The sequence below is a fragment of the Eucyclogobius newberryi genome, unplaced genomic scaffold, assembly GCF_026437365.1.
Source record: "Eucyclogobius newberryi isolate DKJ021-1_F unplaced genomic scaffold, fEucNew1.0.hap1 SCAF_47, whole genome shotgun sequence".
Lineage (NCBI taxonomy): Eukaryota > Metazoa > Chordata > Actinopteri > Gobiiformes > Gobiidae > Eucyclogobius > Eucyclogobius newberryi.
This window is the reverse complement of record NW_027316134.1, coordinates 459,470-530,829: the sequence shown is the minus strand read 5'-3', so window position 1 is coordinate 530,829 and position 71,360 is coordinate 459,470. Positions and strand designations below refer to the sequence as shown.

The window sequence follows — 71,360 nt, the reverse complement described above, 5'->3', positions numbered from 1 at the left end:
GGACACCCTCCGACCCCTGACTGCGCCTAGAAATTCTGTCCATAAAAACTATGAACAGAACCGGTGACAAAGGGCAGCCCTGGCGGAGTCCAACATGCACTGGGAACAGGTCTGACTTACTGCCGGCAATCCGAACACAGCTCCTGCTCCGGTCATACAGGGACCGGACAGCCCTGAGCAAAGGGCCCCGGACCCCGTACTCCCGGAGCACCCCCCAAAGGACACCCCGAGGGACACGGTCGAAAGCCTTCTCCAGATCCACAAAGCACATGCGGACTGGTTGGCCGAACTCCCATGAACCCTCGAGCACCCGATGGAGGGTATAGAGCTGGTCCAGTGTTGCACGACCGGGACGAAAACCACTCTGCTCCTCCAGAATCCGAGGTTCGACTGTCGGTCGGATTCTCCTCTCCAGTACCTTGGAATAGACCTTACCCGGGAGGCTGAGGAGTGTGATCCCTCTGTAGTTGGAACACACCCTCTGGTCCCCCTTTTTGAACAGAGGGACCACCACCCCGGTCTGCCAGTCCAGAGGCACGGTCCCCGACCGCCACGTGATGTTGCAGAGACGTGTCAACCAAGACAGTCCTACAACATCCAGATACTTTAGGTACTCAGGGCGGATCTCACCGTAAACGGTGTTGGTGAGGCACTGCTTCCCCCTCCTGAGGCGCCAGACTCTTTGGTGCCGACCGATAGTCCTCCTCAATGGCTTCCCCGAACTCCTCCCAGGCCCGGGTTTTTGCCTCTGCGACAGCACGAGCCGCGGCTCGCTTGGCCTGCCGATACCTGTCGATGACCTCCGGAGACCCACAAGCCAGAGTGGCCTGATAGGCCACCTTCTTCAGTCTGACGGCATCCCTTACTTCCGGTGTCCACCACCGGGTTCGGGGGTTGCCGCCACGACAGGCACCGGAGACCTTGCGACCACAGCTCCGAGCAGCCGCATCAACAATGGAGGTGGAGAACATGGAACACAGGAAGCCGTTCTTCCCGATCACCCCTCCCCAGGTGTCACTGTCATTGCCCACGTGGGCGTTGAAGTCCCCCAGTAGAACAACGGAGTCCTCGGTCGGTGCACTGTCTAGTACTCCTCCCAAGGACTGCAAGAAGACTGGGTACTCTGCACTGCTGTTCGGCCCGTAGGCCGCCACAACAGTGAGAGACCTGTCCCTCACCCGAAGGCGGAGGGACGCGACCCTCTCGTTCACCGGGGTAAACTCCAACACGTGGCGACTGAGCTGAGGGGCTATAAGCAAGCCCACACCAGCCCGTCGCCTCTCCCCGCGGGCAACACCAGAGAAGTGGAGCGTCCAGCCCCTCTCGAGGAGATGGGTTCCAGAGCCCAAACTGTGCGTGGAGGTGAGGCCGACTATGTCTAGTCGGTATCGCTCAACCTCCCGCACAACCTCAGGCTCTTTCCCCCCCAGCGAGGTGACATTCCATATCCCCAGAGTTAGTCTCTGTGTCTGGAGATCTGGTCGCCGAGGCCCCTGCCGTCGACTGCCGCCCAGATCTCTCTGCACCGGCCCCTTATGGATCCTCCTGCGGGTGGTGGGCCCATGGGAGGGCGGCCCCACGTCGCTCCTTCGGGCTGTGCCCGGCCGGGCCCCGCGGGGTAAGACCCGGCCACCAGGCGCTCGCCATCGAGCACCCATCCCAGGCCTGGCTCCAGGATGGGGCCCCGGTGACACCGATCCGGGCGACGTAAACGGCCTTGCTTTTGTTGTCATCATAAGAGGCTTCTGAACCGATCTTTGTCTGACCCGTCACCTAGGACCTGTTTGCCTTGGGAGACCCTACCAGGGCCTTGAAGCCCCTGACAACATAGCTCCCGGGAACATTCGGGCACTCAAACCCCTCCACCACGTTAAGGTGTCGGTTCAAGGAGAGGAGGAGAGGTTGAAATATCCCTTTATACTATTATTATATGTCAACTTAGCTCATTTTAAATAGATTTAATTACAAACAATCCACTCCAATTTTGCATACCTCCAGAAGAACAATTAAAATATCATACATTTTACGATATATATCTCCCACCTTTAGACTGTTAAAGCGACTTTTTGAACTGCTTGTAAACTACAATTGAGGCACTGGTTTCAGATCAGCAGACGACAAACGACGCTCTCCACACGTGTTTCATTTCGATCTGTGTCAAAGTGAAAGCAAAAACTACTACTTTACACTGCAGAGAGCAAATTTGGCTGCAGTACTTTTAATCCAGTACATTTTTGTGTTTCAGACATGCGACATCGGCCTGACGCAGAACTCCGGGGACAGCGGCCTCTGCTTCGAGATCTGGTTCAGAAAGAGAAAGAGCCAGGACACATACACTCTGCAGGCGGAGAGTAGGGGCCTGAAGGACGACTGGACCAGGGACCTGGAGAGGATCCTCTGGGACCAGGCTCTCAGGAACAAAGGTAAAGTCTGGGTTTGAACCCTGTTTTAGTCCTGCTTTAGACCTGCTTTAGACCTGCTTTAGACCTGCTTTAGTCCTGCTTTAGACCTGCTTTAGTCCTGCTTTATTCCTGCTTTAGACCTGCTTTAGACCTGCTTTAGTCCTGCTTTAGTCCTGCTTTAGTCCTGCTTTAGACCTGCTTTAGACCTGCTTTAGACCTGCTTTAGACCTGCTTTAGTCCTGCTTTAGACCTGCTTTAGACCTGCTTTAGTCCTGCTTTAGACCTGCTTTAGTCCTGCTTTAGACCTGCTTTAGACCTGCTTTAGACCTGCTTTAGACCAGCTTTAGACCAGCTTTAGACCTACTTTAGACCTGCTTTAGTCCTGCTTTAGTCCTGCTTTAGACCTGCTTTAGACCTGCTTTAGTCCTGCTTTAGTCCTGCTTTAGACCTGCTTTAGACCTGCTTTAGACCTGCTTTAGACCTGCTTTAGACCTGCTTTAGTCCTGCTTTAGACCTGCTTTAGACCTGCTTTAGACCTGCTTTAGACCTGCTTTAGTCCTGCTTTAGACTTGCTTTAGACCTGCTTTAGACCTGCTTTAGACCAGCTTTAGACCAGCTTTAGTCCTGCTTTAGACCAGCTTTAGACCAGCTTTAGTCCTGCTTTAGTCCTGCTTTAGACCAGCTTTAGTCCTGCTTTAGACCTGCTTTAGACCTGTTTTAGACCTGCTTTAGTCCTGCTTTAGTCCTGCTTTAGACCAGCTTTAGACCAGCTTTAGTCCTGCTTTAGTCCTGCTTTAGACCAGCTTTAGTCCTGCTTTAGACCTGCTTTAGACCTGTTTAGACCTGCTTTATGCTGCTGATCCATCAGATATTTCACGTTCTTCGTTTGCAGAAGTGCGGATGCAGGAGAGACTTTTTCTGGGACTCGGAAACAAACCTTTTATGGACATCCAGCCGAGCGACGCCGCCATCGACTCCAGAGCGGTCAACTGTGACTCCAGAGCGGTCAACTGTGACTCCAGAGCGGTCAACTGTGACTCCAGAGCGGTCAACTGTGACTCCAGAGCGGTCAACTGTGACTCCAGAGCGGTCAACTGTGACTCCAGAGCCGTCAACTGTGACTCCAGAGCGGTCAACTGTGACTCCAGAGCGGTCAACTGTGACTCCAGAGCGGTCAACTGTGACTCCAGAGCGGTCAACTGTGACTCCAGAGCGGTCAACTGTGGCCTCCTCGGCAAAGGTCAGCCCGTTCTGATAAATACTCCACACGTCCTTGTTCCTTGTTTAGTTTAGATTGTATATTTTGTCTCCTTAAACTGTCCTGTCCCCTTCAGACTCCAGAGCCGTCTCCGTCGCCTCCTTCCTCCCGCCGCGGTCACGTGACCTCCTTCCCGTCACGCGGCAGATGTCCATCGGCTCGTGCAGTAGCTCCTCCTCCTCCTCGTCGGGGCGGGGCTCTCTGTCTCCGGGGCGATACCTGGGCGGACCGCTGGGGGGCGCCGTGAGGGCGGGGCATCCGGAGGACGAGCTGGACCAGGAGAGCGACCGGCACAACCCGCTCCGTGAGTGTCAAACGCATTGGCCACGCTTATTTTCAATCTGAAGGTACTCGTCTGAGAAGCCGGAACTTAAAGCCTGATGCCCCGGAACGCCACGGCACAAATCTTCTTCACGGTCAGAGTGTATGGAAACAAAGCTCAGATCGGCCTTGCGCCCCCTTCTGGTCGTTCTGAAGTTTGAACCGTCACATGTGGTGGAGTGGTAAAGGCAGCAGCACATGTGTCACACACTGAGACCGTCTGGAATGCTTTTGTTCAGAGGTCAGAGGTCAGAGGGTAAAGGTGACTCTGAGCTGATGAGGTCTTCTGCAGCGTTTGAGGGCCGTTTGTCTCATGAGGTCAATGTTTGGTCTGTTGCAGTCGACGGTTCGTGGTGTGAAGAGAGTGTGAGCGCCGAGGGAGACGACGCCCCGTCCCTCTGCTCCTCCCACAACGCCAAACACCCAGAGGTGAGTTCTGCTAGTGCTAATGCTAATGCTAATGCTACTGCAACTACTACTAATGCTACTGCTAATGCCAGTGCTACTGCTACTATTGCTAATGCTAATGCTACTACTGCTAATGCTAATGCTAATGCTAATGCCAATGCTAACGCTAACGCTAACGCTAATGCTAATGCTACTGCTACTACTACTACTACTGCTACTACTTCTTTTACCTGCTGCTGCACTGCCACCTCCTGGTTGAGACATGAACACTCACATGTGTGTTATAAATACAGTGTAAACTCTGTGGCCGCAGCTGCCCCGGGGCAAGTGTTGTCAGTCCTAATGTTGTGTTGTTGTCTCCTCAGAGTGGCGCGTGTGGTGGCGCGTGTGGTGGCGCGTGTGGTGGAACGTGTGGTGGCGCGTGTGGTGGCACATCTACAGAAGTGTGAAGCGTCTCCTCGTGGCAGAGGTAAAGCGCTGTACCTAATAAAATGGCCCGTTCATTGAATCTAGTTCTCTTCTTGTCCAGATCTGACCGGTGGAAACAAGCCGGCTGTTAAACCACTTCATGTGTCCACTTCATGTGTCCACTTCATGTGTCCACTTCATGTACAAAGATGTAATAATATGACACTTAACCTGCCCAACACTGACACGGGAAGAATAGATGGCATAAAACCACTAAAGTTAAATCATTCAGATGTTGACTTTTTGTCATAACATTGAAGAGTGTTTGTGATGTTTTCATGTGTTTATTATGTACAGCTTTAATAAAACATCTTTGTAAATGAGGTTTGTTTTTTACTTTGTTTTTTGTCGATTAATAATGAGATTATTAGGCCCGAGCCCCAGCAGGGCGGAGGGCCTATTGCTCCCGCAACACTGCCGAAGGCAGCGTTGCAACTGTCTGACCAAACATGCGGGCGCAGCCCGCATGTTTGGTGCCCCGTCGCCCCTGGCAAGTACAGTGAACTAGCCCATGCCGAAGGCATGGATCATGCATACTTACTCCTGCTATGACAGAAATAGTCAACAATTAGTGAATGGGCGTAGCCCATTCACTAATTGTTGACAACAGCAGCGCGAAGCGCTGCATTCCTCCAAAAACCCTCCTGGCATCGTCCCGTACGCGAGAATCCATGCCGCAGACATGGGCCATGCTTGTATCTGCTCAAATCAATGGAAGTCTATGGGGAGTGGGCGGGGCATCCCGACGGAATAGGGAGTGACGAGCGCGTAAGCGCTCGTAATGATGATTCCACCCCATGGCGGCATCGGGAAGGCTTAGAGCTTTCAAACGATGTATAATTTGTTGTTAATGTGGAAACGGCTATATTGTTTTTGCTAAAAATATTATTATTTTTATTTTTTTATTGTTCTTCTTCAGCGCTTTGAACTCTAATTTGACCCCCTGAACATGCTCAAAAACTCACCAAACTTTGCCCAAAATTCAGAATCGGCGAAAAATTTGATTTTTTCTGGGCCATTTTTTTTTTCGTTAAAAAATGTCGCGACAGCGCCACCGACAAAAGTCAAAATACATTGCGCCTATGGGAGACGCCCCGAGGTCAACTTTGGCGTAAAGCTACGAAATTCGGGACACGCATTCCTCTTGTGAGGACGAACAAAAAAAAATCATTGTGGCCACGCCCCCAGACTTACCCTATGGCCGCCATCTTCCTTTGAAAATGAAAATACGCTGTTAGTCATTTTGTTCACGTCAAACTTTGACGAACTCCTCCTAGGGCGTTTTGCCCACCGACTTCAAAATCGGCGTACGTCCTCTGGACAAGTGGGGCATCTAAAGTTATTCAATTTTTTGAGATACCTTTTACGGTCTGTGTGCGGCGCAGCCGCAAAGTTGGACAACTTATTTTGGAATATTGCAGATCTAAAAATTGCTCCCATTTGATCAAAACCAGTCCGATTAGGACCAAATTTGAATCAGTTGTTAAACTTTCTAGTTTGGACCAGTTTAGGCTGACAAAATTGAAATGGGCGCGATAGCGCCCCCTACAGAGTGACCTTTAAATTAACATTGAAGGTCAAAAATTAGTTTTACCAAAATTGTCTAAACTTTACCCAAAATTCTATTTTGCCGTCCCGATCACAAAAGCCAATCACAAAAATGCCTAATTTTTTACGGCGTAGTCGTAGCGATGACAGAAACCTCCCATGTTATCCCTATGGGAAAACCGCAAAATCTCTCAAATATCCACATTTTTCTGTTTCACACTTTAACGAACTCCTCCTAGTGCGTTTTGCCCACCAACCTCAAAATCGGTGTACGTCCTCTAGACAAGTGGGGCATCTAAAGTTATCCAAATTTTAAGGATAACTTTTACGGTCTCTGTGCGACGGAGCCGCAAACGTTTCCCAGAATTCTGACTATTTGGCCTTCAGAGTGGCCTATAAACAATAGAGTTTTTCCAAATGACATGACATTTTGCACTAAATTCTAATTTGCCATCCTGATCATACAAGTATGAGAGCCAAAGTCATATTTTGTACGGCGTAACCGTAGCGATGACAGAAACATCCCATGTTATCCTTATGGGAAAATCGTAGAATCGCTCAAATCACCACATTTTTACACTTCACACTTTAACAAACTCCTCCTAGGGCGATTGCCCGATCAAGCTCATATTTGGGGAAATCATCTACACAAATGGGGCATCAAAAGTTATCAATATTTTGATTTTAAGTGCTACGGTCTCTGTGCCGTGGAGCTGCAAATATACTGTCACAAATGGGAAAAACGCCAAATCCTTGAAATGTTCACATTTATGCTTCACACTTTAATGAACTCCTCTGTGGGCAATAGCTCGATCAAGCTCATATTTGGGAAAAATCATCTACACAAGCGGAGCATCAAAAGTTATCCATATTTTTATTCCAAGTGTCACGGTCTCTGTGCGCTGGAGCTGCACATTTGACCGACATTTGTGTTCATTTGCACTAGTTAAGCACAGCATTGTACATGTCCAATGTGTCGCTGTCTTAGTTCTTAGACAATTACGTTAGCGCCATCTCTGTAAAATGCAGAGAGCAGAGTCGGAAGGCCGGCGGCCCGCGAGGGCCGTTGGATGCCGCTTGCGGCTTTAATAAAGATTTTATGTTGTTTTGTTGAACCAAACTCTTTATTGATGATGATACGACAGAAGTTTCACCTTGTTATGAGCCCTTGGGTCATGAATACACTTGGGCCATGAATACACTTGGGTCATGAATACACTTGGGCCATGAATACACTTGGGTCATGAATACACTTGGGCCATGAATACACTTGGGTCATGAATACACTTGGGCCATGAATACACTTGGGCCATGAATACACTTGGGTCATGAATACACTTGGGTCATGAATACACTTGGGCCATGAATACACTTGGGTCATGAATACACTTGGGCCATGAATACACTTGGGCCATGAATACACTTGGGCCATGAATACACTTGGGTCATGAATACACTTGGGCCATGAATACACTTGGGCCATGAATACACTTGGGTCATGAATACACTTGGGTCATGAATACACTTGGGCCATGAATACACTTGGGCCATGAATACACTTGGGCCATGAATACACTTGGGTCATGAATACACTTGGGCCATGAATACACTTGGGTCATGAATACACTTGGGTCATGAATACACTTGGGTCATGAATACACTTGGGCCATGAATACACTTGGGTCATGAATACACTTGGGTCATGAATACACTTGGGCCATGAATACACTTGGGCCATGAATACACTTGGGTCATGAATACACTTGGGCCATGAATACACTTGGGCCATGAATACTCTTGGGTCATGAATACACTTGGGCCATGAATACACTTGGGCCATGAATACACTTGGGTCATGAATACACTTGGGCCATGAATACACTTGGGCCATGAATACACTTGGGTCATGAATACACTTGGGTCATGAATACACTTGGGCCATGAATACACTTGGGCCATGAATACACTTGGGCCATGAATACACTTGGGTCATGAATACACTTGGGCCATGAATACACTTGGGTCATGAATACACTTGGGTCATGAATACACTTGGGTCATGAATACACTTGGGTCATGAATACATGCACGCCCCTTTGAAGTGGCCGGTCCTTTAGGCTCCTGAGTTCATGAGTAGCTTTATCCCGAGTAGCTCCATTGTTTTTCTGGTTTTCCCTTGTTAAGACCCCAAAACCCACAGAGTCAGTAGTTACAGCCCCTCTTGACATTTTCTTCCAAGTTTTAGATTATTAATGATGATTCCGTACATGTGACCAATTATAATGCGGCATGCCCTCGTTTGTTACTCAGGCCACGCCCTCGTGTGTTACTCAGGCCACGCCCTCGTTTGTTACTCAGGCCACGCCCTCGTATGTTACTCAGGCCACGCCCTCATGTGTTACTCTGGTTGCTCTCTCAGTTGTTACTCAGGCCACGCCCTCATGTGTTACTCTGGTTGCTCTCTCAGTTGTTACTCAGGCCACGCCCTCATGTGTTACTCTGGTTGCTCTCTCAGTTGTTACTCAGGCCACGCCCTCATGTGTTACTCTGGTTGCTCTCTCAGTTGTTACTCAGGCCACGCCCTCATGTGTTACTCTGGTTGCTCTCTCAGTTGTTACTCAGGCCACGCCCTCATGTGTTACTCTGGTTGCTCTCTCAGTTGTTACTCAGGCCACGCCCTCATGTGTTACTCTGGTTGCTCTCTCAGTTGTTACTCAGGCCACGCCCTCATGTGTTACTCTGGTTGCTCTCTCAGTTGTTACTCAGGCCACGCCCTCATGTGTTACTCTGGTTGCTCTCTCAGTTGTTACTCAGGCCACGCCCTCATGTGTTACTCTGGTTGCTCTCTCAGTTGTTACTCAGGCCACGCCCTCATGTGTTACTCTGGTTGCTCTCTCAGTTGTTACTCAGGCCACGCCCTCATGTGTTACTCTGGTTGCTCTCTCAGTTGTTACTCAGGCCACGCCCTCATGTGTTACTCTGGTTGCTCTCTCAGTTGTTACTCAGGCCACGCCCTCATGTGTTACTCTGGTTGCTCTCTCAGTTGTTACTCAGGCCACGCCCTCATGTGTTACTCTGGTTGCTCTCTCAGTTGTTACTCAGGCCACGCCCTCATGTGTTACTCTGGTTGCTCTCTCAGTTGTTACTCAGGCCACGCCCTCATGTGTTACTCTGGTTGCTCTCTCAGTTGTTACTCAGGCCACGCCCTCATGTGTTACTCTGGTTGCTCTCTCAGTTGTTACTCAGGCCACGCCCTCATGTGTTACTCTGGTTGCTCTCTCAGTTGTTACTCAGGCCACGCCCTCATGTGTTACTCTGGTTGGCACACGTGGCTCTTGCACCTGTCAGATGACCTCACCACAGCTGCAGCTCCAGATATGAACTCAACGCCCCGAGTTTCTCTGCTGCAGTTTGTTTTGTGACTGAGTTCACTCCACTGCCCCTCCTCTGTTCCTCCTCTGTTCTTCCTCTGTTCCTCCTCTGCCCCTCCTCTGTCCCTCCTCTGTTCCTCCCCTTTCCTCCTCTGTTCTTCCTCTGTTCCTCCTCTGCCCCTCCTCTGTCCCTCCTCTGTTCCTCCTCTGTTCTTCCTCTGTTCCTCCTCTGCTCCTCCTCTGCCCCTTATCTGCCCCTCCTCTGTCCCTTCTCTGCTCCTCCTCTGTCCCTTCTCTGTCCCTTCTCTGCCCCTCCTCTGTCCCTTCTCTGCTCCTCCTCTGCCCCTCCTCTGTCCCTTCTCTGTCCCTTCTCTGCCCCTCCTCTGTCCCTTCTCTGCTCCTCCTCTGCCCCTCCTCTGTCCCTTCTCTGCCCCTCCTCTGTCCCTTCTCTGCTCCTCCTCTGCCCCTCCTCTGTCCCTTCTCTGCCCCTCCTCTGTCCCTTCTCTGCCCCTCCTCTGCTCCTCCTCTGCCCCTCCTCTGTCCCTTCTCTGCCCCTCCTCTGCTCCTCCTCTGCCCCTCCTCTGTCCCTTCTCTGCCCCTCCTCTGCCCCTCCTCTGTCCCTTTCCGACTTGCCTGTTCTGCATGTTTTTTTCTCCTTGGATGGACAGCAAATTTAAAAGTAAAATATGGGGCACCAGCCTGTTTTTGGCATTTAACAATTCTATAATCAAATATCTAAATTAATTAATTTCTTAAAAATGTATTTCCATGTTAATCTGAAGGTTTGTGAGAATGTAACCGTGACATTGAGCCATTGACCACAGATGGAGACGCTGGACATGATGTTCTAGATCTGTTTAGTTGTGTTTTAGAGTTGATTCTGAAATGATCTCAGCCAGATTGTGAAACACATGCATCATTCCACCCAGGGCCGGCCCAAGCCTTCAGGGGGCCCTAAGCGAAAAAAATTTTTGGGGGCCCCTCACCACGTCATCAGAATCAGTTTTATTGCCATTGTCAGTAAACAATTCACATATGGGAACTTTCTTCAACGCTAACAAAGCGCACCAAAACTCCAGGGCATCCGTTTGCCAGTTAGTTTATTCTCAACACCTCACAAGCTCAAATATGGATAACTTAAATCCCACAATGCAACTTGGTATTCTGCTGACATCACCTCTACTCCCTGTACAAATAACACACGTCCCCAGGGCCGGCCCAGCCTATAAGCGAACTAAGCAGCCGCGTAGGGCCCCGAGGCTTTAATAGGGCCCCCAATCTGGCAACCCGTCTTATGCGAAGTGCAAGCGCAGCGTGCGCCACTAGTGTAGTAGCGCTGCTGGCGCGGCAGCGCACACAGCGGTAACATACAACGCACAAACTGCATTTATTTGTAATGACAATCTGGCAACCAAGACACCAAACCTGCGCTGATTGGGCAACTTCATTGTGCGCGAGCAGAACGAGAGCAAAACATAAACACAACACAACGTGGTCCTCATTTCCAGAGGAATATATCTCCCCGATGCCGAAAAACGAAAGAAGAAACTTCTTGACGATGTAAAGAAACTGCAAACTCAACAACACTCTCCAGGTATTGAACTTCTCTTACAAAGAGACGGTTAATGCTGCTGTTTGAAACAACACGATTCTGTCACGTTAGTTCGCTCAGGCTGGAGGCGACGAGAGCTCTGCCCCGCGCACAATAATATGTCTGAATGAAAGATAATAAGCTTCACATTCACACCAGCCCCATAGTGTGAGCTGCAGGTGAGGCCGGTGAGGGGCGTCTATGGCCCGGGTCACTAAGAGGCGGAGATCCGGTCCAGACGAGCGCCGTCTCGTCCAGAACCTCTGACGTGAGACTTTGGAGTGAACAGTGTGCGGCCCTGTCCCGGGCCCCTGTCCCGGGCCCCTGTCCCGGGCCCCGGGCCCCTGTCCCGGGCCCCTGTGCAGCCTCAGTTAGAGATGAGCGGGTTTGAGTTTGCGTCCCTCTCTCTCACATCACCATGTGTGAGATCAATCGTGACTCGTGATGTCTGTTTGACTTTGACTTCTTAAAGTGCAATGAGAGGAACGTAAAGGTTTATGCACGTCAGGTCCATCAGCCAATCACATCGCAGCATTGTTTCATGCAGGAGTCCAGTGTGTCATGTTCAGATCAGAACAAACATTTATATTGTAATTCACTTTTAATAGAGCAATAAAACATTTCAATTTATTTAAAAAGCATCATTAGACTATTTGTTATAAATTATAATAAATTGATAGTGAAAAATAACCAGACATATTATGATTATGTCTGTTATAGAATAAAACTATATATTTTTTATATAAAAGTGGCAAAGTTGCAGAAACACAGTCTCTTCACTATAGCGAGGTTTGGACCTTCACTTCTAGTTCTGTTCATTCTCTGGGAATAATATGTTTGCACTGTTTTATCAGTGTTAATTGTTAATCAAACAATGCTTATGCCATTTGTTTAATTTAATAAGATAAGATAAGATAAGATATTCCTTTATTGTCCCATATGGGGAAATTTCATTGGTGCAACGCAGGTAGATCCAGAGGTAGATACAGAAGAACAGATCACTTATAGGAAGTCTGAAAAACACTTTCAGTAGAAGATCTCCTATAAGTAAATAAAAACTCCCATAGACAAATAAATAAATAAATACCATTTCATGTGATCACGACAGTAATTGCACATGAATATGTGTCACGACAGCACATAGACTGCACATGAATTTCACAGTAATTGCACATGAATTGCACATGAATTCCAACAGCAATTGCACATACGACAGAATTGCACATCAGTATTAGGTTAGGTCAGTACTGCGACGGGATAACGTGACGATCTCCGGGTAAGACGACTGTTCTCCACAGTTTCATGAGTTCCTCCTTTGTGGAAACGTGGTACGGCGCCGGCCGGGGGGCGGGGCCGGAGCCGGGGGGCGGAGCCGGGGGGCGGGGCCGGAGCCGGGGGACTCAGAGCCAAAACACATCGCCACGACACGACGAAAACACTCAATCCAGCCGAATAAAGTCAAAACAAGTTAATTTAAAGCGATTCCAGTGCGTGTCCCGATCGTTCGTGAAGTTCCTCTTTCATATAAACGTGTATATAAACGTGTACCGACGACACGCCGTACTTTAGCGCGGCCGGAGGGCGCGGGGGGGGGGCTGGTGGGCTCGCTCGGAGCTAGCTCACGTCACAACAACACAACGAACGCAACGAAAAACGCTCAAATCCAGCCGAAAAAAGTCAAAAACAGTTGAATTAAAAAACTATTCCAGCGCGTGTCCCTATCGTACAGTAAAATAGAAAAAATATACTAACTATATTTACACAATATAGGAGATAAAGCACAATAAGTGTGAGAAAGAAGAGAGAGCGTTTACACCGGGCTGCCAGCTGTACTAGCGCCTTATGACGTAATGTAATATAATATATATTAATATAACTTGTTTTGTCACTTTGGCAAGAAGGAACAGTTGGGAGCTGTAAAAGATAAATTAGTAAGGATAACAATATATTACTTTTACATTTTCAGTTAAAATGAATCAATTTGATCATAATTATTTTTCAGAGCCAATATTGTATTGAGTAATTAAGTACACTAATGTATTAATAACTGGCTTTAATCATTTTCTCCTGGCACAGTTTCATCACATCATCATTTTATAGCATTACAACCTCAACATTTTACTCTTACTTTAGCCGGCTGGACCACATTAAAATGCACCAGATTACACGAAAAAGGTCTGAAAATTTCTGGGGGAGGGCCCCCCAGACCCCCCTGTTCATTAATTTAAACTAATGTGCTAATGTGGCTGTAGACCCTTAACGCCCACAAATACACCCAAAAACATATCTGGGACGTGTGTTATTTGTACAGGGAGTAGAGGTGATGTCAGCGGAATACCAAGTTGCATTGTGGGATTTAAGTTATCCATATTTGAGCTTGTGAGGTGTTGAGAATAAACTAACTGGCAAACAGATGCCCTGGAGTTTTGGTGCGCTTTGTTAGCGTTGAAGAAAGTTCCCATATGTGAATTGTTTACTGACAATGGCAATAAAACTGATTCTGATGACGTGGTGAGGGGCCCCCAAAAATGTTTTCGCTTAGGGCCCCCTGAAGGCTTGGGCCGGCCCTGCACGTCCCAGATATGTTTTTGGGTGTATTTGTGGGCGTTAAGGGTCTACAGCCACATTAGCACATTAGTTTAAATTAATGAACAGGGGGGTCTGGGGGGCCCTCCCCCAGAAATTTTCAGACCTTTTTTGGGTCTTCTGCTGCATTTTAATGTGGTCCAGCCGGCTAAAGTAAGAGTAAAATGTTGAGGTTGTAATGCTATAAAATGATGATGTGATGAAACTGTGCCAGGAGAAAATGATTAAAGCCAGTTATTAATACATTAGTGTACTTAATTACTCGATACAATATTGGCTATGAAAAATAATTATGATCAAATTGATTCATTTTAACTGAAAATGTAAAAGTAATAGTTATCCTTACTAATTTATCTTTTACAGCTCCCAACTGTTCCTTCTTGCTAAAGTGACAAAACAAGTTATATTAAATTAAACAAATAGCATAAGCATTGCTTGATTAACAATTAACATTGATAAAACAGTGCAAACATGTTATTCCCAGAGAATGAACAGAACTAGAAGTGAAAGTCCAAACCTAGCTATAGTGAAGAGACTGTGTTTCTGCAACTTTGCCACTTTTATATAAAAAATATATAGTATTATTCTTTAACAGACATAATCATAATATGTCTGGTTATTTTTCACTATCAATTTATTATAATTTATAACAAATAGTCTAATGATGCGTTTTAAATAAATTGAAATGTTTTATTGCTCTATTAAAAGTGAATTACAATATAAATGTTTGTTCTGATCTGAACATGACACACTGGACTCCTGCATGAAACAATGCTGCGATGTGATTGGCTGATGGACCTGACGTGCATAAACCTTTACGTTCCTCTCATTCCACTTTAAGAAGTCAAAGTCAAACAGACATCACGAGTCACGATTGATCTCACACATGGTGATGTGAGAGAGAGGGACGCAAACTCAAACCCGCTCATCTCTAACTGAGGCTGCACAGGGGCCCAGGACAGGGGCTCGGGACAGGGGCCCGGGACAGGGGCCCGGGACAGGGGCCCGGGACAGGGGCCCGGGACAGGGCCGCACACTGTTCACTCCAAAGTCTCACGTCAGAGGTTCTGGACGAGACGGCGCTCGTCTGGACCGGATCTCCGCCTCTTAGTGACCCGGGCCATAGAGGCCCCTCACCGGCCTCACCTGCAGCTCACACTACGGGGCTGGTGTGAATGTGAAGCTTATTATCTTTCATTCAGACACATTATTATGCGCGGGGCAGAGCTCTCGTCTCCTCCAGCCTGAGCGAACTAACGTGACAGAATCGTGTTGTTTCAAACAGCAGCATTAACCGTCTCTTTGTAAGAGAAGTTCAATACCTGGAGAGTGTTGTTGAGTTTGCAGTTTCTTTACATCGTCAAGAAGTTTCTTCTTTCGTTTTTCGGCATCGGGGGATATATTCCTCTGGACATGAGGACCACGTTGTGTTGTGTTTATGTTTTGCTCTCGTTCTGCTCGCGCACAATGAAGTTGCCCAATCAGCGCAGGTTTGGTGTCTCGGTTGCCAGATTGTCATTACAAATAAATGCAGTTTGTGCGTTATATGTTACCGCTGTGTGCGCTGCCGCGCCAGCAGCGCTACTACACTAGTGGCGCACGCTGCGCTTGCACTTCGCATAAGACGGGTTGCCAGATTGGGGGCCCTATTAAAGCCTCGGGGCCCTACGCGGCTGCTTAGTTCGCTTATAGGCTGGGCCGGCCCTGCATATAGTGTCTGATTTATGACATAAGCAGAAGCTCAATAATAAGCTTCAGTCATAATTCAATCTATAAAATGTGTTTGAATAGAAATAATAACTCATTTCTCATTCTGACAGAAGCTTCCGCTCATTGTGACACTTTCAATCTCTTTTCCTGTCCAAACGCCTTTTTCCTCAGAAACATGTGAATGAGCGCGTGCGGGAAGACCACGCCCCCTCCGCACACGAGCGCGCGGAGCGGTACAAAAGCACGCGCTCGAGGCTGAAGCACTCACGCGCTGCGGACCGTGGATCAGAGACACTTCAAGACCCTCAAGACCCACAAGAGTCAGGACCCTCAAGAATCAGGACCCTCAAGAGTCAAGACCCACAAGAGTCAGGACCCTCAAGAATCAGGACCCTCAAGAGTCAAGACCCACAAGAGTCAAGACCCACAAGAGTCAGGACCCTCAAGAGTCAAGACCCACAAGAGTCAGGACCCTCAAGAGTCAAGACCCACAAGAGTCAAGACCCACAAGAGTCAAGACCCACAAGAGTCAAGACCCACAAGAGTCAAGACCCACAAGAGTCAAGACCCTCAAGAGTCAAGACCCACAAGAGTCAGACGAGCACCAGAGGAAACAGAGGAAACATGGCTCAGGGTGAGAAAGACTCTTTTATTTTATGATTCATGTTTTAATCCGCGTTTGTCTTTCGAGCAGTTGTTGATATTAATAATATGAATAAGTTGAGGTTTTAACCCGATTAAATAAATGAATAAAAATACTGCTTATTCCTAATCGAACACGTTTTTTCTGAATCATTGACTTGATTTTGTTTGTGAAGAAAATATAAAAACCCACAAATCTTGAAAGTTCTGAAATGTGTTCAGTGTTTTCTGAAGCAAAATCTATTTTAGTGCAATAAAAATATGATTTCACTCAAATAAAGTTAAATATGTGCAGAAGATGTTTTTACTTCTTTATTCTAGTTAAAAACGATATAAAATATATAAAGTAATAAAGTAGTAATTGTAGTAGTAGTAGTAGTAGTAGTAGTAGTAGTAGTAGTAGTAGTAGTAGTAGTAGCAGTATCAGTATCAGTAGCAGTAGCAGTAGTAGTAGTAGTAGTAGTAGTAGTAGTAGTAGTAGTAGTAGTAGTATTCCACTGTGTACTCTGAATGCCTCAAGTACTGCAGTCCACTGTGTACTCTGAATGCCTCAAGTACTGCAGTACACTGTGTACTCTGAATGCCCTCAGTACTGCAGTCCACTGTGTACTCTGAATGCCTCAAGTACTGGAGTCCACTGTGTACTTTGAATGCCTCAAGTACTGCAGTCCACTGTGTACTCTGAATGCCTCAAGTACTGCAGTCCACTGTGTACTCTGAATGCCCTCAGTACTGCAGTCCACTGTGTACTCTGAATGCCTCAAGTACTGGAGTCCACTGTGTACTTTGAATGCCTCAAGTACTGCAGTCCACTGTGTACTCTGAATGCCTCAAGTACTGCAGTCCACTGTGTACTCTGAATGCCTCAAGTACTGCAGTACACTGTGTACTCTGAATGCCTCAAGTACTGGAGTCCACTGTGTACTCTGAATGCCTCAAGTACTGCAGTACACTGTGTACTCTGAATGCCTCAAGTACTGGAGTACACTGTGTACTCTGAATGCCTCAAGTACTGCAGTCCACTGTGTACTCTGAATGCCTCAAGTACTGCAGTACACTGTGTACTCTGAATGCCTCAAGTACTGGAGTACACTGTGTACTCTGAATGCCTCAAGTACTGCAGTCCACAGTGTACTCTGAATGCCTCAAGTACTGCAGTCCACTGTGTACTCTGAATGCCTCAAGTACTGCAGTCCACTGTGTACTCTGAATGCCTCAAGTACTGCAGTACACTGTGTACTCTGAATGCCTCAAGTACTGGAGTCCACTGTGTACTCTGAATGCCTCAAGTACTGCAGTACACTGTGTACTCTGAATGCCTCAAGTACTGGAGTACACTGTGTACTCTGAATGCCTCAAGTACTGCAGTCCACTGTGTACTCTGAATGCCTCAAGTACTGCAGTACACTGTGTACTCTGAATGCCTCAAGTACTGGAGTACACTGTGTACTCTGAATGCCTCAAGTACTGCAGTCCACAGTGTACTCTGAATGCCTCAAGTATTGCAGTACACTGTGTACTCTGAATGCCTCAAGTACTGCAGTTCACTGTGTACTCTGAATGCCTCAGGTACTGCAGTCCACTGTGTACTCTGAATATCTCAAGTACTGCAGTACACTGTGTACTCTGAATGCCTCAAGTACTGCAGTACACTGTGTACTCTGAATGCCTCAAGTACTGGAGACCACTGTGTACTCTGAATGCCTCAAGTACTGCAGTACACTGTGTACTCTGAATGCCTCAAGTACTGCAGTCCACTGTGTACTCAGAATGCCTCAAGTACTGCAGTACACTGTGTACTCTGAATGCCTCAAGTACTGCAGTACACTATGTACTCTGAATGCCTCAAGTACTGGAGTACACTGTGTACTCTGAATGCCTCAAGGACTGCAGTCCACTGTGTACTCTGAATGCCTCAAGTACTGCAGTACACTGTGTACTCTGAATGCCCTCAGTACTGCAGTCCACTGTGTACTCTGAATGCCTCAAGTACTGGAGTCCACTGTGTACTTTGAATGCCTCAAGTACTGCAGTCCACTGTGTACTCTGAATGCCTCAAGTACTGCAGTCCACTGTGTACTCTGAATGCCCTCAGTACTGCAGTCCACTGTGTACTCTGAATGCCTCAAGTACTGGAGTCCACTGTGTACTTTGAATGCCTCAAGTACTGCAGTCCACTGTGTACTCTGAATGCCTCAAGTACTGCAGTCCACTGTGTACTCTGAATGCCTCAAGTACTGCAGTACACTGTGTACTCTGAATGCCTCAAGTACTGGAGTCCACTGTGTACTCTGAATGCCTCAAGTACTGCAGTACACTGTGTACTCTGAATGCCTCAAGTACTGGAGTACACTGTGTACTCTGAATGCCTCAAGTACTGCAGTCCACTGTGTACTCTGAATGCCTCAAGTACTGCAGTACACTGTGTACTCTGAATGCCTCAAGTACTGGAGTACACTGTGTACTCTGAATGCCTCAAGTACTGCAGTCCACAGTGTACTCTGAATGCCTCAAGTACTGCAGTCCACTGTGTACTCTGAATGCCTCAAGTACTGCAGTCCACTGTGTACTCTGAATGCCTCAAGTACTGCAGTACACTGTGTACTCTGAATGCCTCAAGTACTGGAGTCCACTGTGTACTCTGAATGCCTCAAGTACTGCAGTACACTGTGTACTCTGAATGCCTCAAGTACTGGAGTACACTGTGTACTCTGAATGCCTCAAGTACTGCAGTCCACTGTGTACTCTGAATGCCTCAAGTACTGCAGTACACTGTGTACTCTGAATGCCTCAAGTACTGGAGTACACTGTGTACTCTGAATGCCTCAAGTACTGCAGTCCACAGTGTACTCTGAATGCCTCAAGTATTGCAGTACACTGTGTACTCTGAATGCCTCAAGTACTGCAGTTCACTGTGTACTCTGAATGCCTCAGGTACTGCAGTCCACTGTGTACTCTGAATATCTCAAGTACTGCAGTACACTGTGTACTCTGAATGCCTCAAGTACTGCAGTACACTGTGTACTCTGAATGCCTCAAGTACTGGAGACCACTGTGTACTCTGAATGCCTCAAGTACTGCAGTACACTGTGTACTCTGAATGCCTCAAGTACTGCAGTCCACTGTGTACTCAGAATGCCTCAAGTACTGCAGTACACTGTGTACTCTGAATGCCTCAAGTACTGCAGTACACTATGTACTCTGAATGCCTCAAGTACTGGAGTACACTGTGTACTCTGAATGCCTCAAGGACTGCAGTCCACTGTGTACTCTGAATGCCTCAAGTACTGCAGTACACTGTGTACTCTGAATGCCTCAAGTACTGCAGTACACTGTGTACTCTGAATGCCTCAAGTACTGTAGTCCACTGTGTACTCTGAATGCCTCAAGTACTGCAGTCCACTGTGTACTCTGAATGCCTCAAGTACTGGAGTCCACTGTGTACTTTGAATGCCTCAAGTACTGCAGTCCACTGTGTACTCTGAATGCCTCAAGTACTGGAGTACACTGTGTACTCTGAATGCCTCAAGTACTCTTTGAATATATTTAAAGTGATGTTCATGAAAAAACAATGACCCAAAGCTTCATAACAGCAGATGATTGACAGCATTTCAGCCTGAGATGTTCTGAGTTTAGTTTTAGCCTGAGATGTTCTGAGTTTAGTTTCAGCCTGAGATGTTCTGAGTTTAGTTTCAGCCTGAGATGTTCTGAGTTTAGTTTCAGCCTGAGATGTTCTGACTTTAGTTTCAGCCTGAGATGTTCTGACTTTAGTTTCAGCCTGAGATGTTCTGACTTTAGTTTCAGCCTGAGATGTTCTGACTTTAGTTTCAGCCTGAGATGTTCTGAGTTTAGTTTCTCCGCTTTTCCCTTTGATAAAAGCTGATTCTGATGCGACTGACGCTCCTGAAGCTGAAGACGGGAGCAGCTGGAGTCCAAAGTCACTTCCTCCTTGAGCGTTTACGAGCCCTTAAACGCAGTACTGCAAATACTTTCAACACAAATAATACTTCTGCCACACACAGACGTGACTGCGATGGACGAACCTGTGACAAACATTTGTATTTCTGACCAGCAGCGACTACGAGAAGTATTTGTATTTGAAACATGTCCAGAAGCCTTCACAACTCAGAGATTAGACTTGGTTTTATTCTGTTCCAGTCCTGCTTTGGTTCTTTTAGACCTGGTTTAGTCCTGGTTTAATCCTGGTTTAATCCTGGTTTAGACCTAGTTTAGTCCTGGTTTAGTCCTTGTTTAGTCCTGGTTTAGTCTTGGTTTAGTCCTGGTTTAATCCTGGTTTAGTCCTGGTTTGGACCTGGTTTAGTCCTGGTTTGGACCTGGTTTAGTCTTGGTTTAGACCCGGTTTAATCCTGGTTTAGACCTAGTTTAGTCCTGGTTTAGACCTGGTTTAGACCTGGTTTAGTCCTGGTTTAGACCTGGTTTAGACCTGGTTTAGTCCTGGTTTAGTCCTGGTTTGGACCTGGTTTAGTCCTGGTTTGGACCTGGTTTAGTCCTGGTTTGGACCTGGTTTAATCCTGGTTTAGTCCTGGTTTAGACCTGGTTTAGTCCTGGTTTAGACCTGGTTTAGTCCTGGTTTAGTCCTGCTTTAGTCCTGGTTTAGACCTGGTTTAATCCTGGTTTAGTCCTGGTTTAGTCCTGGTTTAGACCTGGTTTAGTCCTGGTTTAGTCCTGGTTTGGACCTGGTTTAGTCCTGGTTTGGACCTGGTTTAGTCCTGGTTTGGACCTGGTTTAATCCTGGTTTAGTCCTGGTTTAGACCTGGTTTAGTCCTGGTTTAGTCCTGGTTTAGACCTGGTTTAGTCCTGGTTTAGACCTGGTTTAGACCTGGTTTAGTCTTGGTTTAGTCCTGGTTTAATCCTGGTTTAGTCCTGGTTTAGACCTGGTTTAGTCCTGGTTTAGTCCTGGTTTAGACCTGGTTTAGTCCTGGTTTAGTCCTGGTTTGGACCTGGTTTAGTCCTGGTTTGGACCTGGTTTAGTCCTGGTTTGGACCTGGTTTAATCCTGGTTTAGTCCTGGTTTAGACCTGGTTTAGTCCTGGTTTAGTCCTGGTTTGGACCTGGTTTAGTCCTGGTTTAGTCCTGGTTTGGACCTGGTTTAGTCCTGGTTTGGACCTGGTTTAGTCCTGGTTTGGACCTGGTTTAATCCTGGTTTAGTCCTGGTTTAGACCTGGTTTAGTCCTGGTTTAGTCCTGGTTTGGACCTGGTTTAGTCCTGGTTTGGACCTGGTTTAGTCCTGGTTTGGACCTGGTTTAATCCTGGTTTAGACCTAGTTTAGACCCAGTTTAGTCTTTATAGTCCTATAACTTTATTTTCGTGTCAATACCGCTTCAAATCGTCAAAGTGGGTTATAGTTTTATAGAAGAACTGGTTCTCCTCCTGATGAACTGGTTCTCCTCCTGATGAACTGGTTCTCCTCCTGATGAACTGGACCAGGACCTGGACCTGGACCTGGACCTGGACCTGGACCTGGACCTGGACTTGAACCTAAACCTGGACCTGAACCTGAACCTGAACCTGAACCTGGACCTGAACCTGAACCTGGACCTGGACCTGGACCTGGACCTGGACCTGGACCTGGACCTGGACCTGGACCTGGACCTGGACCTGGACCTGAACCTGAACCTGAACCTGAACCTGGACCTGGACCTGGACCTGGACCTGGACCTGGACCTGGACCTGGACCTGGACCTGGACCTGGACCTGGACCTGGACCTGAACCTGAACCTGAACCTGAACCTGGACCTGGACCTGGACTTGAACCTAAACCTGGACCTGAACCTGAACCTGGACCAGACCGTGACTGAATCCAACCAAGTGTGAAGTTACTCAAGCTCTTAATCATATTACTACATACCAGAACTACTGAGGAGTCAGTTATTGCTACGGATTACACAATCATTAGGTTTTATTCCTGCTTCTACAGGTGTAACATTCTTTTAGGCCGTTCATGAGATGTGTTTGTCAGAGGTGTGGACTGGGACTCCAGTCTTGAGTCACTGTTCTGGAGAGTTGGGACTAAGACTTCTCTTTTACATTCGATTTTTAGTTGTACTTTCAGTGTTTAGGCCTAAAACAAACAGGAACACGTCCCTCCACTTCTCTGTGCGATATGAGCTGGATTCTATAAGTTGAAAAGACTTGGGGGACCACCTGAACACCAGGTGCCACAGGGGGGCGCTAGAGGGAATGCCGTCGTGTGTCGTGTGTAAAACTCTCATTAAGTTTTACACATTTTCAAACATTTACATTTGAGAGAAAACGTCAAACGGAATGCAAGAATCACACACTTCAGAACGTGTTTGTGGAGCTCTAAACTTCAGCAGCTGTTCTTCTTTTATTCATACAAAATGAGACCCCATGGAGAACAAGATTGATTAAAGGCCTTTTGGGATTTGCTAATTAGAACCAGTCGACTCGCCGTTGTTTTTGTCTGGACTCTGGTTTGGCAGAGAACCTTCTGGAGCCAATTTAGTTAAAGAGAGCGGCATCTCGGGCAGCGCGGGGTTAAACCGGGTCAAGTTTACCGTCTGACGCCACGGTGACGAGACATACCACAACGGGAGACGGCGCAGGAATCCAAGCCACACCTCCATGCCGCAGCCGACGGGCGAGAGCCAGAGGGCGAGATCCAGAGGGCGGGATCCAAAGGGCGGGATCCAAAGGGTGGGATCCAAGGGGCGGGATCCAAGGGGCGGGATCCAAAGGGCGGGATCCAAAGGGCGGGATCCAGAGGGTGGGATCCAGAGGGCGGGATCCAATGGGCGGTATCCAGAGGGTGGGATCCAAAGGGCGGGATCCAGAGGGCGGGATCCAAAGGGAAGGATCCAGAGGGCGGGATCCAGAGGGCGGGATCCAGAGGGCGAGATCCAGAGAGCGGGATCCAGAGGGCGGGATCCAGAGGGCGGGATCCAGAGGGCGGGATCCAGAGGGCGGGATCCAAAGGATGGGATACAGAGGGCGGGATCCAAAGGGGCGAGATCCAGAGGGCGGGATCCAATGGGCGGGATCCAGAGGGCGGGATCCAGAGGGCTGGATCCAAAGGACGGGATCCAGAGGACGGGAAAACGTGAACATGAAGACGCCGTCGCTTTAAGTCCACGTGTCGGTTTCTCGTGTTTTTGTAATTCTGACGTGGTTTGGTCAGTTTGTTCTCGTGGTAAACAATGATCACAGTTTTACGTCAGTCGAGTCGCAGTTTGTGAAGAAAATTTGATGGATAAAAGTTGAAAATGACTTGAAATGGGCTGAATCCTTCTGTGATGTCATCAAAAAGCGCCATTCCATCAAAAATGCAGAGAAACTTTACGAATTACACCTTTTTATGACAATTTAAACAATAATTTAAGGAATCAAGATGGTGCTCCGCACATCAGGTTCTGTGACAGGTGCGTAGGATAAGGGACGCTGAACTGTAAAGGGAAAGAAATCCCGCACACTGTCAAACTTGCAAAATAAAAGTTTAATGGTGAAGAGGCAACGTTTCGGCGTCTAGGCCTTCATCAGGCAAATCAAAATATGTGTATGTATATGTAAACATGTTTTCAGGTGTAATGATTTGTCAAATCATAAATGGTTTTGTTGTTGTCTTGTTCACAATCTGGTTGCTAAGTAACAGTTGTGGAATGACCTCTGTCTATGTCATATTTACTGGACATGTCAGACCAAGAAGTGACATTATAAACCTCACCAAAATTTTAAATTATTTATGTCACAATATAATCGTGTGAAATGAAAATGGTAATTTTAATTCAATTAATCCTCCAAAAGAGTTAAACTAAATGTAAAGTTCTTCTTTAACTGGCCGGTTTGTGCCACATTATGTTCCTTTATCAGTCAGAAAGTTCACTGACAATGAATAAAAGGTCTTGTTTGGTCATAAAAAAAAACATAACTCTAACTCTGAAATAAATATTCTGAACTGTTTTGTGTGTTTCAGATCTGGACATCGAGCGTGTGAACCTGGAGTGTGAGTTCAATAACGTGGACCATCGCACGGACCTGAACGGTGTGGATCGTCTCATCGTGAGGAGAGGACAAGTGTTCTGCATCAGCCTGTACCTGAGGGGCCGCTACGAGCCCGGGGCCAGCGGACTCACCTGTGTGGCAGAGACAGGTGAGGGGGCGGGGCCTGAGGGGAAGGGGCCTGAGGGGGCGGGGCCTGAGGGGCCGATACGAGCCCGGGGCCAGCGGACTCACCTGTGTGGCAGAGACAGGTGAGGGGGCGGGGCCTGAGGGGAAGGGGCCTGAGGGGGCGGGGCCTGAGGGGCCGATACGAGCCCGGGGCCAGCGGACTCACCTGTGTGGCAGAGACAGGTGAGGGGGCGGGGCCTGAGGGGAAGGGGCCTGAGGGGGCGGGGCCTGAGGGGCCGATACGAGCCCGGGGCCAGCGGACTCACCTGTGTGGCAGAGACAGGTGAGGGGGCGGGGCCTGAGGGGAAGGGGCCTGAGAGGCTGCTACAAGGTCAGTCTCTGTTTTGTTCCTCAGAAGAAAAGTATCTGAGGCCTTTTCCTGTCTCTGAGGTGGAGTCCCACAGGGAGGGGTTTTGTGCCCGGACCTGTTCTATACAAGTGTCTATCAAACCTGTATCTAAACTTCACCATACCCTATGTATCTATACTTCACCTTACAGTATGTATCTATACTTCACCATACTGTATATGTATCTATACTTCACCTTACAGTATGTATCTATACTTCACCATACTGTATATGTATCTATACTTCACCTTACAGTATGTATCTAAACTTCACCATACTGTATATGTATCTATACTTCACCTTACAGTATGTATCTAAACTTCACCATACTGTATATGTATCTATACTTCACCTTACAGTATGTATCTATACTTCACCATACTGTATATGTATCTATACTTCATCATACTGTATGTATCTATACTTCACCATACTGTATATGTATCTATACTTCACCATACTGTATATGTATCTATACTTCACCTTACAGTATGTATCTATACTTCACCATACTGTATATGTATCTATACTTCACCTTACAGTATGTATCTATACTTCACCATACTGTTTATGTATCTATACTTCACCATACTGTATATGTATCTATACTTCACCTTACAGTATGTATCTATACTTCACCATACTGTATATGTATCTATACTTCATCATACTGTATGTATCTATACTTCACCTTACAGTATGTATCTATACTTCACCATACTGTATATGTATCTATACTTCACCATACTGTATATGTATCTATACTTCACCTTACAGTATGTATCTATACTTCACCTTACAGTATGTATCTATACTTCACCATACTGTATATGTATCTATACTTCACCTTACAGTATGTATCTATACTTCACCATACTGTATATGTATCTATACTTCACCTTACTGTATATGTATCTATACTTCACCTTACAGTATGTATCTATACTTCACCATACTGTATATGTATCTATACTTCACCTTACTGTATATGTATCTATACTTCACCTTACTGTATGTATCTATACTTCACCATACTGTATATGTATCTATACTTCACCTTACAGTATGTATCTATACTTCACCATACTGTATATGTATCTATACTTCACCTTACTGTATGTATCTATACTTCACCATACTGTATATGTATCTATACTTCACCTTACAGTATGTATCTATACTTCACCATACTGTATATGTATCTATACTTCACCATACTGTATATGTATCTAAACTTGTACTGGAGTAGATGAAGTAGTAGTAGTAGTAGTGCTGTTAGTAGTAGCAGTAGCAGAAGTAGTAATTGTAGTAAATGTTGTATTTTTAGCCTGACCTTAAGTAAACTAAATCCATCAGTCTGTCATTCAGAGTATCGTGTGGCGAATCCTACGCTCCAAACAGAATGTGTATAGTTATAGTTATAGTAATAGTAGTAATAGTTATTGTAATAGTAGTAGTGGTAATAGTTATAGTAATAGTAGTAGTAGTAATAGTTATAGTAGTAATAGTAGTAATAGTTATAGTAGTAGTAATAGTTATAGTGGCAGTAGTAGTAATAGTAATAGTAAAATTAGTAGTAGTAATAGTTATAGTAGTTAGTAATAGTTATAGTAATAGTAGTAGTAGTAATAGTTATAGTAAGTAGTAGTAATAGTAGTAATAATTATAGTAGTAGTAGTAATAGTTATCGCAGTAGTAGTAGTAGTAGTAGTAGTAGTAGTAGTAATAGTTATAGTATTAGTAGTAGTAGTAATAGTTATAGTAGTAGTAGTAGTAATAGTTATAGTAATAGTAGTAGTAATAGTTATAGTAATAGTAATAGTAATAGTTATAGTAGTAGTAGTAGTAGTAGTAGTAATAGTAATGTAAAGGATTGTATTTTACCTTCAGGAATAAGAACATTCAAAAACTAAACTATGTCAGAAACATGAGGGAAGCGCAGAGGGAAACAGAGAGGGAAACAGAGGGAAACAGGGGGAAACGCAGAGGGAAACACAGAGGGAAACAGAGGGAAACACAGAGGGAAACAGAGGGAAACGCAGAGGGAAACAGAGGGAAATGCAGAGGGAAACACAGAGGGAAACGCAGAGGGAAACAGAGGGAAACGCAGAGGGAAACAGAGGGAAACAGGGGGAAACACAGGGGGAAACAGAGGGAAATGCAGAGGGAAACACAGAGGGAAACGCAGAGGGAAACAGAGGGAAACAGAGAGGGAAACAGAGGGAAACAGAGGGAAACAGAGAGGGAAACAGGGGGAAACGCAGAGGGAAACACAGAGGGAAACAGAGGGAAACAGAGGGAAACACAGGGGGAAACAGAGGGAAACACAGAGGGAAACAGAGGGAAATGCAGAGGGAAACACAGAGGGAAACGCAGAGGGAAACAGAGGGAAACACAGAGGGAAACAGAGGGAAACAGAGAGGGAAACAGAGGGAAACAGAGGGAAACAGAGGGAAACAGAGAGGGAAACAGGGGGAAACGCAGAGGGAAACACAGAGGGAAACAGAGGGAAACAGAGGGAAACACAGGGGGAAACAGAGGGAAACACAGAGGGAAACAGAGGGAAATGCAGAGGGAAACACAGAGGGAAACAGAGGGAAACACAGGGGGAAACAGAGGGAAACACAGAGGGAAACAGAGGGAAACACGGGGAAACAGAGGGAAACACAGGGGGAAACAGAGGGAAACAGAGAGGGAAACAGAGGGAAACAGAGAGGGAAACACAGAGGGAAACACAGGGGGAAACAGGGGGAAACACAGGGGGAAACACAGGGGGAAACAGAGGGAAACACAGGGGGAAACAGAGGGAAACACAGAGGGAAACGCAGAGGGAAACACAGGGGGAAACAGAGGGAAACACAGGGGGAAACAGGGGGAAACACAGAGGGAAACAGGGGGAAACGCAGAGGGAAACGCAGAGGGAAACACAGGGGGAAACAGAGGGAAACACAGGGGGAAACACAGGGGGAAACAGAGGGAAACACAGGGGGAAACAGAGGGAAACACAGAGGGAAACGCAGAGGGAAACACAGGGGGAAACAGAGGGAAACACAGGGGGAAACAGAGGGAAACACAGAGGGAAACAGAGGGAAACGCAGAGGGAAACAGGGGGAAACACAGAGGGAAACAGGGGGAAACGCAGAGGGAAACGCAGAGGGAAACAGAGGGAAACACAGGGGGAAACAGAGGGAAACACAGGGGGAAACAGAGGGAAACACAGGGGGAAACAGAGGGAAAGTGTTTGCTTGGAGCTGTTTAAACCCAGATAACTGCAGAGAACATGAAGTACTTCACATCAAGTACTTCATATCACCATTGCGTTTAGTCCCTGAACACACAGAGGGCATTCAGAATATAACCAGCATTATTGTCCTCCTTTAAACAATATAACATATAAGTACAATTCTGAGTCATTGTGAGAGAAAATGCAAAAATGTAAAACACGGATTGATTTTAAACAGTGCAAAAGATTTACAAATGTGACGAGGGTTTTGTTGAACTTAAAGTATTCAAATGTAGAGTGTGCAATGTGTTAATGCCAGAGCAAACTAAAACCGTTTGACCCGTCATGTGTGTTTGACCTGTCACGTGTGTTTGACCCGTCATGTGTGTTTGACCTGTCACGTGTGTTTGACCCGTCATGTGTGTTTGACCTGTCACGTGTGTTTGACCCGTCATGTGTGTTTGGCCTGTCACATGTGTTTGACCCGTCATGTGTGTTTGACCTGTCACGTGTGTTTGACCCGTCATGTGTGTTTGACCTGTCACATGTGTTTGACCCGTCATGTGTGTTTGACCTGTCACGTGTGTTTGACCCGTCATGTGTGTTTGGCCTGTCACATGTGTTTGACCCGTCATGTGTGTCACGTGTGTTTGACCCGTCATGTGTGTTTGACCTGTCACATGTGTTTGACCCGTCATGTGTGTTTGACCTGTCACGTGTGTTTGACCCGTCATGTGTGTTTGACCTGTCACATGTGTTTGACCCGTCATGTGTGTTTGACCTGTCACGTGTGTTTGACCCGTCATGTGTGTTTGACCTGTCATGTGTGTTTGACCTGTCACGTGTGTTTGGCCTGTCACATGTGTTTGACCCGTCATGTGTGTCACGTGTGTTTGACCCGTCATGTGTGTTTAACCCATTATGTGCGTTTGACCCATTACGTGTGCGTTTGACCCATTACGTGTGCGTTTGACCCATTACGTGTGCGTTTGACCCGTCATGTGTGTTTGACCCGTCATGTGCGTTTAACCCGTCACGTGCGTGTTTGACCCGTCACATGTGCGTTTGACCCGTCACGTGTGCGTTTGACCCGTCACGTGACCTTTAAGTACTTGATGGAGTACTTCTTCTTCACTGGTTTCCCTCGTCCCTCAGGTCCAGACCCCTCGGAGCAGTACGGCACCAGAGCGGTCTTCAGCTTGACCCCGAGCGTGGACTCCTCTCGCTGGAGCGCGGCAGTGACCAGTCCTCCTGGAGACATGGTGTCGCTGTCGCTCTGCGCCGCGCCGGACGCTCCCATCGGACGCTACATGCTGAGGCTGGGCTCGTCCACACAGATCCAGCTCATCATGCTCTTCAACCCCTGGTGCTCAGGTCAGGACTGGGAGAGGGGCGGGAGAGGGACGGGGGAGGAATGGGGGAGGAACGGGAGGGGAACGGGAGGGGTACGGGGGTAGTAGTAGTAGTAGTAGTAATAGTAGTAGTAATAGTAGTAGTAGTAGTAATAGTAGTAGTAGTAGTAGTAGTAATAGTAGTAGTAGTAGTAGTAGTAGTAGTAGTAGTAGTAGTAGTAGTAGTAATAGTAGTAGTAGTAGTAGTAGTAGTAATAGTAGTAGTAGTAGTAGTAATAGTAGTAGTAGTAGTAGTAGTAGTAGTAGTAGTAGTAAAGTAATAGTAGTAGTAGTAGTAGTAGTAATAGTAGTAGTAATAGTAGTAGTAGTAGTAGTAGTAGTAATAGTAGTAGTAATAGTAGTAGTAGTAGTAGTAGTAGTAGTAGTAGTAGTAGTAATAGTAGTAGTAGTAGTAGTAGTAGTAGTAGTAGTAGTAGTAGTAGTAGTAGTAATAGTAGTAGTAGTAGTAGTAGTAATAGTAGTAGTAGTAGTAGTAGTAGTAATAGTAGTAGTAGTAGTAGTAATAGTAGTAGTAGTAGTAGTAGTAGTAGTAGTAGTAGTAGTAGTAGTAGTAGTAAAGTAATAGTAGTAGTAGTAGTAGTAGTAATAGTAGTAGTAGTAGTAGTAGTAGTAGTAGTAGTAATAGTAGTAGTAGTAGTAGTAGTAGTAGTAGTAGTAATAGTAGTAGTAATAGCAGTAGTAGTAGTAGTAGTAGTAGTAGTAGTAGTAGTAGTAGTAGTAGTAGTAGTAATAGTAGTAGTAGTAGTAGTAGTAGTAGTAGTAGTAGTAGTAATAGTAGTAGTAGTAGTAGTAGTAGTAGTAGTAGTAGTAGTAGTAGTAGTAGTAGTAGTAGTAATAGTAGTAGTAGTAGTAGTAGTAGTAGTAGTAGTAGTAGTAGTAGTAGTAATAGTAGTAGTAGTAGTAGTAGTAGTAGTAGTAGTAGTAGTAGTAATAGTAGTAGTAGTAGTAATAGTAGTAGTAGTAGTAGTAGTAGTAGTAGTAGTAGTAATAGTAGTAGTAGTAGTAGTAGTAGTAGTAGTAGTAGTAGTAGTAGTAAAGTAATAGTAGTAGTAGTAGTAAAGTAATAGTAGTAGTAGTAGTAGTAGTAATAGTAGTAGTAATAGTAGTAGTAGTAGTAGTAGTAGTAATAGTAGTAGTAGTAGTAGTAGTAGTAGTAGTAGTAGTAGTAATAGTAGTAGTAATAGTAGTAGTAGTAGTAATAGTAGTAGTAGTAGTAGTAGTAGTAGTAGTAATAGTAGTAGTAGTAGTAGTAGTAGTAGTAGTAGTAGTAGTAATAGTAGTAGTAGTAATAGTAGTAGTAGTAGTAGTAATAGCAGTAGTAGTAGTAATAGCAGTAGTAGTAGTAGTAGTAGTAGTAGTAGTAGTAGTAGTAGTAGTAGTAATAGTAGTAGTAGTAGTAGTAGTAGTAGTAGTAGTAGTAGTAGTAGTAGTAGTAGTAGTAGTAGTAATAGTAGTAGTAGTAGTAGTAGTAGTAGTAGTAGTAGTAATAGTAGTAGTAGTAGTAGTAGTAGTAGTAGTAGTAGTAGTAGTAGTAGTAGTAGTAATAGTAGTAGTAGTAGTAGTAGTAGTAGTAGTAGTAGTAGTAGTAGTAGTAGTAATAGTAGTAGTAGTAGTAGTAGTAGTAGTAGTAGTAGTAGTAATAGTAGTAGTAATAGTAGTAGTAGTAGTAGTAGTAGTAATAGTAGTAGTAGTAGTAGTAGTAGTAGTAGTAGTAGTAGTAGTAGTAGTAGTAATAGTAGTAGTAGTAGTAGTAGTAGTAGTAGTAGTGGTAGTAATAGTAGTAGTAGTAGTAATAGTAGTAGTAGTAGTAGTAGTAGTAGTAGTAATAGTAGTAGTAGTAGTAGTAGTAGTAGTAGTAGTAGTAGTAGTAGTAGTAGTAGTAGTAGTAGTAGTAGTAGTAGTAATAGTAGTAGTAGTAGTAGTAGTAGTAGTAGTAGTAATAGTAGTAGTAGTAGTAGTAGTAGTAGTAGTAGTAGTAGTAGTAGTAGTAGTAGTAGTAGTATCTCTGTGTGTTTCCTCAGGCGATGCTGTGTACATGGAGAGAGAGGAGGATCTGGCTGAGTACGTTCTCGCTCAGGACGGGCTCCTCTTCATGGGCAGTTCCAAATATCCCTTCTCCATGCCCTGGACCTTTGGACAGGTACTGCAAATACTTCATACAAAAGTACTTCAAATGCTAGAAATGGATTAAACTATATAAAGTGGACAAGATGACTATCCTTAATCTAATACGTGTTAGTCAACAATCAAATGTTCTTCAAAAAACAGAAAAACTATATATACTATTTAAAAGTAAAGTTCATCTGTCAGAGCTCTGAACTTTGTCATTAAAGAATAATGCAAACTCGAAATTATTTCCGCAGCTGAGCTGAAGGATTTGTTCATCTGTTACAGTGGCAAACAGGAAATGCTAGATAAAATATTTCAGAAAAATGAAAGAAAATGAAGTTGTACATGAACAATTTTTCTTTGTAAATCTCTTTTGAACCTGGAGCTTTGTCTGAGCCTGGCGGCATTCCCTTTTCTGTGCCCTGACCAAATAATAATTCTGCTTATTCTTTAACCATGTTAACCTTCATGTGGGTAATGGTGTCCAGGAAATTCAAAACATTTAACAAATAATTAAAACATGAGACATTTTCAAAGTTTAAAATTTCTATAAACAGTGTTTCTGTCATGGATGTGTCTCCTCCGAACAACTGCAGGTGCCGGTGGTGGGGGTGGGGCCACTCTGCTGTGGGTGGGGCCACTCTGCTGTAGGTGGGGCCACTCTGCTGTGGGTGGGGCCACTCTGCTGTGGGTGGGGCCTCTCACATGCTGAGTAAGACTGAAGGTTTCAAGAACAGCTTCAAGCTCTTTAGCGTTTCTGTCACAAATATTATCAACATGCGCATTGAAATCACCTGTAATGACCAAACCATCAAAGTCTGTGCACACGACTGAAACATCTCAGTAAAATCATCAATAAAACTTTGGCAGTGCTGGAGAGGCTTGTATAAAACAATGAAGAGAATGAGACTGTTTTAGCTCCATTTTATAGGAGACAAACTCAAATGATGAAAACACCCCAAAAGACAACCTGTGGGTCATTATTTCATCTCTAAAGATAGCACAGACTCCGCCCCCTTTTTTGTTTTCTCTTGTTTCAGATTCAAACTTAAAGTTGGGTGGAGCAGATTCTATTAGAAGTAAATTTCCTGTGCCTTTTATCCATGTTTACGTAAAAAAGATAAAATCAAGATTATAAGGGTTAGGGTCCTTTTGTTTTCCAGTCTGTGGGATGTGACTACAGAGACATCATGGTTTTTATCTTTATTATGACTATACAGTAAGTCCTGGCAACGCTGTGACCCGGTGCATCCAAGCTACAGGAGATACCAGCTCCGGGGACGGACGGGGGAGGTCGAGCTGGGGGGAGTTTGGATAAACACTGAGGGGGAGAGTTTGGGTGATGGGCGAGGGGAGTTCTCCTGCCGGAGAGACTAACGAGCCTTGCTGATAGGAGCGCGAAAAATGAGAACAGAACACGTATCAAACAGCAGACTATAACTTGGTGCAAATGGATAAATCATTCTCCACAGTTCCGATAAACAGTCTTAAACAACTAAAAACCATGTTATAGTCAGGCTGAGCAAAAGAATATGTCTGTTTGCCGTAACCCGACCGACCCGGTACGAAACTAGCCGACTGAAAAAAAATTATCAGCATTTTGTTAAAAAAACGTCAAAATCTTTTATTTTTCAATTATTTCGCCGACTCACCGACCGATCTTTCATAAACCGCCATGTCGAATATTTTTATCACGCTGGTAAACCTATCTATCATCCTAAAGAACTGAAAACACACTGCGCAACACATGTGCGTCTTCATATTCAGTCCTCCACATGTGTCTTCATGTTCAGTCCTCCACATGTGTCTTCATGTTCAGTCCTCCACATGTGTCTTCATGTTCAGTCCTCCACATGTGTCTTCATGTTCAGTCCTCCACATGTGTCTTCATGTTCAGTCCTCCACATGTGTCTTCATGTTCAGTCCTCCACATGTGTCTTCATGTTCAGTCCTCCACATGTGTCTGTAACAAAACAGACCGCGCGACAGGATCGTTGTATTGCGTTTTACAAGTTGGTTTGACTCGCTCTATCACGGTGTCTTACGCAATGCATTCTGGGATTGAAACACGCCCAGCAGCGTCATCACAACAAACATGGCGGCGCCCGTGTCCCCCGCATGTTCCCACCGCTCGCCTTTGCTACCAAAATAAAGGATAGCGGCGTACAAAAGGTCGATTGAAATATCTTAAAATCGTGAGATTTAGTCTCCTGATCGGGTTGAACCATGACCCCTGGACTGTTGAAGCCTCTGACCCCTGGACTGTTGAAGCCTGACCCCTGGACTGTTGAAGCCTGAGCCCTGGACTGTTGAAGCCTGACCCCTGGACTGTTGAAGCCTGACCCCTGGACTGTTGAAGCCTGACCCCTGGACTGTTGAAGCCTGACCCCTGGCGGTCACTCCGAGTCAAAAAATGGCAAAATTTTGATCTTTTTTTTGCCTTCAAAGTAAAAAAATAAGAATTTGCCTACCGTCCGACCCACTTGAAACATGTTGGCTCGGGTTACAGCAAACAGACAATTTATTTGGGGTGGTCTTATGCTAAATTTACTTACACATGTTTTCCGTTGCTTCGAGTCCTAAAGTAGTCGCGTGTCTTGTCCACAGTTCGAGAGCGGGATCCTGGACGTGTGTCTTCGGATCCTCGACATGAACCCAAAATGTCTGAGGAACCCTGGGAAAGACCACTCGGGGCGGAGGAACGCGGTCTACGTCTGCCGGGTGCTCAGTGCCATGGTAGGGCTGCATTTGACCCCAATGTCGCCGGGCAACCTGTCGGGGGCAGTGGGATCCGCCTCCAGATGGTGAGCTGGAGGTGGATCCCAGACACAGGGAGACAAAGTGCAAAGTCTCTGTTATTCTGCCCCAGGGCAACTCTGGCTGCAGAATGAGCTAAACAGCGTAATGTCTATTTATCAAAGAGTCTGAAGTTTTCAAAAGGCATTGAACAAACGAAGGTTAAACTGGAGCGATCGAGGCTGGAAGATGCAACTGTTCTACCGACTGGAGCTGGAGGCGACTTTGTGCCTTAGGCGGGGTCGCAAGTGACTGGAGCCTTTCCCAGTGACTTTGGGCCTTATCCCAGTGACTTTGGGCCTTAGGTGACTGGAGCCTATCCCAGATATCGCAGGTGACTGGAGCCTATCCCAGTGACTTTGGGCCTTAGGCAGGGTTAGGGATGTCAAGATTATTCTGGTAATAGATTTTTTGGCCAACATATAATCTTAAGAACTAAAAACTAATAATCGTGAGACATTGGGTTATCATGATATGTGTTTGTAGGTGAACTGTAATGAGTCTTGTGTTTGTAGGTGAACTGTAATGAGTCCTGTGTTTGTAGGTGAACTGTAATGAGTCCTGTGTTTGTAGGTGAACTGTAATGAGTCCTTTGAGTGTAGGTGAACTGTAATGAGTCCTGTGTTTGTAGGTGAACTGTAATGAGTCCTGTGTTTGTAGGTGAACTGTAATGAGTCCTGTGTTTGTAGGTGAACTGTAATGAGTCCTGTGTTTGTAGGTGAACTGTAATGAGTCCTGTGTTTGTAGGTGAACTGTAATGAGTCCTGTGTTTGTAGGTGAACTGTAATGAGTCCTGTGTTTGTAGGTGAACTGTAATGAGTCCTGTGTTTGTAGGTGAACTGTAATGAGTCCTGTGTTTGTAGGTGAACTGTAATGAGTCCTGTATTTGTAGGTGAACTGTAATGAGTCCTGTGTTTGTAGGTGAACTGTAATGAGTCCTGTGTTTGTAGGTGAACTGTAATGAGTCCTTTGAGTGTAGGTGAACTGTAATGAGTCTTGTGTTTGTAGGTGAACTGTAATGAGTCCTGTGAGTGTAGGTGAACTGTAATGAGTCCTGTGTTTGTAGGTGAACTGTAACGAGTCCTGTGTTTGTAGGTGAACTGTAATGAGTCCTGTGAGTGTAGGTGAACTGTAATGAGTCCTGTGTTTGTAGGTGAACTGTAATGAGTCCTGTGTTTGTAGGTGAACTGTAATGAGTCCTGTGTTTGTAGGTGAACTGTAATGAGTCCTGTGTTTGTAGGTGACCTGTAATGAGTCCTGTGTTTGTAGGTGAACTGTAATGAGTCCTGTGTTTGTAGTTGAACTGTAATGAGTCCTGTGTTTGTAGGTGAACTGTAACGAGTCCTGTGTTTGTAGGTGAACTGTAATGAGTCCTGTGAGTGTAGGTGAACTGTAATGAGTCCTGTGTTTGTAGTTGAACTGTAATGAGTCCTGTGTTTGTAGGTGAACTGTAATGAGTCCTGTGTTTGTAGGTGAACTGTAATGAGTCCTGTGTTTGTAGGTGAACTGTAATGAGTCCTATGTTTGTAGGTGAACTGTAATGAGTCCTGTGTTTGTAGTTGAACTGTAATGAGTCCTGTGTTTGTAGGTGAACTGTAATGAGTCCTGTGTTTGTAGGTGAACTGTAATGAGTCCTGTGTTTGTAGGTGAACTGTAATGTGTCCTGTGTTTGTAGGTGAACTGTAATGAGTCCTGTGTTTGTAGGTGAACTGTAATGAGTCCTGTGTTTGTAGGTGAACTGTAATGAGTCCTGTGTTTGTAGGTGAACTGTAATGAGTCCTGTGAGTGTAGGTGAACTGTAATGAGTCCTGTGTTTGTAGGTGAACTGTAATGAGTCCTGTGTTTGTAGGTGAACTGTAATGAGTCCTGTGTTTGTAGGTGAACTGTAATGAGTCCTGTGAGTGTAGGTGAACTGTAATGAGTCCTGTGTTTGTAGGTGAACTGTAATGAGTCCTGTGAGTGTAGGTGAACTGTAATGAGTCTTGTGTTTGTAGGTGAACTGTAACGAGTCCTGTGTTTGTAGGTGAACTGTAATGAGTCCTGTGTTTGTAGGTGAACTGTAATGAGTCCTGTGTTTGTAGGTGAACTGTAATGAGTCCTGTGAGTGTAGGTGAACTGTAACGAGTCCTGTGTTTGTAGGTGAACTGTAATGAGTCCTGTGAGTGTAGGTGAACTGTAATGAGTCCTGTGTTTGTAGGTGAACTGTAATGAGTCCTGTGAGTGTAGGTGAACTGTAATGAGTCTTGTGTTTGTAGGTGAACTGTAATGAGTCTTGTGTTTGTAGGTGAACTGTAATGAGTCCTGTGTTTGTAGGTGAACTGTAATGAGTCCTGTGTTTGTAGGTGAACTGTAATGAGTCTTGTGTTTGTAGGTGAACTGTAACGAGTCCTGTGTTTGTAGGTGAACTGTAATGAGTCCTGTGTTTGTAGGTGAACTGTAATGAGTCCTGTGTTTGTAGGTGAACTGTAATGAGTCTTGTGTTTGTAGGTGAACTGTAACGAGTCCTGTGTTTGTAGGTGAACTGTAATGAGTCCTGTGTTTGTAGGTGAACTGTAATGAGTCCTGTGTTTGTAGGTGAACTGTAATGAGTCCTGTGTTTGTAGGTGAACTGTAATGAGTCCTGTGAGTGTAGGTGAACTGTAATGAGTCCTGTGTTTGTAGGTGAACTGTAATGAGTCCTGTGTTTGTAGGTGAACTGTAACGACCGCGACAGTGGCGTGTTGTGGGGGAAGTGGGACAACAAGTACTCTGGAGGAGAGAGCCCCATGTTCTGGACGGGCAGTGTGGACATCCTGAGGCGCTGGGACAGGAGCGATTGTGCTCCGGTCAAATTCGGACAGTGCTGGGTGTTTGCTGCGGTCGCCTGCTCCGGTCAGACAACAGAAAAGCACACGTTTACTCCACATTGATGCTTGTGTGAATCTGATTGTCCGTGTTTGGCTGTGCGCAGTGGCCAGAGCTTTGGGCATTCCCTGCAGAGTGGTCACCAACTACACCTCAGCTCACGACTCCAACGCAAACTTACTGATCGAACACTACGTCAACGAGGACGGAAAACCTGTCACCGCCACCAACCAGAGGGGAGAGAGAGTCCACTCCGAAATTCTCTGGTGCAGTCCATAGGGAATCCTCTTCATCCTCTGCTCCTCTGACCCTCTCCCCCTCTTCATCCTCTGCTCCTCTGACCCTCTCCCCCACTTCATCCTCTGCTCCTCTTCATCCTCTGCTCCTCTTCATCCTCTGCTCCTCTTCATCCTCTGCTCCTCTTCATCCTCTGTGTGTTTCGCCATTAGGAACTACCATTGCTGGGTGGAGAGCTGGATGACCCGCCCTGATCTGAGAAAGGCGGAGTTTAACGGGTGGCAGGCGTTCGACTCGACGCCTCAGGAGAAGAGCGACGGTAAGAGTCCTGATTCAGTCCTGGTTCAGTCCTGATTCAGTCCTGGTTCAGACCTGGTTCAGTCCTGGTTCAGTCCTGGTTCAGACCTGGTTCAGTCCTGGTTCAGTCCTGGTTCAGTCCTGGTTCAGTCCTGGTTCAGACCCGGTTCAGTCCCGGTTCAGTCCTGGTTCAGACCTGGTTCAGACCTGGTTCAGTCCTGGTTCAGTCCTGGTTCAGTCCTGGTTCAGACCCGGTTCAGTCCTGGTTCAGACCTGGTTCAGTCCTGGTTCAGTCCTGGTTCAGTCCTGGTTCAGACCTGGTTCAGTCCTGGTTCAGTCCTGGTTCAGACCCGGTTCAGACCTGGTTCAGTCCTGGTTCAGTCCTGGTTCAGACCTGGTTCAGACCCGGTTCAGTCCTGGTTCAGACCTGGTTCCTTGTGTCCAGGGGTGTACTGCTGTGGTCCGGTGCCAGTTCGGGCCATAAAAGAGGGAGAGCTCATGTCCAAGTACGACGCCCCCTTTGTGTTCGCCGAGGTCAATGCAGACGTGGTCACCTACATGATGAAAAAAGATGGCAGTCGGACTGAAGTCACGACCAGGACGTGGGTGGGACAGAAGATCAGCACCAAGAGAGTGGGCCATGACGAAAGGGAGGACATCACACACCTCTACAAGTATCCAGAAGGTAAACCACTACAGTACTACTACTATCAGCACTGCTACTACTGTGACTAACAAGTACAATGAGGACGGCACGCTCAGTATCATTACAGATAGTCCAGTTTAGTCCTGATTTAGACTAGTCTTAGTCCGGTTCTGTCCTGGTTTAGACTTTAATTAGTTTTACTTGTTTCCCAGGCTCAGAGGAGGAAAGAGCGGTGTTTAAAAAGGCGGAGCATCAGAACAAGCTCAGCAAGCGACCGCAGCAGGAGGGTGGGCTGCAGCTGTCAATCAAAGGGTCCCAGGACATGAAGAAGGGCTGTGACTTCGACGTGTTCGCTCTGGTGACAAACGGGACGAGCTCAGAGAAGATGTGTCGTCTGGTGTTCAGCTCGTGCGGCGTCTCCTACACCGGAGTTCTGGGAGCGAACTGCGGCTTCAAGGACCTGCTGAACCTGCAACTGCCACCAGGGGGAGGTAACGTGCACCAGGGGGAGGTAACGTGCACCAGGGGGAGGTAACGTGCACCAGGGGGAGGTAACGTGCACCAGGGGGAGAAAACGTCACATGTTCTTGTCTTCTGTATCACGTCTTCTTGTCTTATGCGTCACGTCTTCTTGTCTCCTGCGTCACATGTTCTTGTCTTCTGTGACACGTCTTCTTGTTTTCTACGTCACGTGTTCTTGTCTCCTGCGTCACGTGTTCTTGTCTCCTGCCTCACGTGTTCTTGTCACATGCGTCACGTGTTCTTGTCTCCTGCGTCACGTGTTCTTGTCTCCTGCGTCACGTGTTCTTGTCTCCTGCGTCACGTGTTCTTGTCTCCTGCGTCACGTGTTCTTGTCTCCTGCGTCACGTGTTCTTGTCTCCTGCGTCACGTGTTCTTGTCTCCTGCGTCACGTGTTCTTGTCTCCTGCCTCACGTGTTCTTGTCTCCTGCGTCACGTGTTCTTGTCTCCTGCGTCACGTGTTCTTGTCTCCTGCGTCACGTGTTCTTGTCTCCTGCGTCACGTGTTCTTGTCTCCTGCCTCACGTGTTCTTGTCTCCTGCGTCACGTGTTCTTGTCTCCTGCGTCACGTGTTCTTGTCTCCTGCGTCACGTGTTCTTGTCTCCTGCCTCACGTGTTCTTGTCTCCTGCGTCACGTGTTCTTGTCTCCTGCGTCACGTGTTCTTGTCTCCTGCCTCACGTGTTCATGTCTCCTGCGTCACGTGTTCTTGTCTCCTGCGTCACGTGTTCTTGTCTCCTGCGTCACGTGTTCTTGTCTCCTGCGTCACGTGTTCTTGTCTCCTGCGTCACGTGTTCTTGTCTCCTGCCTCACGTGTTCTTGTCTCCTGCGTCACGTGTTCTTGTCTCCTGCGTCACGTGTTCTTGTCTCCTGCGTCACGTGTTCTTGTCTCCTGCGTCACGTGTTCTTGTCTCCTGCCTCACGTGTTCTTGTCTCCTGTGTCACATGTTCTTGTCTCCTGCGTCACGTGTTCTTGTCTCCTGCGTCACGTGTTCTTGTCTTCTGCGTCACGTGTTCTTGTCTCCTGCGTCACGTGTTCTTGTCTCCTGCGTCACGTGTTCTTGTCTCCTGCCTCACGTGTTCTTGTCTCCTGCGTCACGTGTTCTTGTCTCCTGCGTCACGTGTTCTTGTCTCCTGCCTCACGTGTTCATGTCTCCTGCGTCACGTGTTCTTGTCTCCTGCGTCACGTGTTCTTGTCTCCTGCGTCACGTGTTCTTGTCTCCTGCGTCACGTGTTCTTGTCTCCTGCGTCACGTGTTCTTGTCTCCTGCCTCACGTGTTCTTGTCTCCTGCGTCACGTGTTCTTGTCTCCTGCGTCACGTGTTCTTGTCTCCTGCGTCACGTGTTCTTGTCTCCTGCGTCACGTGTTCTTGTCTCCTGCCTCACGTGTTCTTGTCTCCTGCGTCACGTGTTCTTGTCTCCTGCGTCACGTGTTCTTGTCTCCTGCGTCACGTGTTCTTGTCTCCTGCGTCACGTGTTCTTGTCTCCTGCGTCACGTGTTCTTGTCTCCTGCGTCACGTGTTCTTGTCTCCTGCGTCACGTGTTCTTGTCTCCTGCGTCACGTGTTCTTGTCTCCTGCGTCACGTGTTCTTGTCTCCTGCGTCACGTGTTCTTGTCTCCTGCCTCACGTGTTCTTGTCTCCTGCCTCACGTGTTCTTGTCTCCTGCGTCACGTGTTCTTGTCTCCTGCCTCACGTGTTCTTGTCTCCTGCGTCACGTGTTCTTGTCTCCTGCCTCACGTGTTCTTGTCTCCTGCCTCACGTGTTCTTGTCTCCTGCGTCACGTGTTCTTGTCTCCTGCGTCACGTGTTCTTGTCTCCTGCGTCACGTGTTCTTGTCTCCTGCGTCACGTGTTCTTGTCTCCTGCGTCACGTGTTCTTGTCTCATGCGTCACGTGTTCTTGTCTCCTGCCTCACGTGTTCTTGTCTCCTGCGTCACGTGTTCTTGTCTCCTGCGTCACGTGTTCTTGTCTCCTGCGTCACGTGTTCTTGTCTCCTGCGTCACGTGTTCTTGTCTCCTGCGTCACGTGTTCTTGTCTCCTGCGTCACGTGTTCTTGTCTCCTGCGTCACGTGTTCTTGTCTCCTGCGTCACGTGTTCTTGTCTCCTGCGTCACGTGTTCTTGTCTCCTGCGTCACGTGTTCTTGTCTCCTGCGTCACGTGTTCTTGTCTCCTGCCTCACGTGTTCTTGTCTCCTGCGTCACGTGTTCTTGTCTCCTGCGTCACGTGTTCTTGTCTCCTGCGTCACGTGTTCTTGTCTCCTGCCTCACGTGTTCTTGTCTCCTGCCTCACGTGTTCTTGTCTCCTGCGTCACGTGTTCTTGTCTCCTGCCTCACGTGTTCTTGTCTCCTGCGTCACGTGTTCTTGTCTCCTGCCTCACGTGTTCTTGTCTCCTGCCTCACGTGTTCTTGTCTCCTGCGTCACGTGTTCTTGTCTCCTGCGTCACGTGTTCTTGTCTCCTGCGTCACGTGTTCTTGTCTCCTGCCTCACGTGTTCTTGTCTCCTGCGTCACGTGTTCTTGTCTTTTGCGCCACGTGTTCTTTTGTTCTTTTGCAGAGCAGAAAGTTCCTCTGAAGCTGAACTACTCGAAGTACGGCTCTGCACTGACCGAGCACAACCTGATCCGACTGGCCACTCTCCTGCTGGACTACAGCACAGAGCAGGTCCTGATGGACACAAGGTCCATCGTACTGACCAACCCTGACATCAAGGTCCAGGTGAGTATGAGGACGAGGAGCAGGAGGAGCAAGAGAGGGAAGAGGAGAAGGATGAGGAGCAGGTGGAGGAGCAGGAGGAGGGGCAGGTGGAGGAGGAGAGGAGGAGGAGCAGATGGAGGAGGAGGAGGAGGAGGATGAGCAGGATGAGGAGCAGAAGGAGGAGGAGAGGAGGAGCTGGATGAGGAGGAGGAGCAGGTGGAGGAGGAGGAGCTGGATGAGGAGGAAGAGGAGGAGAGGAGGAAGAGGAGGAGCAGGATGAGGAGGAAGAGGAGGAGAGGAGGAGCAGGAGGAGGAAGAGGAGGAGAGGAGGAAGAGGAGGAGCAGGAGGAGGAGCTGGATGAGGAGGAAGAGGAGGAGAGGAGAAAGAGGAGGAGCAGGAGGAAGAGGAGGAAGAGAAGGAGAGGAGGAAGAGGAGGAGCAGGATGAGGAGGAGCAGGATGAGGAGGAAGAGGAGGAGAGGAGGAGCAGGAGGAGGAAGAGGAGGAGAGGAGGAAGAGGAGGAGCAGGAGGAGGAGGTGCTGGATGAGGAGGAAGAGGAGGAGAGGAGAAAGAGGAGGAGCAGGAGGAAGAGGAGGAAGAGAAGGAGAGGACGAGGAGGAACAGGCAGTTCAAAGAGGAGTTGGCTCTTGTACCATGAGATCTTGTCCCATCCCTGGCAGTAGCAGTACTTTGCTTAACTAGTGCAGTATATTTACTTTAGTGCAGTACTTGACTCTAGTGCAGTACTTTAGTGCAGTACTTTAGTGCAGTACTTTAGTGCAGTACTTTAGTGCAGTACTTTAGTGCAGTACTTTAGTGCAGTACTCTAGTGCAGTACTTTAGTGCAGTACTTTAGTGCAGTACTCTAGTGTAGTACTTTAGTGCAGTACTTTAGTGCAGTACTCTACTGCAGTACTTTAGTGCAGTACTCTATCAAATCAAATCAAATCAATTTATTTTTGTAAGGCCCAAAATCACAACAACAGTCGCCTCTGAGGGCCGAATCAACAATGTCTGTGGTGGCGATGAAGTCAGACAATGTCTGTGGTGGCGAGGGACGATGTCCCAGGGTCCTCTGTCCTTAGACTCTCCTTCTCGGCCAGGAAAAACTACAAAAAAAACCTTTTGGGAAAAAAGCGTAGAAACCTGGAGGAGTTCCAGTGAAGGAGAGATCCGACTCTCACAGACGGACAGACGGACACGAGGAGACTGGAGCTGGACCCACTCTTCAGGCAGATGAGGGACCGACTGAGGCGAACTGGACCCACTCTTCAGGCAGACTCTAGTGCAGTACTTTAGTGCAGTACTTTAGTACTTTAGTGCAGTACTTTAGTGCAGTACTTTAGTGCAGTATTCTAGTGCAGTACTTAAGTGCAGTACTTTAGTGCAGTACTCTAGTGCAGTACTTTAGTGCAGTACTTTAGTGCAGTACTTTAGTGCAGTACTCTAGTGCAGTACTTTAGTGCAGTACTTTAGTGCAGTAATCTAGTGCAGTACTCAAGTGCAGTACTCTAGTGCAGTACTTTAGTGCAGTACTTTAGTGCAGTACTCTAGTGCAGTACTTTAGTGCAGTACTTTAGTACTTTAGTGCAGTACTTTAGTACTTTAGTGCAGTACTTTAGTGCAGTACTCTAGTGCAGTACTTTAGTGCAGTACTTTAGTACTTTAGTGCAGTACTTTAGTGCAGTACTTTAGTGCAGTACTCTAGTGCAGTACTCTAGTGCAGTACTTTAGTGCAGTACTTTAGTGCAGTACTCTAGTGCAGTACTTTAGTGCAGTACTTTAGTACTTTAGTGCAGTACTTTAGTGCAGTAATCTAGTGCAGTACTCTAGTGCAGTACTCTAGTGCAGTACTTTAGTGCAGTACTTTAGTGCAGTACTCTAGTGCAGTACTTTAGTGCAGTACTTTAGTACTTTAGTGCAGTACTTTAGTGCAGTAATCTAGTGCAGTACTCTAGTGCAGTACTCTAGTGCAGTACTTTAGTGCAGTACTTTAGTACTTTAGTGCAGTACTTTAGTGCAGTACTTTAGTGCAGTACTTTAGTGCAGTACTCTAGTGCAGTACTTTAGTGCAGTACTTTAGTACTTAAGTGCAGTACTTTAGTGCAGTAATCTAGTGCAGTACTCTAGTGCAGTACTTTAGTGCAGTACTTTAGTGCAGTACTTTAGTGCAGTACTTTAGTGCAGTACTTTAGTACTTTAGTGCAGTACTCTAGTGCAGTACTTTAGTACTTTAGTGCAGTACTCTAGTGCAGTACTTTAGTACTTTAGTGCAGTACTCTAGTGCAGTACTTTAGTGCAGTACTTTAGTACTTTAGTGCAGTACTTTAGTGCAGTACTTTAGTGCAGTACTCTAGTGCAGTACTCTAGTGCAGTACTCTAGTGCAGTACTTTAGTGCAGTACTTTAGTGCAGTACTCTAGTGCAGTACTCTAGTGCAGTACTCTAGTGCAGTACTTTAGTGCAGTACTCTAGTGCAGTACTTTAGTGCAGTACTCTAGTGCAGTACTTTAGTGCAGTACTTTAGTACTTTAGTGCAGTACTCTAGTGCAGTACTCTAGTGCAGTACTCTAGTGCAGTACTCTAGTGCAGTACTTTAGTGCAGTAATCTAGTGCAGTACTCTAGTGCAGTACTCTAGTGCACTACTTTAGTGCAGTACTTGACTCTAGTATATTTTTGCTTGTTGCTTCAGATCTTGGGCGAGCCGAAGGTGAAGCGTAAACTTGCAGCAGAGATCACTCTGAAGAACCCTCTTCCTCATTCTCTGGAGAACTGCTGCTTCAGCATCCAAGGGGCCGATCTCACAGGAGGGGCCATCATATCTGAGAGGTAAGAGGGCCTGGGGTCCGGGGCCTGGAGTCCGGGGTCCGAGGCCTGGGGTCCGGGGGCCTGGGGTCCGGGGCCTGGGGTCTGAGGCCTGGGGTCCAAGGCCTGGGGTCTGAGGCCTGGGGTCCAAGGCTAGACCGCACCAACCCGCTCCAAACCGCTCTAAAACAGCTCAGGGGAACAATCTCATCCTTGTGGTACAATCTCGGGGCTCCTTTTGCGCACAGGAAGTTGATATTTAAAGTTGTCCTTGTACAATCTCAGGTGCTTTATTACAGCTGTGTTCACTCTTTGAGCTCCAGTTCTACGTCTTCATGTCCAAGTCACCAGATTTATCGCAAAAATATCGGCAATTGCTTTTAACTCCTCCCAAAGGCAAAGCGTCCAGTGACCGCTCGTCTTTAAGCATCAGCCGTATTGGCGTTCCTCACCGTTGACACATTTACGTTTCAGCCTGGCGGACGCCGTGGCGCCGGGACAAGACGCCAAAGTCAAGATCTACTTCACGCCGTCGCGCTCCGGACTCAGGAAACTCGTGGTGGATTTCCACAGCCGCCAACTGAGCCACGTCAAAGGATTCAAGAACGTGATCATAGCACCGGCGAGAGGCGAGTGAAAGATGCACGTTCAAGATGAGTCGGACTCATGATCGCCCCCTTCTGGACGGAGTTTTATGTTCTCGTGGACATAAGATTCTGTTTCATTTCTAAGTTTGGATATTTCTTCCAAAAACAGTCGACCTCGCTCTGAAAATATGATCTATTCTAGACTCGAGTTTGCATTTAAATGCATTTATCTTTATTCTTTATTCACGTTTAAACACCTGAATAATAATAACGAGTTACACGTTTGGACCCTGAACCAGCTGTTGAGAAACACGTGCTTTGTGTGACATGATCTAAATACTGATGGTTTTAAGTAAAGCTAATAAGTCATAATTATCTAATCATTTTGAGTTTCCAGGGTTGAAATATCAATACGTTTCCACATGTCAAACAGGCCTATGTCTGTGTGCTGTTTTTTATTTGACAAAACCATGTTGAAGTTTCATATTTTGTGATTTTTCTCCGCTTCACGATGTATTTGTTTCTTGTTTCTCTGCCAAACATTAAAGAACTTAAAGAGAATTCCCACGTGTGAGATTGTTTATGACGTCATTTTCTTTGTGTTTATTTGATATGAGGGGAAGTGCTGCCCCCTTGTGGTTGTCAAGGTAAATATCCTAGCATTTCTTCTCATGTCTTTCCTCACTCTTCTCTCTCACTCTCCTATTCTCTTTAGTTCATTCCTGGTCCAGGGGTGCTATCTCTAATCACACCAGCAGATGGTGCCATAGGCAGGTCAAGCAGCAGGACTAATGTGGCTCAGCTTTACAGGTACGCAGGCCACGCCCATGAGTGCACAGGCCACACCCAAGAGTGCACAGGCCACGCCCAAGAGTGCACAGGCCACGCCCAAGAGTGCACAGGGAAACGCAAAGATGACACACACCGGTGGATTTACCTGTAAAAGTAGTTTTCTTTTCTTTAAACCTGCTCAAAAGGGGGGCGTAGGGTCGGAGGGTGTGGTCACGGGTCAGAGGGTGTGGTCAGGGGTCAGAGGGTGTGGTCAGGGGTCAGAGGGTGTCCTGGTTAGCACTGGGTCAGAGACCACAACGAAACGGAAGTGACAGAATCCAATATGGCGCCCTCGTGGCCCAAATCACTTGCGGTTAGAGACAGAGGTACATCTGATGTCTCGCAGGGACAAAGCTCCAGATCGTTGTCCTGGTGGTTAATGACATGGCTCGAGTTGTAGGAGTTCATGGATATGAATCCCGCTGAGAGTCGTTTTTATATCGAGATTAAATTTAAGCTTTAGCTCTGGAAGTCAAAGTAATAAAACTCGATGTAATGTAAAATATGATTACTTAAAGTTTAATTTGGCATATTCATATTTACAGAACTGCTGAGTCATAATGATTTAAAATAATGCTTTAAATATTCACAATTCTTAGTTTTAAGTTCAATGCCCATTTAACACTATTTCATTCTAAACTCTGAATGTGTTCCGAATATCTTAATAATCCTCGAAGATAAGAGTATCCACACGTAGGCCTATGTACACCATACATTCAAGTAGGCCTATGTACACCATACAATCACGTAGGCCTATGTACACCATACAATCACGTAGGCCTATGTACACCATACATTCAAGTAGGCCTATGTACACCATACATTCAAGTAGGCCCATGTACACCATACATTCAAGTAGGCCTATGTACACCATACATTCAAGTAGGCCTATGTACACCATACATTCACGTAGGCCCATGTACACCATACATTCACGTAGGCCTATGTACACCACACATTCACGTAGGCCTATGTATACCAGACATTCACGTAGGCCTATGTACACCATACATCCACGTAGGCCTATGTACACCAGACATTCAAGTAGGCCTATGTACACCAGACATTCACGTAGGTCTATGTACACCATACATTCACGTAGGCCTATGTACACCATACATTCACGTAGGCCTATGTACACCACACATTCACGTAGGCCTATGTACACCATACATTCACGTAGGCCTATGTACACCAGACATTCAAGTAGGCCTATGTACACCAGGGGTAAGGGGGTAAGGAGGTTACGGGGTTAGGGGGTTAGGGGTTAGGGGGTTAGGGGTATAGAAAAACTTGCTTATTCCAAAATGCAAAATAATGTGTAGACCTAGACCTGCATGTATTTTAATAATCGCTACATCCGACAACATGGATTAATATGACAATAACAGCACTCAAATGACACATCCGTACATATTCACAAAATACATAGGCCTACTAACACGGTACACGTTTTCAGAGGGTGCCTCACTGCATTCCTCACGAGTGTAGGATTCATCAATGACCCAGTCTGCTGCAGAGTTTCTGTCTAATTTGATACACGAATAATGGTCAAATCTGAGACATTGGCTACGTGTTATAACTGGTGCTCCCGGCGATGAGTGAGACAACACCAAATTGTTCTTCAACTAGACAACACCTCCAGGAACTCATTGTTTGGTCCTTGTAAACATCAAATAAAAAGTACGGCGTGTCGTCGGTACACGTTTATATACACGTTTATATGAAAGAGGAACTTCACGAACGATCGGGACACGCACTGGAATCGCTTTAAATTAACTTGTTTTGACTTTATTCGGCTGGATTGAGTGTTTTCGTCGTGTCGTTGCGATGTGTCTTGGCTCTGAGTCCCCCGGCTCTGGCCCCGCCCCCCGGCTCCGGCCCCGCCCCCCGGCCGGCGCCGTACCGCGTTTATACAAAGGAGGAACTCATGAAACTGCGGAGAACAGTCGTCTTACCCGGAGATCGTCACGTTATCCCGTCGCAATACTGACCTAACCTAATACTGATGTGCAATTCTGTCATATGTGCAATTTCTGTTGGAATTACTGTGAAATTCATGTGCAATTCATGTGCAATTACTGTGAAATTCATGTGCAGTCTATGTGCTGTCGTGACACATATTCATGTGCAATTACTGTCGGGATCACATACAATGGTATTTATTTATTTATTTATTTGTCTATGGGAGTTTTTATTTATTTATAGGAGATCTTCTACTGAAAGTGTTTTTCAGACTTCCTATAAGTGATCTGTTCTTCTGTATCTACCTCTGGATCTACCTGCGTTGCACCAATGAAATTTCCCCATGTGGGACAATAAAGGAATATCTTATCTTATCTTATCTTATCTTAAATGCCTCGTACACTTCGGATTTGGATTCATGGGAGAAAATGATTGCCTGAGCCGTAGCAGCAGGAACGTTCTCGGCCTTCGCCAAGTTGGATTCTCTAACTTCCGTTCTGGTTGAATTTAGCGACTTCCGTTCCGTTGTGGTCACTGACCTAGTGCTAACCAGGATCTCATCTCTGCTGCAGACGATGTTGTCCTGATGGCTCCATCAAACCCAGAACCTGCAACATGCACTGGGACGATTTGAGCCGGGTGTGTCCCACTGGAAGGAGGCCCCGAGGACGACCCAGGACACGCTGGAGGGACGAAGTCTCTCCCCCAAGAGGAGCTGGAGGAAGTGTCTAGGGTGAGGGAAGTCAGTAAGATCCAGCTTGGACTGCTGTCCACGCGAGTGGAATAGCAGTGGCACAATATTTTACAACTCAAAAAGCCAGAACACCCTTTCTATTATTATTATTATTAGGCCCGAGCGCCACAAGCTGACGAGAGGCCTATTAGTCCCGTAAGGCCGTGCGAAGCACGGCTGCAAAAGTGCGCACGTAGTGCACACGAAATCGAGCGCGAAGCGCTCGCCCACTTCCAAACACTCACTTACGCACTCCTCCACTCATGCACGCCCCGTGCATACTAATTAGTAGTAGAAAAATGGAACATTACCGTTATAAACGGGCGAAGCCCGTGCAAAAGTGCGGGATCCCCATATAAAGCACTCATTTGCGCTAAGTAGCTCACGAATACGTTCCCCATCTCTTGCATGTTCCGTGCATATAAGCATGTAATCCAAAAATTGAACATTATTACTGTATAGAGGGCCAAAAACACAAAGTGAGCGGAGCCCACTCAAAATTAACGAAAGTATCCATCAGTGACCAGGGACCCACACCATGAGGTAGGAAAGCGCGAGAGCTTTCCGAAAATGTATAGTTTATGATTTTGAAAAATGGGAAACATTGTTTTCGCATCGGAATATTATTCTTTCTTTCTTTCTTCTTTCTTTCTTCTCGGGACCAACCCCCCTATTTTTCACCCAGTGAACATTGACGAAAAGTCACAAAAATTTGCACACCTCTAAAAATCGTGCCTCTCTACATTCTGGTTATTTCCCTTTTCTAAAATAAAAAAATGGCGCGTCAGCGCCCCCAAATGTACAAAAAATGCATTGAGAGATAGGAAATGACCCAAAAAAATCTGATTGTAGAATCATGAAATTTGGCGCAGAGGTAGATGGTGACAAGAGAAGTAAAAAATATTATTACGGCAACGCCGTCCGCCCAACCAAATGTCGGCCATATTGGTTCAAAAATGGCTAAGCATGACTAGGGAGTTTTTCCAAACGTCGTACTTTTACGAACTCCTCCCAGGGCGTTGGCTCTAAAAAGCAGAAATTTGGTGAAAATGGTACTGAGGAGTGGGACATCAAAAGTTATTCAAATTACATTGATACCTGTCACGGTCTCTGAGCGGCGAAGCCGCAAACTTTAGCTAGAATTTCTGAAATCTCCCAAATTTAACATTTCTGCCGTTTGCGCAGATAAAGTCCGAATTGCGTCAAATTAGAATCAGTTGTTAAACTCTTTGCCCTAAACCTACTTGAAGTGAAATTAATTAATTTGGCGCCACAGCGCCCCCTACAGATTTTATATGGAGGTTAAATGTTTAGTTTTGCGAAATTATATGAAATTTGACACACAACTCAATTTTAGCATCCCCATCAAAAAAGTCAATGAGACCCATGTCATAATTGTTATGGCTTTGCCGTAACGATGACCAAAACCTCCCACGTTATTCCAATGGGGAAATCGCCAGAACACGTATACACTTTATACTTTCACAAACTCCTCCCAGGGCGTCAGCCCTATTAACCTTAAATTTTGTGAGACTCATCTTCAGGGGTGGACCATCAAAAGGTATCCACATTTTTATTCAAAGAGTCACGGTGTCTGTGCGGCAAAAAACATTTTGCCAAGAATTCAAAATAAAATTGCTTTTTGATGGTAAAACAAAGGGGAGAAGATGTGACAGCGTCACAGATTCAGCAGTAGATGTAATAAAAGGACAATTGGGGCGCGTTAGCGCCCCCTCCTCGTGCGGCGTGGCAGCGGCGGCATGGCGAGGGCCGATCATTGCCGCTTGCGGCTTTAATTTTTATTATTTTTCTTGTTCTTCTGCTTTTTGAGCTCTAATTTGACCCCCTGAACATGCTCAAAAACTCACCAAACTTTGCCCAAAATTCAGAATCGGCGAAAAATTTGATTTTTTCTGGGCCATTTTTTTTTTTCGTTAAAAGAATGGCGCGACAGCGCCACCGACAAAAGTCAAAATACATTGCGCCTATGGGAGACGCCGCGAGGTCAACTTTGTCGTAGAGCTACGAAATTCGGGACACGCATTCCTCTCTTGAGGACAAAAAAAATATATTACTGTGGCCACGCCCCCAGACTTACCCTATGCCCGCCATCTTCCTTTGAAAATGAAAACAAGCTGAGTTAGCCATTTTGTTCACGTCAAACTTTGACGAACTCCTCCTAGGGGGTTTTGCCCACCGACTTCAAAATCGGCGTACGTCCTCTGGAGAAGTGGGGCATCTAAAGTTATCCAAATTTTTGGTGTACCTTTTACGGTCTGTGTGCGGCGCAGCCGCAAAGTTGGACCACTTATTTTGGGATATTGCTAATCTAAAAATTGCTCCCATTTGATCAAAACGAGTCCGATTAGGACCAAATTTGAATCAGTTGTTAAACTTTCTAGTTTGGACCAGTTTATCATGACAAAATTGAAATGGGCGCGTCAGCGCCCCCTACAGAGTGACCTTTACATTAACATTGAAGGTCAAAAATTAGTTTTACCAAAATGTTCTAAACTTTACCCAAAATTCTATTTTGCCGTCCCGATCAAAAAAGCCAATCAGACAATACCTTAATTTTTACAGCGTAGTCGTAGCGATGACAGAAACGTCCCATGTTATCCCTATGGGAAAACCGCAAAATCTCTCAAATATCCACATTTTTATGTTTCACACTTTAACGAACTCCTCCTAGTGTGTTTTGCCCACCAACCTCAAAATCGGTGTACGTCCTCTAGACAAGTGGGGCATCTAAAGTTATCCAAATTTTAAGGATAGCTTTTACGGTCTCTGTGCGACGGAGCCGCAAACGTTTCCCAGAATTCGGACTATTTGGCCTTCAGAGTGGCCTATAAACAATAGAGTTTTTCCAAATGACATGATAGTTTGAACAAAATTCTAATTTGCCATCCTGATCATAAAAGTATGAGAGCCAAAGTCATATTTTGTACGGCGTAACCGTAGCGATGACAGAAACATCCCATGTTATCCTTATGGGAAAATCGCAGAATCGCTCAAATCACCACATTTTTACGCTTCACACTTTAACGAACTCCTCCTAGGGCCGATCAAGCTCATATTTGGGGAAAATCATCTAGACAAGGGGGGCATCAAAACTTATCCATATTTTGATTTTAAGTGGTACGGTCTCTGTGCCGTGGAGCTGCAAATATACTGTCACAAATGGGGAAACGCCAAATTTTTGAAATGTTCACATTTACGCTTCACACTTAAACAAACTCCTCCGTGGGCAATAGCCCGATCAAGCTTTACTTTGGGAAATATCATCTACACAAGCGGGGCATCAAAAGTTATTTATATTCTAAGTGCTACGGTCTCTGTGCGGCGGCGCAGCAAATTTGACTGACACTTGTGTTCATTTGCACTGGATTGGCCATGTCCAATGTGTCGCCGTCTGTCAAGTTCTTTTTTAATTCAACACACAATAAGGGCGCCATCTTTATCAAGTCGAAAACGCAGAGTCGGAAGGCCGTTGGATGCCGCTTGCGGCTTTAATTAGGCCCGAGCGCCACAAGCTGGCGAGAGGCCTATTAATCTCGTAAGGCCGTGCGAAGCACGGCTGCGAAAGTGCGCACGTAGTGCGCACGAAATCGAGCGCGAAGCGCTCGCCCACTTCCAAACACTCACTAACGCACTCCTTCACTCATGCACGCCCCGTGCATACTAATTAGTAGTAGGAAAATGGAACATTACCGTTGTAAACGGGCGAAGCCCGTGCAAAAGTGCGCACTAAACGAGCACTTTACATTGAGATGACGACCGCGAAGCGGTCGTCATCCCCATATAAAGCACTCATTTGCGCTAAGTACCTCACGAATACGTTCCCCATCTCTTGCATGTTCCGTGCATATAAGCATGTAATGCAAAAAATGAACATTATTACTGTATAGAGGGCCAAAAACACAAAGTGGGCGGAGCCCACTCAAAATTAACGAAAGTACCCGTCAGTGACCAGGGACCCACACCATGAGGTAGGAAAGCGCGAGCGCTTTCCGAAAATGTATAGTTTATGATATTTGGAAAATGGGAAACATTGTTTTCGCATCGGAATATTATTCTTTCTTTCTTTCTTTCTTCTTCTTCTCGGGACCAACCCCCCTATTTTTCACCCAGTGAACATTGACGAAAAGTCACAAAAATTTGCACACCTCTAAAAATCGTGCCTCTCTACATTCTGGCTATTTCCCTTTTCTAAAATAAAAAAAATTGGCGCGTCAGCGCCCCCAAATGTACCAAAAATGCATTGAGAGATGGGAAATGACCCAAAAAAAATCTGATCGTAGAATCATGAAATTTGGCGCAGAGGTAGATGGTGACAAGAGAAGTAAAAAATATTATTACGGCAACGCCGTCCGCCCAACCAAATGTCGGCCATATTGCTTCAAAAATGGCTAAACATGACTTCGGAGTTTTTCCAAACGTCGTACTTTTACGAACTCCTCCCAGGGCGTTGGCCCTAAAAAGCTGAAATTTGGTGAAAATGCTACTGAGGAGTGGGACATCAAAAGTTATCCAAATTACATTGATACCTGTCACGGTCTCTGTGCGGCAAAGCCGCAAACTGTAGCAAGAATTTCAGAAATCTCCCAAATTTAACATTTCTGCCGTTTGCGCAGATAAAGTCCGAATTGCGTCAAATTAGAATCAGTTGTTAAACTCTTTGCCCTAAACCTACTTGAAGTGAAATAAATTAATTTGGAGCCACAGCGCCCCCTACAGATTTTATATGGAGGTTAAATATTTAGTTTTGCGAAATTATATGAAATTTGACACACAACTCAATTTTGGCATCCCCATCAGAAAAGTCAATGAGACCCATGTCATAATTGTTATGGCGTTGCCGTAATGATGACCGAAACCTTCCATGTTATTCCAATGGGGAAATCGCCAGAACATGTTTACACTTTAGACTTTCACAAACTCCTCTTAGGGCGTTAGACATATTAACCTGAAATTTGGTGAGACTCATCTTCAGGGGTGGACCATCAAAAGTTATCCACATTTTTATTCAAAGAGTCACGGTGTCTGTGCGGCAAAGCCGCACATTTTGCCAAGAATTCAAAATAAAATAGCTTTTTGATGGTAAAACAAAGGGGAGAAGATGTGACAGCGTCACAGATTCAGCAGTAGGCGTAATAAAAGGACAATTGGGGCGCGTTAGCGCCCCCTCCTCTTGCGGCGTGGCGGCGGCGTAGCGAGGGCCGATCATTGCCGCTTGCGGCTATATTTATTATTATTTTTCTTGTTCTTCTGCTTTTTGAGTTCTAATTTGACCCCCTGAACGAACTCAAAAACTCACCAAACTTTGCCCAAAATTCAAAATCTGCGAAAAATGTTGTTTTTTCTGGGCCATTTTTTTTTTGTTAAAAAATGGCGCGACAGCGCCACCGACAAAAGTCAAAATACATTGCGCCTATGGGAGACGCCACAAGGTCAACTTTGGCGTAGAGCTACGAAATTCGGGACACGCATTCCTCTCGTGAGGACAAAAAAAAATATTGTTGTGGCCACGCCCCCAGACTTACCCTATTGCCGCCATCTTCCTTTGAAAACATTTTGTTCACGTCAAACTTTGACGAACTCCTCCTAGGGCGTTTTGCCCACTGACTTCAAAATCGCTGTACGTCCTCTGGAGAAGTGGGGCATCTAAAGTTATCCAAATTTTTGGGATACCTTTTACGGTCTGTGTGCGGCGCAGCCGCAAATTTGGACAACTTATTTTGGTATATTGCAAATCTAAACATTGCTCCCATTTGATCAAAACCAGTCCGATTAGGACTAAAATTTGAATCAGTTGTTAAACTTTCTAGTTTGGACCAGTTTAGGCTGACAAAATTGAAATGGGCGCGATAGCGCCCCCGACAGAGTGACCTTTAAATTAACAGTGAAGGTCAAAAATTTGTTTTCACAATCATCTACACAAGGGGGGCATGAAAAGTTATCCATATTTTGATTCTAAGCGCTACGGTCTCTGTGCGGCGGAGCCACAAATATATGTCACAAATGGGAAAACCGCAAAATCTCTAAAATTACCATTTTTATGCTTCACACTTTAACAAACTTCTCCTAGGGCGATCAAGTTCATATTTGGGGAGAATCATCTACACAAGCGGGGCATCAAAAGTTATCCATATTTTGATTCTAAGTGCTACGGTCTCTGTGTGGTGGAGCCGCAAATATACTGTCACAAATTGGGAAAAACGCCAAATCCTTGAGATGTTCACATTTACGCTTCTGAAACAAACTCCTCCGTGGGCCATAGCCCGATCAAGCTTAACTTTGGGAAGTATAATCTACACAAGCGGGGCATCAAAATGTATCCATAATTTTATTCTAAGTCTTACGGACTCTGTGCGGCGGAGCCGCAAACTTTTCCTAGAATTTGGACTATTTGGCTTTCAGAGTGGCCAATAGAGTTTTTCCAAATCACATGACATTTTGAACACAATTCTAATTTGGCATCGAGATCATAAAAGTATGGCAGCCATAGTCATATTTTGTACAGCGTAGCCGTAGCGATGACAGAAACCTCCCATGTTATCCTTATGGGAAAACCGCAACATCTCTAAAATTACCAAATGTTTACGCTTCACAATAGCCCGATCAAGCTTCACTTTGGGGAAGATCATCTACACGGGTGGGGCATCAAAAGTTATCCAAATTGTATGTACAAGTGCTACAATGTCTGTGTGGCGGGGCCGCAAATATACAGTCACAAATGGGAAAAAACCTGACATTTTCACATTTACGCCTCACACTTTAACAAACTCCTCCTTGGGCGTTTGCCCGACCAATCTAAAATTTGGTGAGAATCATTTTCAGCTCCATCAAAAGTTATCACAATTATTATGATATGTCTAACGATGTGAGGAAAAGCCGCAAACTTTAGTTTTTTTCCCCAAAAGACATGACATTTTGCACAAAATTCAGAAACCATCTCTTCATCCACTGCAACAGATGGGTTGCTGCCAACCTTTGACAGACAGACAGATAAAGTAATGACAGCAACTCTAAAACCTACTGTTCATTCATCCAGCTCACTTTTGCTGAAAATTCACTAAATGGGTCAATCTTTTTTTCCAGGAGCACGAGTCTTGAGAACTTAAGACTTAACTGGGCAAAATGATGACCAACTTGTGTTAGGGAAATAGAATGCTGTAGCTTTCTTGTCTATGTCCAAAGAGCGGGAAAATTGTGTTTTTCCTGGCCAAGTGACAGTAAGGTGATTTCACATTTATTATCCAAACCAGTGCAGTTGTCCTGCATCTTCAACATCAGGAACCAAACACATGAGCTGTGAGGGTCAGGGAAAACAACATGCATTCAAGATTGTGTTTTGCTTGAGAAATGTCTAGTCATTTGTGCACAAATGTATAGAAAAACAGAAGGTAACTCGCTTCGTCCACTTTTACCCAATAACTTAAAATGAGGAGTAAGCTACATAATGCACAAGTTTTCCTTTTTCCAACTTCAATCTGGTAAGATCAGGATAAGAGGCTTTCAGATTGTGAATCACTTCACCTTTTGTAGTTGAATTGGATAGTAAAGGACCAAAGTTTGAGTAGACTTTTAGTTCAACTTCTTTTACTGGTAGTATATACACATTTGTAACTCTAACAATATGTTACATTGGCACTGAAAGAAAATGAGACAAAGAACTTGATACTGGCCTTTTATTAACAACTTGATGCATAGTGGTAATATAAATAAATACATTGATACTTTGAAAAAAATACATTGTTGGGAAGGTTAAAGAACAGGAAAACAAATGGGCAATGTTTCTTAAGTATTCTATGTACTTATAATTACTGCAATTGACAGTTGTTGGCTGTTGTAGATGGTAAGTCTGCAGGTCTTGGAGTCCTGAAAGAGGAGGAAAAGGGGTAGTTAGTAAAATAGATACTTTGGAAAAGTCATTCCATTAGTTATAGTTTGATGATCTGATCTTAGTCTGCCTTCTCCCCCTTGACCTGTCCGTCATGGTTGAACCTGCCAGGGGTGTAGACCCCTGCCGGCCTAGCTCTTGGGATCATGAAAGGACACAAGCCCATCCACTACGGCAAGGTGTCAGGCCACGGATGGGCCCCCCTAAACCAACCACCCACCACCCCCTAAAACCCACCACACAGTTTAAAGAGTTAGAGAGAGAGAGAAAGAGAAAGAGAAAGTGTAAGAGAGATAGAGCGCGCGCGCACACACACACACACACACACGGTCACACACACACAGAGGGTCACACACACACACACACGCAGAGGGTCACACACACACACACACAGAGGGTCACACACACAGAGGGTCACACACACGGTCACACACACACAGAGGGTCACACACACACAGAGGGTCACACACACACAAATGGTCACTCACACACACACACACACACACACACACACACACACACACACACAGAGGGTCTCTCTCACACACACACACACACACACACACACACACACACAGAGGGTCTCTCACACACACACACACACACACACACACACACACAGAGGGTCTCTCACACACACACACACACACACACACAGAGGGTCACACACACACACACACAGAGGGTCACACACACACACACACACACACAGAGGGTCACACACACACACACACACACACACAGAGGGTCACACACACACACACAGAGGGTCACACACACACACACACACACACACACAGAGGGTCACACACACACACACGGTCACACACAGAGGGTTGGTCACACAGACACTCACACACACAGACGGTCACACAGACACTCACACACACAGACGGTCACACAGACACTCACACACACAGACGGTCACACAGACACTCACACACACAGACGGTCACACAGACACTCACACACACAGACGGTCACACAGAGGGTCACACACACACACACACACACAGACACACACACACAGACACACACACACATAGACACACACACACACACCCCACCCCTCCCGCAACCGGAACGGAGACATTGAGGCAGACAGACATTTAGGCCGCAAAATTAATTCTCATGATTCATAAAACATTTCCAAACTACATTTAACATACAACAAGCTTTGCAAAATGTATTTCATCAATGCTCACTTTACAAAAACTTTAAAAAGTTACTTTAAAAAAGTTATTCACATTACTGGACAATAAAAGCAACACTAATAACAATCTCCAATAATTAAGAGAACCCACATACAACTATGAGCAATGTGATGAGTTGTGAAAAAGCAACAACTGCCCATTTCATTTAGAAATGTATCCATCATCTAATTGAAGCGCTTTACACGTTTAAACTCTTAAAAGAGCACACTATCCCTTCATGGTCGCTAAAGTATGTTGGCACCACTACAGAGTCCAAGTCATACTCTGTAGATTTGAGATACAAATGATCAATTAATGTCCCCCTCTCAGTTGTGGGGGATTTGACATATTGAACATAACCTCTTTCCATCATAAAATTGCAGAGACTTGAAGATTTCAATATGTCATCATTAAAGTCCCCCAACACTGCCACAGTGGCACAATATGACTCAAGCCAATTCAATAATCTATCTAAATTATACTTAAAGAGAGACATGGGGTACGACGGTGGACGATAAACCACTGCAACTATAATTTTGTGCTCTGCAAAATAATTGGCTAAACATTCTAAACAAAAGTCTTGTACTGCGACTTCATAGTTAAGGTTTTCTTCACAGTACATGCCAACTCCACCATGTTGTTGGCCCAGTAAACGAGTCAGAGCCAGATGACCACTGCTCTGGTAGGATAAACTACGGGGACGACTGTGGAAGTTATATCCTTCAATGTGACTGGTTTGAAAAGATGAATCTACAGTTAACCATGTCTCTACCACAGCAATACAGTTAGGCCGCACTGATTGTCACTGTATCCTCGCATACTCTATTTAATACTTTGATATTATAATTTGACACAAACTCGTTTTTGGTGAAAATGTGCAACACATCAGGATCTTCGCCAGTTTCAAGACTTTGTAATAAAGCTCGATCGTCATCAAGCATGGGTGTTCCTCTTGAGCGCACTCTTAGCCGGTTTAGTAGCTCTGCAAAAGTTTTATCGCTTTGTCGTACAACTGTTGTTAACACCGCAATTCTGAATAAATCTGCAAAGAAATTCACGCCTACGTCTTCCTTGTACAGAGGATGACCCATGACTGGTGGCAATTGATAGAAATCCCCAACAACTATGATGGACACATTTCCAAATGGAGAAAAGTCACCTGATTGTTTCATTTGACGCAACCGACCGTGAATGTACGTAAATATCTTTTTGTCAACCATAGATATTTCATCAATTATTACTATTTGTAGATCAACGTATTTAGCGCGCAATGTATTGAGCTTTTCCTCCCCCAGCGGCGTGTAGGGGAGGGAAATACTTGTACCGATACTAAATGTTGAATGGATAGTAGCCGCATGTAAATTATATGCCGCTATCCCTGTCGGAGCCGTTAATAAAACGCTGACATTATCAGGACTATGGCATGTAGGAGCCAATAACCGAGACGCCTCATATTGAATCGCTCTAATCAGGTGACTTTTCCCAGTGCCTGCTCCACCCGTAATAAAAACGTGTAATGGGTCAGGGTTCTTGCCAGCAACTTTCTCTAAGCAAAATTGCCGTATTTTGTAAAAAATAGACAGCTGTTGCTCGTTCAGAGTTCTCACAAGTGAAAGACCCTCTTTACGACTCATGACATTTGCTTTCTCTACATGACCAATTTGCTGATTGCTCACGGCCAAGTCGGGAATGGGCTCTTGCTCATGCTCAGAGTTAACTCCCTGCATCTTCTCTCTGTTCTCCTCCTTTGACTCCAACCTCTCAACTTCCTGCTCTGGGCAGAGCAAGCCCCATGCATCCTCTAAGACGTCATCACCGTCCATCTGCTCCTGGACCTCCTCCAGGTCCTCAGTCGCAAGTTCAAAGCAACACCTATTTGAATCAACAATCGATTTAACGGTATGTAGGGACCCATCACTCAAACGAACTTCTCCGTTTTTATAAAATTCCTCAAACGTATCATACGGAGGCGGCTTAAGGTCAGCCTCAATGCGATATGGCAGGAATAACTGAAGGATACTTTGATGAAATAACTCTGTAACTTTAGTCTCAGAAAACCACACATAACGGAGGACAGCAGGCTTGGTCCGTGTTCTCTTAGTAATTGCACCCAAACCATTTTGTAACATAATTGGCTTTTTACATTTGTCAGATGGACAAAGTAAGCGATATTCGGATACCAATGTCGCAATGCACATGTCATTAAATGTCTCGTTATGTGGTCTACCCAAGTAACGATCAATAGTGTTTCTCATCCAAATATCATCCGGCCTTTCCTTATCTATTTCACTTATGGGTCTGCTCATGCGAACTATATTATTGCCTGTTGGAATGAATTCAACCTTGCGTGAAAACTCTTTAAGATGCATCCCTGGCATTACACGATAGACAGCTTCCTGCGCAGAGACATCTCGATTATGAAGATAAACGCTGCCTAATTTTTTAAATGCCTCTTTTGCACTAAGATTACCTTTGGAAGCTTCTTTTTGCGCACAACTTAAGAGCAAACCCATTTCTCTTTCTGACTTGGAAATATATGAAATAATGTACACAACACAAGCCCACGCATCTACAACAATCTGGATATCCATGTTGGCATTCCAGCAAATTAATAACTTCTCATTGTAGTTATTAATCCAGACTTCGTCGAGTTCCCTGGCCAAAACTATGTGTGTGTGTCCGCCTAAAACACTGTAGACTTGTTCAAAAGTGAACTGTGATAACCCCAAGGACGCAAACAAATCCTGAGCACTAAGAGACAGGTTATTTTCATCAAGAGTAGCCTTCTTAAGCGCAGTCATAATAACTTCAGCTTGTTCCCTTGTAACAAGTGGGACAGATTCAGGGTCCAGCTGTTTAATAAACGTACGCGTCAATATCGGGCGGGGAAAATTAAAACGGCACACCTTTTTACCTTTCCTACATGTTTTGGAGTGACGTTTGGAATGCTGCTGCACCGAAGTAACTTTTTCCAATACATTTGGGTCTGAGGGTCGTTTACACGTGACATATTGATCCACAAAGTTCAGGACCTCCTCGTCAGTGTTGACACCAAGTTTAGGGAAGTTCTCTACCCAAAAGAGGGCGTGGCAATGTGGGCTACCTCTCTGTTGGAATTCTACACGATAGAAATAATCTATGATTTTACCGATGGGCTGAGCTGGTGCCAAAATAACTTTACGCAAAAATCGGCGCCAACGGGAGTCAAACATGCGAGCCGCGGTTACAGGGTGACGACGCAAAAGGTCACATCTCTCAGCCCAGTCCAAATCTGCAACCCTCCGGGTACCACCTTCCTGCTTTAAGAGTGTTTTCAGTAGGCTTGGCCACCGCAGATCTGCAGAACTAAATGAACAAAACCACGTCGGAATACCGAGCTGACGAATGCTTGCAAACAATTTTTTTTGTGCCAATTGCCAGAAGGGCGGTGTTCCTCTTATAGCCGTCATAAATCGATAACCATTATCAAACTGTAGTAAATCTTGTAAAGTTCCTTCACCTGCAGCAGCATTATCAGAACCGGAATGTCCCTTCCGCAAAGCTATGGACACTTTTGACACAACCTGCTCAACTTCCAACATGTATAATGCCAAAAAGAGAAACTTTAAATTTTCTGCAAATCTGCCATCCACATGCATTAGTCGGTTAACAAAATATCGGCACAAGGTTAAACGTGTTTTCCGAGGGGTATGAAACGTATTGCGTCCAAAGGGAAACTCTTTTGGAAAGCATTTAGCTTCATTTTCTTTATCCTTTAACAAACTTACCGGGCTGTTACCCTCAGCCGGAGCTAAATTTAAAACACCTTCAAAATAGTGATCAAGAGCCTCCTGCCCTATATCAGCAGGCATGAAGAATGTGTCCTGGTACATGCAATGTCGCTGTCGATCATGGAGAAGCTCATCCATGTGATGTCTTTTGCCTCGTCAGCACAGAAAGGCCTGATTTTTTCATGCAGGTAGGTCTGCCTGTCAATGTTCAATCCAGGTGGGACCAGGACATGGAGATTGTCAACCGGAGGCAGAACAGCTGTAGTGCGTAGTAGCTGAAATTCCACTGGTTCTGCTTCACAGTGACTTTTCGCAAGCACCACACCTGGTCTCTTGGCATCAAAGCTGTAAGCAAATAACAGGACATTTAAGAAATGGCTAACTATTTCACATGAAACACTCATTAACTATTTTTTTTTGTTTGAATATAAATACCTGAAGTGCTGATAGCTCTTGATCTTTGGAAGACGTCTGAAGAAGGGACTCAGATGCTTCTGCCAGTCGAAGTTCTTGACGAACACTCTGCCATCCGCCGTTCCAACAAGCTGTGGGATATTGAGGTGAGACTCAGGAGAGCTGTTTTCCACTACCTGATGACAAGGGCGACAATGTAAAAAAAATTAGAACAGAAGAAAAATATCTGCACTTAAGTTTTGCCAGGCTAATGTTTACACATTACAGTAGTCAAATAACATAAACTAACCTCAGCGATGTCTTCCAAAGTGTCAACCCTGGTCTTCATGTATGCTCGCTTGATAAGTCCAAAGCCACAATCAGGGGAGAATTTGGTGTGTCCAGCAATGGGGAAGTGGATGTCCATTGTGTGGTGAAGCTTGTGTCCAACACGCCAGGCAGCATACCACAACATGAAATTGTTTTTGTTTTGGCCACTGCAGTTGTCACAATGAAGATCCACGTATTTTTCTCCAACCCCGAAGTTGTTGAAGAAATGATGCATGTAGCTTATGACTTCATTGCTTCCCTTACTTGACGACATGCCTTCGTCAATCAGGAAATTGACCTGCTTCTGCATCCCTTCACAGGAGACACCAAAAAGGCCACATTTTCGTGGAGTCAGGAAATACATTGGCCCCGGCTGCAGAGGGTTTGAGGGAAAATGTATCTGTAGTTGACAGAGAGAGAGAAAGGAGATTAGATTAATACATATGACATTTGATTAAGACGTATATGTCTCTATAATTGCTATTCTGCATTTGCACTATTAGTAGTACCTGCTGTGCAAAGTCGAAGCTGTAATGCATCCTGATGTCTTTGCTTGCTGGCGGTGAGGGTCCGAAAGCACATTAGATTCTGTTGTCAGTCTGCAGGCAGCAATCAAAGTGTTGTAAAAAGTCCTCTCACTTTGCACAAGGGCAAGATGATGCACTTGCTTCTGGACAACTTCAGATTTTCTTTCATCTGGGACATTTGCACTTCGTATCAGCTGCTCGTTGTTGCTCTGACACTGCCAACAGAGATCTGTGCGTGGCCTGCAGCTTCTGATGTGTGGGAGAAGCTGTTTCCACAGTGATCTGAAGCTTGATTTACAAACTGCAGGCTCACCTAAAAAACAGATGTTGCTTATGGTTAATTATACTCTAATCATTAAAACATGAAAATCACCAAAATAATGTTTTACACTTACCAAGCTCCTTAGCAGACTTCACGTAGAGACGCCAAACTGAGGCCTTAGTCACATGGGTTGGGAGCAACTTCACATGCCAGTCCTTATGGCCAGGATGTCGACCAGGTAGCATTATGCATAGTTTTTGATAAACTCTACAACGGTGTGGATGACTTCATGGCTGATGAACCTGAGTGAACGTGGCTGTGGCTGTGCACGCTTCTTCCTCAACCGTGGTGTTGCTCCATTTTCATCATAGTGTTTAATTATGTCAGTCAGGGTGTCTTTGCCAATTCTGAAAAGGGGGAAAAAAAGGATTAGGGTTGACAGTAATATGGGAATAACACGCTTCACGTGGCTAGCTAGCTTGTGATATCATGGCTCACCAGGTTTAGACCAAAACAGGCACTCACAACACAAACACGACCACAACAGCACACCAGAACATAACTTTCAAGCGTGTTTGTGATGCCATTTATTCTGCATTATTCACATTATGACGTTTACGTCGTATTTAAGACTTAAAACGCGGAGGAGCGGGACACGGCCGGGGCTAGCGGCGCTACGTGGCTAGCTAGCTTGTGATGGCTCAACAAAACAGGCACTCACAACACAAACATGACCACAACAGCACACTAAAACAGGCGTATTTAATATTAATCATTACTTACGCCATGAGGAACAGGAAAGTACTTCTGCAGACTTCCGTGCCTCCTATGAAAAAGCTTGTCCGGGCAAACTTGCGCTTCTTCTGGGGCTTTTTCGTGGACGTCGTCAGCTCAGAAGTTACGACAGAACGTCTGTTTGCTTCCATATGTCCGATAATCCTCATATCCTGCCACTCTCTTTCTGCTGCTAATGAGTCGCTCCGTAGCTTGTACATGAGTTCTGGAGTGAGTTTCCCGCTACACGATTTGCTTGAGAGTAGAGAATTTTCTTTTCTTCTTGAGTAACATTTGCAGTCAAAGTTACGGAGCGATAGCAGAAGGATCCATTTTTCAACTGATGTTACACATCGCGTGTTGCTCCCTGTGTTGCTGCTTATCAAGTAGCCATGCGGCTGGCGGCTCAGCCCATTGGCTGACTACAATAGCGCAGCTGTTCATATGGAAATGCGGTCACACCCCTCTGCACGTCCAGAGAGCGCCCGAAAACACCACATTTTAAACGGCTTTATTTATGCTTTTAATGCTGCAAATACTGTTATCTGATACATCGAATGGCTGGTCCATATCTTCAACTAGCACATTCTGCAAAAAAACGAAAATCACAAATTTGGGGAAAAAAAAGTAAAATGCTGTTTTTCTCAGTTTCACCGAGGCCGACATGGTCCGACAATTCCGGTGGCGAGTCACATATGCTGTTCAACGGTGTTCAAGCACGCAAGTTCGGGTGGAATGTCGTCCAATTGTAAATTATTGACTGAACTTTCAGCTGGCATTTCACCTTTACAGAGTTTGGAGTTACATGTGTAGCAGATCCATAAACTACCTCTGCAATCCAAGAGGGGGCATGGAGTTGGACACTTTTTGTCGCATGTATGTAAATAAGCCTCTGAGATACAGGCATCAGCTATAGCAGCACATTTAGGTTTAGCCATAAAGTCTTCCTTTTTACAAGGTAAGACCTGGTTCTTAAATAAGAGTTTTAAACACACACAACAAACATATTCTGGACCATCTTCAACTTCCTTTATGAATTGTTCCATGACAAAAGTGAAGTTTTCCAGTTTTTGTTTCAATTGTTTTTTACTTTTTGTGTATGCTTCTCAAATTTTATTTTTAAATTGCTCATTATGGCGGTATTTTTGTTCAACAAGTGCTTTAACTTTTTGTTTATGAAGGGGATTGGTCTTGTACTTTTGTTTACTGGCTGCTTTGACATTTTGTTTGTGTTGTACATTAGCTTTATATTTGTTAATGCTGGCAGCTTTAAGTTTGTTTTGATATTGTAAATTTGCTTTATATTTGTTAATGCTGGCAGCTTTAAGTTTGTTTTGATATTGTAAATTAGCTTTATATTTGTTAATGCTGGCAGCTTTAAGTTTGTTTTGATATTGTAAATTTGCTTTATATTTGTTAATGCTGGCAGCTTTAAGTTTGTTTTGATATTGTAAATTTGCTTTATATTTGTTAATGCTGGCAGCTTTAAGTTTGTTTTGAAATTGTAAATTTGCTTTATATTTGTTAATGCTGGCAGCTTTAAGTTTGTTTTGATATTGTAAATTTGCTTTATATTTGTTAATGCTGGCAGCTTTAAGTTTGTTTTGAAATTGTAAATTTGCTTTATATTTGTTAATGCTGGCAGCTTTAAGTTTGTTTTGATATTGTAAATTAGCTTTAAATTTGTTAATGCTGGCAGCTTTAAGTTTGTTTTGATATTGTAAATTTGCTTTATATTTGTTAATGCTGGCAGCTTTAAGTTTGTTTTGAAATTGTAAATTTGCTTTATATTTGTTAATGCTGGCAGCTTTAAGTTTGTTTTGATATTGTAAATTTGCTTTATATTTGTTAATGCTGGCAGCTTTAAGTTTGTTTTGATATTGTAAATTAGCTTTATATTTGTTAATGCTGGCAGCTTTAAGTTTGTTTTGAAATTGTAAATTTGCTTTATATTTGTTAATGCTGGCAGCTTTAAGTTTGTTTTGATATTGTAAATTTGCTTTATATTTGTTAATGCTGGCAGCTTTAAGTTTGTTTTGAAATTGTAAATTTGCTTTATATTTGTTAATGCCAGCAGCTTTAAGTTTGTTTTGAAATTGTAAATTTGCTTTATATTTGTTAATGCTGGCAGCTTTAAGTTTGTTTTGATATTGTAAATTTGCTTTATATTTGTTAATGCTGGCAGCTTTAAGTTTGTTTTGATATTGTAAATTTGCTTTATATTTGTTAATGCTGGCAGCTTTAAGTTTGTTTTGAAATTGTAAATTTGCTTTATATTTGTTAATGCTGGCAGCTTTAAGTTTGTTTTGATATTGTAAATTAGCTTTATATTTGTTAATGCCAGCAGCTTTAAGTTTGCATTGATATTGTGAATCAATGCTGTATTTATTTTTAAATGTTGCTTTAACTTTTTCTCGATAATGCATATTGGTTATATATTTATGCATAGTTGCAGTCTTTATTTGATTTCCATAGTCTATATTCACATTATATTTATGTTTCTTTGCAGCCTTTTTCCCTTCTCTATACTCTACATCAAGTTTGTATCGTACCAAACAACGTTGTTTAACTTGTTCCCGTTGTTGTATATATTTTTGCTTTACTGTCTGTTTGATCACATCATGATGTTTGTTGTATGTGTTTTTCTGACTCTTTTTCTTTTTCTTTAGCATGTACTTTGATAACGCAGTTTTTTTGATTGTACTTATGTCATCATTATCTGTTGGATTAACTTGTGATTGGGCATCTACATTTTTAGATCGAATATGGTAGCCTTTCAATGGTAATGCAGAGATTTGGCAGCATTCATAACAACCGTGAGTAATAGGTTGTTTGACGCAAGTTACAGTTTCATAATGATTATTAATATTTTCCAGGTAAATGCCTTTGGTTGACAAAGGCTCAGTAGTACAGCTGTATTTCAGCCGTTATATAAAGTATAGACATTTACGCCTAAATATTCCGCGGCGGCATGGATTTCAAGTTCTGTGGCCCATGTGCCAACCAGACGCATTTTTGTCGCACTGATATATTGTTCAACAGACAAGTGGCCTTCGCGCAAAAGGGTTTTGTATTTTTGAGCGTCATTTTGGAGCTGTTTAACAATCGCAAGTCTAATTTTCCGATGATATTTTTGCGTGCCACTAATTGCCTGCGAAACAGCGCGAAAGAAACAATTACCATCCGCAACAATTTTGTCTTTTTGACACGGCGTTCCCAGTGGCCCTATAGTTTCAGGATCTGCTACACCAAACTTCAGAAACTCTGCCTTTAGGAGTTTGCACAAATCTTTGCAAACACCTTCACTAATAGGATTGAAGAACAGGGCTTTGTCTTGAACACCAGTGCACAGCACATCGAAATCACCGTCTGTGTCTTTCGTAGTTTTAAATGCATCTTGGGGTACAGAAGAAACTTCTGCAGACTTTTTACGCTTTAAACCCTGGCTGGTGGTTGGGGTTACAGAAGGAGAAACTTCTGAAGGCTTTCTGCGCTTTAAACCCCTACGGCTGGTGGTTGAGGTTACAGAAGAAGCATCTTCTGCGGGCTCTTCACCCTTTAAATCCATCAGACTAGCGATTGGGGGAACAGATGGAGCAACGTCTGCTGGCTCTTTGGTTGTGGTTACAGAGGTAGAAACTTCTGCAGGCTCTCTGCGCTTTAAACCACTCAGACTATTTGGACTTGCAGACTTACGCTTTGGACGCTTTACGCTTCAAACCCCTCCAACTGGTGGTTGGGGTAACAGAAGGAGTAACTTCTGCGCGCACTCTGCTCTTTGAACCCCTCACACTAGTGGATGGGGTAACAGAAGGAGTAACTTCTGCGGGCTCCCTCTCTGAACCCCTCACACTAGTGACAGAAGGAGTAACTTCTGCGGGCGCTCCGCTCTTTAAACCCTTCACACTAGTGGATGGGGTAACAGAAGGAGTAACATCTGCGGGCGCTCTGCTATGTAAACCCCTCGCACTAGTAGATGGGGTAACAGAAGGAGTAACTCCTGGGGGGGCTCTGCTCTTTGAACCCCTCACACTAGTGGATGGGGTAACTGAAGGAGTAACTCCTGGGGGAGCTCTGCTCTTTAAACCCCTCACACCATCGGCAACAACAACATTAACGCCAGTAATCTCAAATGGTTTTGAAACGTCTTCATAACCGCCAGCCAAAGCACTAAAATGACTGGACACAGCATCAATGCTTTTAAAATACACAATCATACTACTACTACACTACACTACTCTTACCATCATAGTGTACCAAACCATCAGCACCGCGCGAATGTGAGTCAACCACTGCATATCGACCAATTTGTTTAATAACTGCGCAAGTGGTACCATCGCAAACACCTGTTCTAAACCACAATCTAAGGTCACGCACAAGCCCATATCAATCATGTCGCTCTTTTCAACGTTTACATCTCCGGCAAGTGAATCACTGAAAGCAAATCTGAAACAACGGCCATCTACAACCCACTCAGTTGGCAACTCCGAAACAAGTAGCAAGCCTTTAGTAAATCCACCTAGACGACGCTTCTTGTACAGTTCATCCCCGAGTTTCAAAACCCTGTCTAAATGCCTCTGTTCCCATGAAAACACACTGGACACTGTGTGCTTGGCTAAAGCCACCAGTGAAATCGCCATACACTGTAGACCGGCAAAAAGGAACCTGCGATCATTCTGATTAAGGCTACCCCTAACCGCAGAAGGTAAAACATCAAGCTGGGACTTAGCTTTGTTGTCAGCTGGTGGGATGCTGTGTAGGGAAGGCTGACTGGTCACAGGAGGGCTGAGGCAAGGAGAAGGTTGTCTGCCGTATGTGGTCTTGGGAGGGCGGTGTGGAGAAGGCTGGGTTACTGGTGGGGGGCTGGTCTTCTTGAGAAGGACAACAACATTAGCGTCTTCAAATTACACAGATTGTCTATTCAGTCTTACTGCAATACAAAAGGTTTTGTTTCTGCTGCCGTAATATTTAAATAAATTAAACAATTAAGTTTGGACTTAAGTTGCAAAATCGACAAATTTGAATGACTATGGACCAAATGGGACTCATATCATGAATAATATGAGGCGAAAAGGTCTTTAGTCATCTTTTATTTTTGATTTCATATCTTATTTATTTCAGGGACAGTGCATACTAATAAAAATATGCCAGAATTAGCCAACATTCTATTTTTCATATGTAATCAGCCTAAAAACAGGGAATAAAGAAATACAATAAAGCAATGACTTTCTGTTTGAGCAAAACAGGACCAAAGTTATAAAATAAAAACAAAAAAATAAAAAGTATAATTAAGAATACACTAGCAATTAAGTATAAATAAACCATATTAACTCACCTGGTCTGTCAACATCCCTGGGGTCTCCTCCACATCTCCCACCTGTAGCCACAAACAACAAAAATGTATTACATTACATTCTGTACAAACTTCATTAAAAAACAAGAATAAAAAACAAACCTTGTCCTCCAGCAAAGTGTCCATCAAGACCACACTAGTGGGGGACGTCCCTGGTGTCACGTCTTCCACAACTGCCACCGCCTAGAAACAATTTAACATTATGAATAGGTAACAAACCATAAAACATTATGAAGCTCTTTAAACCCACACAAACCTGGTCCTCCTCCATCTCTGATGAGGAGCTGGCAGGTGAGCCGGGTCTCACCTCCAGAGCAGGTGCTGCCTCAGTCTGTGTAAAGAAAAGTTGCTTTTAGTCAACGTGTTTTCTAATCATTAACAGGGCAAATTAGGGATGTGCAATATTGGAAGAATCTAATTGCGACATTTTGGATAAGAATTTAGTTAGATTCACGATTTGTTTCATTTAAGTTTCAACAATAGGATTGGGTTAATAGTTCACACTTAAACTTAAAGACTGAAATACGCTGATGAGCTGATAATCTATTAGACTCACACATCTAAACCATGTTTGGCAGTTTTTAAAGGCAGAATAATACAAATACCAAAAACTGTAGTCTTTGAGAGTTGCTAATTAGGTCCATTTAAATTGTGATTACAATTAGATTGAGGTTAATTTGGAATCGCTAAAACAGTCTAAATGAGAACGGAATCAGGACTTGAGCCGTGCAGAGACTGGAAAAAAGCAGCACTAAAGCAGTTTTATACAAATACTAAACAACGTCTAAACCAGAACTAAAGTAAGTCAAAAGCTGAACTGAAGCAGGACTAAAAAACAGTTCTATACCAATACTTAAAGAAAGTTTGAAGCAGAATTAAATCACAACTAAAGCCTATAGCTGGTTTAAAGTAAGGCTACAAAAGGACTAAGCAGGACTACACGGCATGGGGAAAATATGCAAGTCCAAATTTTCTGACAAGAATTACAATTAGATTTATGATAAATCTAATCTATGTTTTAACAATAACATTCTGTTAAAAGTTTACATTTAAGTCTAGAATGTAAAGTCTGAGTGTAAAATCTCACCTGCCGCTGGGAGCAACGTCGCTTTGAGGCAGCAGGTTTGAATGTCTCTCGCGCGACATCCTCCTCCATCCCAGATGTGGAGGTGACTGGTGTTTGGCCTTTCACCACGTCTGCATAGGAGGGGCTGGCAGGTGAGCGACCTCTCACCTCCAAAACCGCCTACAGAATCACACACACGCATAATGAGTGAGTGGCATTTTTTGACATGTAAATATGAGCACATTGACACCGACCTGGCCCCCCTCTGATGCGGATGAGGTGCTGGAAGGTGAGCGGGGTCTCACTCCCAGAGGGGGAAAGGAGCGTGGACGTGAGCGGCGGTCCCTCACTTCCACAACAGGCTACAAAACAAAAAAAGAAGTGAGTTATTACAAGTGTCAGACATTAAATACATGCGTTCATGCCACACCCACCGTCTGCTCCTCTGTCCCCGATGTAATGGGAGGTGAGCAGGAGGGGCTCACCTCCTCAGCCATTGCCTCGACCGCTCCCCTGGGCTGGCACTTCCGGGCAACAGCTTTACGAGGTCTCGCGTGAGGCGTCTTTTTAAAAAGGAAAAAGGTAACTTCTTTAAACATTTGCTACATCAAAGCATAACATTATTTTACACAACTCATGAGGAATTACCTTCTTTCCCTTTGGAAAGCTGCGACTTGACTTCACAAAGCCAAGGCGAGATGGAACAATCTTGTTCATCTCCATCAAGATAGCGGGGTTGAACACTGTGGGCGAGAGGGGGATGGAGAAGACGGTCTCCACCTGTGGACATTAAGCAAATGTTTTAGCCCACCATATTAACACCAAGATAGCCACTCACATAAAGTCCTTATCCAAACTCACCTCCTTTTGAACCAGCCGAGCCCGGGGTCCCACAGGAGAGGTCTGCAGGGCCCTTGACCGGTTCTTCTGTAACAGACAGAAAATCAAACAGTATTCAGAGATGTCTGTTAATGATTTTTTTTATTCATCATCAGGAAGAAGTGAATCAGTCCCTCCACTCACAATCAAAGCTCTATACATACAATACAATACAATACAGGTAACATTGCACAAAGTGTCAAAATGTATTGTTAGCTGACCAAAACAAACACACGTTGTCCAAGTGGCAGAGCAGTGACGTGTTGTGACTGACTGTTTTGCAACTGTGCAGTTTCCTTAGTGACCAGTGGTGTGTGACCTGGAACTTGTACAGTAATGCCTGTACAAGCTCCTCTTTAATGTTTTTTTGTTTTGTTTGTTATCAGCGCGAGATAGGTTAAAAGACACACACACCTTTCT

General features: G+C 44.9%; 3 protein-coding genes across 3 annotated transcripts in view; 2 read left to right on the top strand and 1 right to left on the bottom strand.

Moving 5' to 3' along the window:
- LOC140380414 (pleckstrin homology domain-containing family G member 4B-like) overlaps positions 1-5,068 on the top strand; it is a 44,480-nt gene extending 39,412 nt beyond the window's left edge. The window contains 6 exon segments of the mRNA XM_072464418.1: positions 2,246-2,423; positions 3,295-3,642; positions 3,737-3,964; positions 4,322-4,410; positions 4,755-4,858; positions 4,919-5,068. Coding sequence (XP_072320519.1) covers positions 2,246-2,423; positions 3,295-3,642; positions 3,737-3,964; positions 4,322-4,410; positions 4,755-4,838 — 927 coding nt within the window. The 3' untranslated portion in view covers positions 4,839-4,858; positions 4,919-5,068.
- Positions 5,069-15,948: 10,880 nt separating this feature from the next.
- On the top strand, positions 15,949-45,485 carry LOC140380415 (protein-glutamine gamma-glutamyltransferase 2-like). Its single transcript, XM_072464419.1, has 13 exons — positions 15,949-16,297; positions 24,256-24,432; positions 29,177-29,395; positions 31,455-31,573; positions 34,150-34,278; positions 37,029-37,209; positions 37,289-37,448; positions 37,632-37,738; positions 38,162-38,401; positions 38,575-38,853; positions 41,430-41,590; positions 44,262-44,398; positions 44,849-45,485. Exons 1-13 carry the CDS (start codon positions 16,288-16,290, stop codon positions 45,009-45,011), a joined length of 2,082 nt encoding a protein of 693 aa, XP_072320520.1. The 5' UTR covers positions 15,949-16,287; the 3' UTR covers positions 45,012-45,485.
- Positions 45,486-57,691: 12,206 nt separating this feature from the next.
- LOC140380413 (uncharacterized) lies at positions 57,692-59,996 on the bottom strand. Its single transcript, XM_072464417.1, has 3 exons — positions 59,968-59,996; positions 59,214-59,458; positions 57,692-58,381 (listed from the first exon to the last, which is right to left on the bottom strand). The coding sequence occupies exons 1-3, from the start codon at positions 59,994-59,996 to the stop codon at positions 57,786-57,788; spliced, it is 870 nt and encodes a 289-aa protein (XP_072320518.1). The 3' UTR covers positions 57,692-57,785.
- Positions 59,997-71,360: the final 11,364 nt, after the last annotated feature.

What these genes read in the sequence shown, in the direction of transcription:
- LOC140380413 (XM_072464417.1), bottom strand. Translation starts at nt 59,996, where the DNA reads ATGTCTCTGCGCAGGAAGCTGTCTATCGT. An exon ending in CGCAGGAAGCTGTCTATCGT is followed by an intron (nt 59,459 to 59,967) that starts GTAATGCCAGGG and finishes TGATTCAAATAG; the next exon opens with GTGTTGCTTTGAACTTGCGA. An exon ending in GAAAGCAAATGTCATGAGTC is followed by an intron (nt 58,382 to 59,213) that starts GTAAAGAGGGTC and finishes AGTGACAATCAG; the next exon opens with TGCGGCCTAACTGTATTGCT.
- LOC140380415 (XM_072464419.1), top strand. An exon ending in CTTCAACCCCTGGTGCTCAG is followed by an intron (nt 29,396 to 31,454) that starts GTCAGGACTGGG and finishes GTGTTTCCTCAG; the next exon opens with GCGATGCTGTGTACATGGAG. An exon ending in ACCCTGACATCAAGGTCCAG is followed by an intron (nt 41,591 to 44,261) that starts GTGAGTATGAGG and finishes TTGTTGCTTCAG; the next exon opens with ATCTTGGGCGAGCCGAAGGT.